We start from the raw sequence: 72089 nt of genomic DNA on the forward strand, positions 1-72089 counted from the left end.
CAGTATCTCCTGCTGGCAAAGTCAGAAAGTATCTCACCCTGCAGCAATGTGGGAGCATGGAACAGCCTGAAGGCAGAGAGGGGCTGAAAGAAGGCAAGCAATCCTTCCTGGCAATTCCCCCGCCCTTGGCCTCTTGCCAAAAAGAAGTCATGTGTCCACCTGGCTCTCTCTCCCTTCCTGTCAATTTCCTTTCTACCAGGGAGCTTTGCAGTTTCTTAAGGAACTCTCGAAGACCTATAATTTTTCCAGACCCCAGTGAAAGAATTTTTCATGGTGTCATTCTAGGCACTGCGACCAGCAGTGTGTAGAAGCAATGCCTCCTCAGCACATTAAAAATCCAGCTCAATATTTGCTTTCCAGTCTTCCTGATCCGAAGATCAGCCTTGGTGACAGAAAAGAGAGCTACAAGCCTTGAACGTTCTAGTCAAACATTCTCTTCCCAGAATCATGAGTCACCAGGGCGGTTGGCTTAGCTAATAAATAAATATTGAAGCACTGGCTTCTTGTTGAATCCTTGTAGTTAATAATTCTTCAAAAATAGATAATCCTCAGTAGTGTCACATAGCAAATATACTTGAGATCATGGTATAGTGCAGTGGTGCTCCATGTAGGGTGTGCACTGGAATCTGTTGAGGGAGGGGATTATTGGAACCAACTAGGACCCAACTCCAGGGAGTATGATTCATTTGCTCAGAGGGTAAGTGATGGGTGGGGTGGGCAGGGCATTAGTATAGTCTAAAAACTCTCCAGGTGAAACAGTCTAGCAGTTCCTTAAATGATTAAATATAGAGTTGCCATATGACCAGCGATTCCACTCTCAGGCATATGCCCAAGAGTAGTGAAAACATATATCCACACAAACACTTGTACATGAATGGTTTATAGCAGCACTATTCATAAAAGCCAAAAGGTGAAAACAACCCAATGCCAATCAATGGATGAAGAGATAAACAAAATGTGGTATATCCATAAAATGGAATATTATTCAGCCACAAAAAAGGAATGGAGGACAAATATAGGCTACAACCTGGATGAAACTTGAAAACATTATGCTAAGTGACAGAAGCCAGTCACAAAGGTCCAAATATTATATGATTCCATTCATATGAAAGTCCAGCACAGGGAAACCTATAAAGACAGCAGGTAGCTTAGTGGCTGCTTAGGGCTGGGGGTGGAGGATGGAGGAATAGCAGGGTGATGGCTAATGAGTATGGGATTTCTTTTTGAGGTAATGAAGATGTTCTAAAATTGACTTGGGTCAGGTTTGCACGTATATATGAATATATTAAAGTCATTGAAATGAGTGAATTGTACGGTATGAATTATATCTCAGTAAAGTTGTTTAAAAGAGAGAGAGAGAAAATAAAATACTGCCCGGGTGATTTTAATGTGCTGCTGAGGTTGAGAACCACTGGTGTAGTTGAAGGAGCATGCAATTGAAGTTAGACAGACCGGAACAAAATGACTGTGTCATTAGGTGACCCAGCTGTGGTTCTCTGAGCTTCATTTTCCTCATCTGGAGAATGAGGATAATAATTTCTGTCTCATAGGCTTGGAAGGAGGATTTAGTGTGGAAAACAAATGAAAGTATGTATGTGTAGCATCTGACACTTAGCAAGCCAGCACTCTATTAAAGGAAGCTATTGCCATCATTGGTTTTCTTTTCTGCCTGAAGGCTCAGAAGGACAGCATTAGAAATATCAGTTCTCACTGCACAAGCTGGGGGAAGGCAAACTGAAGAGTGGAGGGGACCAAGCCAAATACATTATCTGAATGTAGGCTCAATAAATGTCCTCTGTGCTGCTAATAATTTTTTTGGCCCTGTCACAAAACCCACATTCTTCCGATGAGTAAGACTGCAGTGTCATTGTTCACAAAGGAGATGGGTTGCTTCTTTTTTGCCTTAAGAGTTGATGGAAGACCGACACAGGCCCACAGTGGGATCTACTGACTTTCATAATATATTTGCTGTCAAATCTACCACTGTAGGGAATTCCCTAGCTGTCCAGTGGTTAGGACTCCACGCTTCCACTGCAGGGGGCCCAGGTTTGATCCCTGGTCTGGAAACTAATATCCTGCAAGCCAAAAAAAAAAAATCTACCACTGTAATATGTCTCTCAGATCCCCTCACTTATATCCATTTCCACTGTCATTACCTTAGGCCTCTAATACCTCTCGCCTGATGACTGCAACATTCTCCTTAACCGTCTCTAACCCTTTCCCCTCCTACTTCTTCTCCATACCTCAATTCCAGCCATCTTGGTGAAGCACCATTCTGATGGAATTTTTTATTTAAAGACCTTTCAATGGCTTCAAGCCTTTCAAGAGTTGCTGCTATATGACAGTTCTGTTAATAGTATCATCGTCTATGCAGTTGAACTCAGTTCAACAAATCTTTATTGATGGTCTGCTTTGTGATAGGTTGTAGAATAACTAGTAAACAAGACACAGTCCTTTCCCTGTCAGAGTTTACTTTCTTGAAAAGGGAGGCAATTTCGACGTATGTGTAGGAGATAGGCAAAGAAGAAGAGGCAAGGGGTTTCAGAAGGAAGAGAGAGGGAGCAAGGGCATGAGAGTACATGCAAGAAACTACAAAGCCACAGGATATTAAAGGGAAAGGTGTGAGGACAGAGTGGGGGAAATCAGGATGGACAAATAGGCAGGGGCCATGTTACCCTAAGAAGTGTGGGCTCAGTCTGATAGTGATAAGGAGCCCTTGGGGAGCTTTTGGCTAGGGGGAGATACAGGATTATATTTGCATTTGTAAAAGATCACTCCGGCTGCTTTGTAAAGGAAAGATTATAGTGGGTCGGGATTGGAGGCAGGGGAAGCTCTATGGAAGCTAGATTATTTACGACTGTCCAATTACCCAAGCTAGAAACTACTTAGTTTCTATTCCCCCTCTTCATCATAACCAATAATCACATCAAGTCCTGTCAGTTCTACCGCCAAAATTGACTTAATCACTCAGCATTTATTGAATCCTTCTATGCATCAAAAGCTGGGCTTGATGACAAAGAATCCATTTCTCTCCTAAGAGAAGCTGATTGTCTTTGGGGGGGGAGACAGATATGTGAATGGATAAATGTGAAATAATGTGATAAGTACTCACTGGGCGCTGTCAAGGCAGGAAGAGGAAGAGAGAAACAAATGAATGTCTCTGCCTGAGGGCAATGAGACAGAAATCAGGGATCCGTGGAGATGAGGTATGAGTTACGTCCTGAAAGATGAGTAGAATTCTCTAGAGGGAGGAGATTTGGGGAGAGTGTACTGCCCATGATGGGAATAGCTCCTGCAAAGGCATGGAAATGTGAATGAACAGGGCTTGTTTGGGAACCAGCAAAAGGGGTCATGGGGACTGGAGATTAGGTTATGAAAGGAGGCATAGAAAAAGATGAGGTTGGAGAGGTAGACCAAGTTGGAATGTGAACACCCTTGTTTAGGGCAGTGGATCCTGGAGAGTCATGAGAGAATTTTAAGCTGAAGAATGTGATATGAGCAGATTTGTGACTTGAGTCCCTATCTTAGGCCATATTAATTTATCACCATCTCTTCATTTTTTGAAGACATCCTGATTTTGCCCTATTAGGGCACTTGTTCTTTCTTGTTTATATGATTGCAGTGGTCTAACAGGTCTCCCTGCCCCAGAATCCTCTTCCAATTTATCCTCCACTTTGGCATCTTTCTAAAACACCTATCCATTCCTGCCATTGTCCTGCTGCAGCCTGCCAGTGGCTCCCCATCGCTGCCAGGAAAAATCTTTAAATGCCCAGCACGGCACGCAAGACCCTTGTAATCCAGCCTGTGCTGCTTTCCAGCCTCATCTGTCATCCCTCCTTCCCATCCTTTCTCCAGCCTGCCCCTTTTGCTATCCTTGTTAACTAGAGGGCTCCCAAGACCACCAGGCACATTTGGGGCTCCACATCTCTTCTCATTCTCCTCCCACAAAGTCTATCTGAAATGCCCTTACTGCAAACTTCGCCTTAGCTTTCAAGAACCAACTCATAAGGCAAGTTCTTTCGACCTTCCCTTGACCCCCTACAGGGAGAACAAACCCCACTTCCAGTTACGTTCACTCTAAGCATCTTTGCCACAAGCATTTTTTGCCATTTAACTAATTTGCTGTAAGGCAATTTTGCCCTGAAAAATTAAAAACACTGGTTGACAGTTTTTGGTTTGACAGTTTGGTTCCAACTAGTTGAAATGCATTTCCTCCAATTAGTGATGTTATTGATGGCTTTATGGAGCTGACAGATGATGGATGATAATTTGCACCGAGTTAGTTTCTTATTTAAACACACTGTATTGGAGGAGAAAGAGGCCAAGGGCCTCAAAGGCACAGACTTGAACCTGAGTTTCCCATAGAACTTTGGAATGTCTATCAAGGGACACGTGACAACATGCCAAGAACACCCAACAGTGTAGAGGCTTTCACAACACAATACAGAGCTCTGTTTTGTTTTGTTTTTGTTTTTAATATTTATTTACTTATTTGGCTGCGCCACGTCTTAGCTGTGGCACGCAGGACCTTCGTTGCAGCACGCGGTATCTTTAGTTGCAGCATGCGAACTCTTAGTTGCAGCATGTGGGATCCAGTTCCCTGACCAAGGATCGAACCCAGGCCCCCAGAATTGGGAGCACGGAGTCTTAGCCACTGGACCACCAGGGAAGTCCCCAGAGCTCTGTTATGGATATGCATCCTAGCATTTGAAAATTGATACCTCTCTTAATGAAGGAAGACATTTTAGCAAAAAAGAAAAAGTTCAATGCCAAACGAGGAGAGGAATCAACAAGTTAAAAAAAAGGAAAAAATACTATGAACAGAAGACTTGGAAGACAAGTACTTAACGTACAACCCACAAAATAAAATCAGTTATTTTTGTAGTATTGCCGTGAATCTACACACATTTAAAATGCTTTCTTGTATTTTGCAATAGTCTTTTTAATTTTGTTATTCATTTTTCATGCTTTATTATGTTGTCTTTAATGTCCCTCTTTTATTTTTCATTATTTTATCTTTTAGGGCAAAACTGCTTACAGCCAATTAGTTATGTGGTGAAAATGTGGTCCTTTTAATTCTGTTATTTATTTTTCATGTTTCATTATGTCCTTCTCAATGCCCCTCTTTTATTTTTCATTATTTTATCTTTTATGGCAAAATTATCTTACGGCCAGTTAGTTATGCAACAAAAATGTTTGTGCCAAAAATGCTTATGGCAAAGATGCTCATGATGAAAATATTGGATATACAAATCCTTTCCCTTCTCTGGGCTCCCTGGCATCTGGTACATGCTGATATTAGAGCATACAGCATATTGCCTCATAATTATTGCTCGCAGGGCTGTCTCCCAGGCTGGAATGTAAGCTCCACCAGAGGATAAAGTCATATCACATTCCTCTTGTAAACTCAGCTCATAGCACAGTGCCTGGCATATACATAGAAGCTCAGTTAAATGAAGTTAAATAAAGGCGTTGATTTTCTTGTCCCTTTTTTGTCTGGAGTAGTTATCTTCCCCACCAAGCAACTATTTACTGTCAAATGGATATCACTCTTTTCTGGGTCGGATTTCCACTCCTCGGTCACTGAAAATATTCTTTTTAGCCAGCTGGAGAGCCAAAGGCCTGCAGCTCAGACTTCTCTCGGGTTAGAGAACAAGGGTTTCGATTGCCATGCCATAGTGGTCAGAAGACTCAAGCATCCACCAGACTCAGCTTGTAACCAAGCAGCATGATAAAGCCTTGCATTTGCCATTTAAATGTCCACACCCCCCATTTACTTCTATATATTTTGGGGCCTGAGCAAAGGGCCAAAACACTTGTAGAGATATCCTGGGGGCATGGCATAATGTCTATGCTTTGGTTGGGATTTTTCTAAGGGTAACCATGCAAGTGTTCAAAAGAGGGACTGCAGGAAACCAGAGAAAACGATGCCCACTTGTATAAGGGATTCCTGAGGCTCCCTCCTAAACAATGAACCCCCAAACTGGGATTTACTGAAGGGTCAGAACCCCCAGAGATCCTTACATTTCTTAACTATAGACTTCACACCTGTCCACTTTCAAGGTCCAAGAGAAAGTTCAGATGGGCTTAAGCCCCTCGCTCCCCCACATCCCCCTTCCAAACTTTAAAGCTTACAGCAGCTGGTAGGAGCTTCAAACTACTAAGTCCAGGGCATTCTCTGAGGCTTACAGCATGAGTGAAAGTATCTAGAGCCTCAGGAGCCAATTCCTGGAGGGCTTTTGGAAAGGGCATCTGGGAGTCTCTGGTTACACGGCAGACTGCACAGATCATTGATATTGAAGCACATACATGGGACTAACATCTGGGGGATAACCTGACATTGGTTTAAGGCCAACCTGAAAATGTCTCCAACTACTGGTGTCAAAGGATTTGGAGACTGAATCTTGGTGTTGGGGGAACCAGAGTAAAAAATCTTTACTTCCATTAGTTTTATTACTCATAAAACTGTCTTATGGAAAGAAGGGAGGGGGCAGGGTAGGAGTTTGGTTACATGGGGTACAAGTGAATTGGTAGGTACGATGAAGGAATGGGGACAAGGATTAAAGGAAAGGCCAAGAAGATGACTGTAGGGGTGTAGGTGGGGAATCGCCTGAGATTTTGCAGAGAGAATAGGAATTATTGCCTCATTAAGTGGAAATATTTGAGAGGTTGGGGGACCCAATATGAACATTTCTCTGACTTGTCTAAGAATGAGGCTGGGACAGGTCTGGGTCAGCTTCGAAATCTACTGGAGAGGAAATCCAGGCATGAGCAGCAAATACTCTTTCTTGACTGTATTCTCCTCCCTAGATTCTGGGGGAATTTAATCTTAGACTCAAGGCCCGTCCGTCCATATTTACGGTATGCCTGTATGGACCATCTCTTTATGGTATACATTTCTCTTGAAAATGAGTTTGGAAACAATTACTTCTCTCCTAAACAAAAACAGAAAGCAAAACAAAGGAGCAAAAAAAAATCAACTTAGTGCTGCAGAGGATGCAGGAAGGTGGAGGAAGAAAATGCATTTCCCATACTACCTGCTATAAATGAAAATGACCAGTAGGAAATGGCAGGGTTAGAGTTTTCTAAAGAGTGAACACCCATCTGCCATACTGGTTCTGTGATTATAATTTCATAAAATATTTATTGAGCACCTATAACACACTAGAAGTAAGAAGTGACCTAGGCAAGGCCCTACCTTCAGGGAGCTCACAGTCTATGGGAGAAAACTGATGAATGGGTCCTGTACAATGACAGGACCATTGAGTCTGTGAATGGGGCAGCCTGGGCCATAGAGAGCAATGCCTAAGCACTCACTGAAGTAGGTTTGTTTGCTGACAAAGGATGTGTCTGGGATCAACTGCACTTCTGGTCCTCCATTCAAACGCTAAGTTTAGGTAGAAAAAGGGTGCAGCTGAACTCTGCAATGGATTCAGGATACAGCTGCTAAATCTAACTATAGTTCTTTTGGCACTGCTAACTGGGCTGGATTCTGCCTGGCGGCCAAAGACTGCCAAATTCTGATTTAAGACATTGACTTTCCAAAGAAAAATAGCTATAATGAAAATAGCTTATGTCTTACATAAACTCTTAGCAATATAACAAACACATTACCTTTAAATAGGACCCACAGTATTTTGTTACATATGAGCCGTCACACTGACTCAAAACAGTTATTTCTTGCTGTGTGTCTTTTGTGTTGTTTCCATGAGCTTATAATTTTAACAGCACATATTTGACACTACCCAATGATGAATTAATTTTAAGCCTTGTCCCAAAGTACCCTCCTCAACATTTTAATCATTTGACTTTGCCTTTATGATCTTAAGTCACAACTTTCCTGAGCTTTGGTTTCATCAACAACAAATTGGGGACAATAAAGTCCAAAACACCAGATAGCTGTAAGGTTCAAATGAGATAAGTATATGTGAAAGCAGGAGCCTATCTAAAAACTGTCCCTGTTTTAAATCTGAACGAGAAGTCTTACAGCTTTGGATATTGACCCACACAAGCAGCTATGTCCTGGAGGATGAATCTTCTCCCCAGATGAGAACATGAAAAGGGCAGAAAAGGTGAAGATATAAAGGTGACCTGGCTGTGACAGAGTACCCTACTGATTCGGCTCATCAGGCATTTACCCTACTCCACCCTCTCTCTCTGTTATTCACTTGGTTAAAAGTGTTGACCTTGCTGGATGAGGGATGCTATTCCTTCGGTAGAAAAAAAGGGGGAGGGCTCTGAAGTCATGAGAGCCTTCCTTGTAGAAAAGGGCTTTTGGACTTGAAGGACAGCATCTAGTACGGCATATATGGGGTATTTAGAGCCCAACTAAAGACTGATAATCGATGGTAATAAACAACAAAATATCTTCTGTATGTTATGACACAGGTATATAAATCTGCCCATTTTTACAATGAAAAAAGTCCAGTTCATAATATATTTGGACAGACAGAACTGTCCAACTTCAAAGAAAACATGTGGCTTTAAAGAACATTGAGATTAAAACATCTATTCAGTTCAACAATTTAAAAACACTAGGTTAAGCAGTGAATTAAAGTGATTGGCAAAACCTTTCACTGGATAAAACAAAGTGATAATTGTGTTGAATTTTCTTAATTCATTATTTCAGAATTTAATTATATTGCTTAATATCATCTGGAAAGTCCTACACATGGACAATTCCCAGCCAGATTTGTAGCTGGGCCACTACAACAGATTTGTAGCTGGGCCACTTTCTCCATTTGGGACAAGTCATATACATTATACTTTTTTACCCATTATTTCTAATTTCTAATTTATTTATAAGTTATTCAATTGATTAAATATTACATTTTAGGATATATCTCAGTTTTTCCCCATATATGCCAGAATGGTGACTAAGGACACAAGTGAACGTTTAACTTGTTTAAACATGTACTGCAATACACATTATCATTTTGATAAAAAGTAATGACTTTGAGTTATGAGATTTACAAGCTAGCAAATAACAAGTAGTAATACACCAAATAATTCAAGAAAACAACCTCAGTAATACAGATGTCTATTTTATTAAAAAAGTTACAAACAGGTGGACTGCAGGGTCGTCTTACAAAATGACAAGAATGAAATCTATTGGAAAAATTTTACTTTTACAAATCTTTATAGGTCATTGTTCAATGTTTGTACTTGTTATTCGAGATTTTTTACCTTTCATTGATAAAGTTACAGTACATTAGATCCATGATAATAGGTTACATGATTTTATTTGCAGAGCCCTACTGCAGTGATTTGAACAACTCCTAAACAGATGCCACAGTAAAGACGAGACATATATTGCATTTAATATTAATTTATTATCCTAATAAGCAACTTGACATGCAATCTATTGAGGAAGCTAAAATAACTTTTGGTCCCTTTTCTTAAAATGTGCTGGAGAAACCACCTTTAAATCACTTTCCCCTGATTCCTGTGATCCTAAGTGAATTCAAGTTAAACTTGCTGCTGAGGTCAGTGACAGAGAGAGTGAGAGAGAGCAAGAGAATAACTATCCATAGGAAAGAAACACTGTATTAAAAAAAATCCATCTGCAGAAAATTTAAATTATGAATTATTTGATTCCTTTAGAATTTCACAAAGCTAATAAAGATGAACCACAATCACCTAACCTACTTTGAACTGAGTGTTTGGTTTTAAGTTTGGTGTTAAAGTGCAAACTTAAATTAGGTATTCATTTCAAGCAGTTTATAAATAAGAAACAAAGTTTCAATTGCCTCCACCCTTACAATCTCACCATAAAATTCAAAATCTAAAATCAAGAGTTCACTTTGAGGGAATTTGATCAGGAATCAAATGCAACACGATTTTAAAAAAGGAAATCAAAGTTTAATTAATTTCTACACAATAATTAATGGTCATGCTGACCAATAAATCACATGAATGTAGATAACACTTTATTTGAACATCACACACAATATAAATTTAAAATTGCCACACCTTTCCAAAAACCATCACTGCATATATTAGAGCTTTCCTTGACAAAGTTATTGAGCTATTATTATAGATCAAAAGTATAGTTTTGGTTTTTTGTTTTGTTTTATTTAGAAGCATGTTCAAATGACTAAAGCTGGGCTCCTAAAATCGAGAACTTTGGTGCAGTAGGTGAGCTGCAGTTATTAACTTCTGCAAATTAAAAGCACACAACTAAAACCAAATAAAAACCCAACAACAAAATACTGTCAAACTTACAAAATTTTTAAATCATTGCTAGAAAAAGCGCTCGTCATGATGTTAAAACTGAACCACAAGATTACTCTTTATAAGTTTTCTTTCTGCTTCTATACCTGTGTTACTGTTAAAATGTTCAAGTATTCAGACAAAATGTGCTGATTAGGTAAACAACATGGAAGGCAATGGCTATTAGAAGCACATTTGCAAAAAAAACAAAAACAAAAACAAAACGCCCAGAGACTTGGCGCTATCCTCCCTCCTGTTACACAGATTTTTGTCTCTACTACAAACATGCTTCTTGAGAAATAACTAAAAAGCAATTGTGATAGTGCAAGAAAACTTTAACAAATATTGCTTTAAACTATTACTCAGAAAGACAAATATTAAGAACTAGAAACTGTATATGATTTTATTTGAATTTAATTTTACATGTGCAGAAGTCTACTAGATGTCAATTACAAGCCTGACAGGCAAAGCTGAGCTATCTCTGTTTAGGTATACAATTAATTTACCATGGATACAATATCCCTCTTCAAAGGCATTGCTAAGTAGGTCATAACTAAATTTAGAACTTCACAGAAAGGAAAATGTTACTGCTGCAATTTGATGCTGTAAATGAGATTAACACATGTGAAAACCTAATGGAATCAAATGCTTAACTCTTCAGCTAAATGCTCTACAGTCAATTTCAAATATCAATTGTAACTTTCAGAACATTTTAATTACAAAAACACATCACAAACTGCACTTGAAGAAAAGGGATATTCCATCCATACAGGTAAAATGTGATCTTTAGTTTCTTTTTACAACACTGCCACACGTAAACAAAGGCTCAAAGTATTAACCAACCATTTAAAGGAGAAAGATTTTACAAATAGAATGAAGCACTGGTGCGAGGTAATATACAGAAGTAACCATTTGTTTAAGGCTCAATTTTTTCTCCATTATAACTTTCTTTTAAAAGGCATTGAGTAGGTAATACTGAGTTTGAGTATTTAATAAATACAAGTTGAGAAACTGATAAAAGAAATCAATTAAAATATTAAAAATTAATTCTTGCATATTAGCCATCAATAAGAACTTAGAAAGCTACAAAAGGACTGATTGATAAAGAACAGATTTTAAACGTATGGTAAACGTGCTAAGCATTCCTGTTTAAGGTCAATGGATCTTGAAGGCCAAAGACCTTATGCACTTAATTAGATGTATGGCAACATGCTGTAATAGAGACAGGTTTACCAAGGCTCAGTTCTGCAACCCAGGTTGTAAAGTTCTCCAAAGCAGCATCTGTGCAAATTTCCTCTGAGTTTTATCTGCAATTAAGATTAAAATGTCATTAAAATGTAGGAATATAGATTACAGTTTAAAATGAAAACACTGACAACAGATCTGTATACACATTCAAGTGGTACCAGAATCGTAAAGTGGAATTTCACTGTGTTCCCCATAAATTTAAGCAAAAATAATTTTCTGTGGTCCAAAAGAATCATTAAATTTTAGCAACACTATAATGATGCACTGGATGTAATATACTGTAACTTTTATTTTTAAAAATATTATATTTTATAAAGTATACAATATTAAAAATGTTATTACGCGTTTAAAAGATCTTACAGTGTAAAAGTGGCAAATGTCACTTCTACTTTGAATTTGATCTCTTCATGTTTTTAATGGGAAATAGTATTAGAATTAAATGTATACTGATTATGAACTAACTTGACAATATGCAAAACTTCAAAAGTTAGGGTTTTTTTGAGATTTTAAAATAAGAGAATGTAATTCAATCAAAGTCTAGCTATCAAGCATCTACTAGGTACCCCGACTTGGGTTAGATGCTAGGTGACAGCAGTAGTTCAAATTTCCCACTCTGGTCTGCCCTCTTCAGTACATCCTCCCAACCATAAAAGCTTCTCCTATGATTGAGATTTCTCAGTCTCTGCTCTTAGAATTGGTAGACTTCCGCCCTCCTAATTAATACCAGGGGGAAAAAAAAATCTATCATTCAGACACAACGTCTTTTAAATATGCTGGATCACCAAAGTGCTTCTAGGGGAATGGAATTACATTTTTTAGTGTAAAAGATTAAAATTGTTAAATAAAGCCAGAAACAAAGAGTAGAATAGCAACTATGAAACAATGCCAAGTGAAACCAACTTAAGATCATCTTAGGGCTCTACCAATGTTTATACGTGCAAAATTTTAATTTCATTTGACAGCTACACATCTATTAGTGTTCAAAGAGCCTGAGAGAACTCTTTATTAGCAGCTATATCATAAAAATGATTAGTTTTAAAGAATGTCTCTCATTATTATTGAAATTCTGCCACCTAAACACATTAGGAAAAACAGAACAAAAGTTTGCCTCTTCAGAAATTATTAAAGAAAAATTTTTCTTCCAATTAAAATTAAGACTTTCTTTGCATTAACGCAAGTTGTTAATTAGGACACTGGTTATTTAAGCTTGGGCAAGTCCAGTTTCCTCATCATTAAAATAAGGATAAAAATTCTTTCCTGACAGGGTTGTGGTAAACATCACATAAGGTACTATGTGAAAGCACCTTACATGTCAAACGTCAGGTAACATTTTCATTTCTCAACTACGTTATAAATTTCTAGAAGACTAGGATTATGCCTTTGATATCCAAATTAAAGACCTTTATATTTTTATTTTTTAGCCTCATTTCAATTTTTATACCTATTTGAACACAACAGTATTTCATTATATACTCAGTTCACTGTGAGGACTCTTTTTCAGATCAGACTTTCGTCAATTAACATGAATTAGTAAGTTGACTATAATTTTTTTTTTTTTCCTGTACACGGGCCTCTCACCGCTGTGGCCTCTCCTGCTGCGGAGCACAGGCTCTGGACGTGCAGGCCCAGCCGCTCCAGGGCACGTGGGATTCTCCCGGACCGGGGCACGAACCCGTGTCCCCTGCATCGGCAGGCGGACTCTCAATCACTGCGCCACCAGGGAAGCCCTTGACTATAAATTTTAACCCACATTTTTCAAAATAAACAATTATAAAGAGTTTAAGATTTCCAAATATGAATATGTCTCTTAAATAGGGAAGACTTGGATGATTTAATAGTTCAGGCATTCTCTGAAATCAAATTGAGGAAATAGTAATTATTTCTAGCCAAAATAAACATTAAGAATACATACCAGCTTATTAACCATAATCTACATTAAATAAAATGTGATAAATGCATTATTTCCCACCCTCTAAAAACCTGGTTAATACTTGGTCTATCCACATTCCACAGGATGACAATACTCCAGTGAAATCAAGAGACATAGATAAATCCCGGGTCAGATTCAACAGTATTAATATGAGGCATACCATTAAACAAAGTATTAATACCAACTACTTTTCAAGAGAGTAATAAATTTTAATTCTCTGCAGTAATAAATTCTGAGGCAAAAGCTTGCATTAAGCCAAAAGTACAGTCTCTCTCAGATTAGAAGTTCACTGAATGCAAAATGTAAATGTTACTGCTCCACACTGTGAAAGCAAAATTTTCAGTGTACTAACAACTCTTATTCATTTAAAAAACATTCCAGAAGTTTTAAAGGCAGCTGGTCAAAGTCATACTTTTTAACTCCCAGGATATCACATCCAGACACACTGCAAAAGTACAACATGCTGCTTGTGAGATAGAACACAAGTGATGCTCGTCCTTACTCTCAAGTTTCCAGCAAGACACCCAACAAATCTGAACGCTGGAAGCTTCTGCTCAAATTCTTGCTTAACTGGTTTCACTTTTCCACTTTTTTCTAATTTGATTTTGTTAGGAAAGAATAAAAAAAAATCCCAAACAACAGTCCAAACCTTTTGCTCAGGAAATTATGAAATAGGGTCTCCCAAGTGGGGTAAATTGGTACACGAGAGTACCAAACACAGAACTGAAAGAACAAAGATCATTATTTATGTCAGCGTGAAGAAAAAGGGAGACTCTTGATTCAAGACTAGCACATCATTTCACGTGGCAGCAGAATGCCTGGGATATTAACAAAGGCTCCTAAAAGGCTTAGCAGTTTATGAATGCCTTTCTAGCTTAGCTGGATTTAGCATTTCTAAATACAATGGTATTTACTAGCATTCTTTTTAGCAAATATAAATGTGCAACCATAATCAATTTTAACTTTTTCCAGTTTTATACATATGATATTCTGGGGACTTAACCAAAGGAACTTTAAAAAAAATAAATTTCGTTTCCCAGTTTTTACTTGGCATTTTCATATCCAAGTTAAATATTAATTATATTAGCAAAGCACTAGGCTAGAATTCTGTTGATAGAGTTTATGTTTTTTGTCAAATATCTTGCTTGTTTCTCCACTGTAATTTGCATAACACTCATGAAGCTTATTAGGGGGTGGAGTGAGAGAGCTATAGGATCATTAAAAGTGCTCATCTGTCACCCATTAGAGAGCAGAAGCTGAACCTATGGCATAGAATCCTCAAATGGAAGGTGAACCGTGCTTTAAGGAGAACATGCACACTAAAAGTTTACAGTAAACCCAGGGTAAAAAGGAAAAGCTATTTTTCTTATGTCCTAAACCTAAAATCGCTAAGTTTAAATTAATATGATGAATTCAGTTCTGAGATCTCAAACAGTATGGTCATGCCCACTGATAATAAGCAGCAGTGTGAGCCCAATAATCTGATCCTAGCTGCTAGCTTTGAATTAAACCAGGTAGGGCACTGCTTCCCTCAACTCTAAATTGCTTTTTCTGAATCCCATACTCCTAAGACTGTGGCTAATCAAAGGAATTTGGGAGTATGTTTTTAGTAGGATAAGTTTTTCCAACAGCTGACAGGATTTAAGTTTTTCTTGGTGATATTATCTTCTGGATTTTAGAATTCCACTGAGAAGTACTCCCACGAGGAGAATCTTTCCTGAAGTATGGCTAGAATACTTCCTCAGTGGCAATTCTCCAACTCCATGATGCAATTTTTGTTAATTCTACTGATGGCTCATTCTAAGCTAGAGAGGTAACAGAGTAAAAGTGAATGGCTCAAATGCATTTTATTCTGCAATAAAAGCCTAATCTTGAGGTTAAAAGGAAGCAGTTAAAGTGGGAACAGATATACAAAGAGTCATTCTAATTCTAATCACAGACACCTCCACACCCAGAGCAGGTCTAACTAGGCACCTATCCACCCTGAACAGTCCCAAACCATGAACCTTGTGGGGGTCAGTGAAGGTCTGGGTGAATTAGTGGGCAGAAAGGACAAGGCAACTCTGTTCTTCCCTTTTCCCCCAGGTCCATTGCAGATCTATATGGTACACACTACCCCAAGGAATGCTTTCTCCTCCACTCAGGGCCGCTGTGTCACAGGCTCCATTCTGGCTCACTATGTGAACTGGATGACGAACGAGCATTTAAAGTAAGCTATTTTCTCCAAAGTGATAAGCAAGATAGGGCAGGGGGGAAAAAAGGAAGTATCTCTCTAAACTGTAACTTCAACAATAGAATTCCACCCCAGTGTTTTACTGATATGATTAATATTTAACTTGGATATGAAAATGCCAGCATTTTAAAGTACAAAATGTGAGTTAATTTTCATGATTTCCCCCTCACATCTGCTAAATCCCCCGGCATATCATATCTAATTAAAAGCTGGAAAAAAGATTAGAAACAATTCTGATTCCACATATTTATTTATTTAAAAAAAACCTGAAAATGCTAATCAATTCCACTGTGTTTAGAAATAGTAAGGCCAGCTAGACTAAAATGACATTCATAGATGGTTCAGCCTTTCAGGAGCTTTTGTTAACATCCCGGGCATTCTGCCGCCACGTGAAATGATGTACTAGTCTTGAATCAAGAATCTCCCTTTTTCTTCGGGCTGACATATATAATGAACTGAGGCTGACATAAATAATGATCTTTGTTCTTTCAGTTTGATTCCCGGTGTTTGGTACTCTTATGCACCACTTACTCTCGTCGAGAGAACCCGTCCATAATACACGGAGAAAAATAGGATAAAATCCTGCAGGAGACCTTCAAGCTGTAGTAAAGAACACCTTCTTTCATTCCTGTTTTTTTAAAAAATAATTATATTAATTTCTGTCAATACTGGACTGAGATACAGGAATCCTTGAAAAAATAATCTTTAAAAAAATTCTATTTGCCAAAAGAGTATTTACCAAATGATCACATTTAAGGAATAACTTTACTGTACTTCCCTAACAGAATATTTTTAGGATATTATTTTCTTTCTTTCTGGCATTCCCTCTGTTTGGAAATCACCTCTACCCCTCTCCCCATCCACTCAAATCCTACTCATTCTTCAAGGCCTGACTCAAACGCTACTGCTCCCCAGTTCCTCTAAATCAGTGGTTCTTAACCAGGGGCAATTTTGCCCCCCAGGAGACACCTGGCGATGTCTGAAAATATTACTGTTCACCACAACAGAGGGGCGGGGGGAATGCTCTTGGCATCTAGTAGGCAGAGGCTAGGGATGCTGCTAAACATTCTGCAATGCACAGGATGGTCGCTACAGCAAAGAGTCCTGAATGTTGAGAACCTGCTCTAACTGAACGTGGTCTCTCCTTTCCCCGAAACCCCACAGCACTGTGATTTACTTCTTTTATAGTATTATGAAATTACTAACAAAACACTCATCATTCTCAACGACAGTATCTCACAACAGCCAAATGTCAACTATTTACACCAATACAGGGGAACGATGATACAGTTAATAAAACCAAGACAGGGCTGCAACACTGACCTGGGTTTCTATTATACTTCTGCTGCACAGTAAATGAAGTCCTTCAAAGCAGTTGGTGGCAGGCTCCTCAGGTCAGTAAGGAAACCAGCCACGAAAGCAGTGCATAAGGAATCTGGCATTGCTTCCAGACTTACAGTAAGATTACTGCCAGTGGGAGGGTGAAAGGTGAGGAAACAATCCTGGGAGCCATGCAGATAAACAGGTGTTGGGCAACAGACTGGTGACTCAAATTGAAGGGTGGTAAGAAATAAATGTGAGGAATTATCAGCAGTAATGCTTAGAACATTAATATATTTTCCCTTTCAATTAAGAGAAACCAACTTACAACAATCACAGTTCTTCTGACTCACTTGAGTCTTACTATCTCTAATTTGGACAAGGTACTCTTATAAATATTAAGGACAAACATTTCCCAAATCACCTTTATTTGTCAAAGTTTGATCTTCAATCTAAATCTGGGACTGGTAGACTTCAGAGCTCTATGACTCAAGCTACAGGACTCAGAATCCATCACCTATTTTTTCAAATAAATAGTAAGCAAGCACAACCACAAACTTTATGGACCTCCAATTACAGATACCTGTGCACATCAGTTCAATTTTATTTGATAGCAAAAAAACCCACTGCATATAGTGTGCTTTGTTCTAAAAGATCTTGGTCAGGGGACTCCCTATAACATTTTCAGAAATCCAGCTGATTAGATATTTTATTTCAAGACTCACACCTTCAATTGTGTATTCTGCTTATAAAAACCAAACAAAAACTACACAGGCAACTTAACCCATTATTATAAAAATGAGCAATTATTGTTATTAATATTTTCTGATTTCAGTACCTTAGTTAACAAAAAATATAAACATAGTTTCCTTGAGATATTAAAAAGTCTACTTAATCATTCGTGTAGGTAACCAAACAGATTAAAAGTAATTTAGATCACAAAAGCTGCAAAATGAAATAAACTCAGAAATAACTCAGAATAAGAAATCTTTAAAAATAGCTTTAGACATTACTCATTTGCCAATTTGAATAAGACAGTGGCCCTCTACATGTGAGACCAATTTTATTCAGTTTCCTTCCTATAGCTGTCTACATTAATGACAGAAAAAAACTGGGAACACTTTGCAGGAGCTGGTTAATTTTTTATAAAGATGATAAAACTAAAACGCACACACTTACGTCATTTGCCTGGTTAAAAGTGTCAGATAGAGAAGTAGAGCATAACGGTAAAGATGCGACACCACACAGAACTTGCTCAAACTTGAAGCTGGCTTACAATTTAAGAAGAGACATTGTGGTATCAAGAACCCTGGACTCAATCACCTACATAGGCCTGTTCCTGCCTCAAAACACTATATTGCAAGTGTGATGCTATCAACAAAACATATGCTGGGCTACAGTCTGCACAGTGACACTATATGATAACAGATGGAGCTAGGTATAAGACAATAAATGTGTTTTCATCTCATTCTGGTATGCTCAAAAACTGATGAGAGAAAGCATTTTGAATAAAGCACTGTTGTCATCCTTCATTTTCAAAGATGACACCAGCTGACAGAAGATCTTGTCTGAAAAGATAAATTAGGGACTGTTAGTCTTTTCTCCAGGGAGCACATATAAAGCCAGACCTTTGATTAGGAATCATCTCTGCGATCTGAAATGACTGTTGCCATTTGCAACACTGTCTCTTAGACTTGAGGTCAGTCTTGGCTCAAAACAATCAATTCCATTCCTGATATTGTCAGGCTAGTCTGGCATTTTCTGTGGTTTCTCAGTCATCCAGGATATTTGTTGTCTTATCTTATAATCTACGTATTATTGTCTAAGTGAGACTATCTGCCCAATTACAATCTAGATTAAAAGATCATGACATGCATAAAATAATCTCATTTTAAATGCTCAGTAAATTTTATATAACCTTACTTTTCCAAAAACACAATCATTAAAAAAACCTTTATTAAGTTATTTAGCCCAATGAAAGGTTTGAAGATTTTACTATTGCTCTTATTAACTCCATTATTTATTAAACTGAATACATTATTTTCCTAGGCTTGGGACTGTCCGTTCTAAACACATCACAGATGATTTCACCAGATTCTCATCTGGACCATATATTCATAATGAAGTCAAGGTACATTGTGGCACTATAATTTATTATTATCAGAGGTCACTTAAGTCCCTCCAGCGCAAGGTACAGATTAACTTGATTAAATAATCATCCTGTAAATCTAGCACTTGGGTGATTAGTAAATCGATGATTTCAATTACAGCAGCTCTCCAGCCCAGAAAAGAAAAGCATAGAAAACACAAAACTAATCATCTTCTCAAATTACTACTGGATGCTCTCCCATGCATTTTGGATGCTACATCACCAAAACAGGGAAAAGGTGTATCATCCTTTAACTTACCCCACCCCAAAGGAATGTTAGAGAGAGAAGCACAGTAAATTGCTTTAAAAAACAAATCTTGGTGATGGGAATACAGGCAATTTCTTACCTTCATTTTACTAATCTGTATTTTTTTCGATTTTCTACATTGAATGTTGACTATTTTGCGCTAAGGGAAATATTATTTTAAAAATAAAGAAATTTAAGGTAGCACAATGTGTATTATTAGTATTACCCAGCTTTTTGTTCCACTTGACCAAAAACATAAGGTTCCATCAACAACTAACCTGCTCGGTATGGCCATGATTGAGGTTATCTTTTTTTTTACTGGACAACGCAAGTTGTACAACACTGATCTTGCTTCTCGGGCAGGGAAGAATAGTTCATTTGCCTGACGATCTCGGCAAAAAGTTCATCCACCATTGATTTACTTTTTGCCGATGTCTCCATGAAAGGACAGCCCCATTCTTGAGCCAGAGCTCTGCCTTCTGAAGACATAACCTCTCTTTCTGGTTCCAGATCCACTTTATTTCCTACTAGGATCAGTGGGACTTTTTCATATCTCTTCACTCTGACAATCTGATCTCTCATTGGCTTGATATCCTATGTAAACAGTCACAAAGAGAAAGGGAAAAAATTATGCTATTTGCATAACCATAAAAGAAATATTGCAATATTGCAAGAAGTCACCCTTCAGTAAGTAGAGAACGCTGAATCCAAAATAAAACCACACACCCAAATAGAGAAAACGTCATTTTCTCCATTGAAGTAGCAACTAGATAATTTCCACAGACCCTACCTGCTGGATTTCTGTCAAGAATATAAAATGTAGGTTGCACACTAACTTTAGGACTCATTTAATCACTTCTTTCCCTCAGTCGATACTGATTTGAAAAGCAAATTCCCAAATATGATGAATCCATTTGTACAAAAGGGTGTCTGGCCATGTCCTTAAACCTGCCGGCTTGTCATCACTCCTGATAACACCTGTTATCCTAGCACAGGATGGCAGCATCTATGCATTCCTAGCCATTTAGCAAGAGCGCTTGAGAGAAAGTGTTTTAGGTGGGAACAAAAACACTGCGTTGTGTCTAGAAGACCAAAGTTAAAAACAGATTCACACATGTCAATGTTTCATTTTAAATGTAACGGTATGCCTTTATCCTCAAAATACACTTCAATGTTAGAAATTACTGTACACTAGTGAGCAGCTCCTGGGAGGGACAATGCAGGGGGGAGTTTGGGCGGGAAGAAGTCAAACTTTCCTTTGCCTATGTTCGGGTTTACAACTTGAATTTTCTCCCACGTGTATTATTTTTTCTAAGTAATTACAATTAATTACAAAAGGTAAGAGCCTTAACAATTCTCTAGGAGGGTGAACTTTGGGGGGGGGCGGGTAGTACTGATTTAAGACATGTTATAGATTTAATACTAACATTAGTTTTTTGAATTTTTTTGTAACTTAAAAGATTTGACTTAAATATAACATGTGTTTAATTTGAATAGTTACAGTGCACAGTATTCACTTGCAGGACGAAGGAAAAACAAGGGACTAAAAATTTACAAAAACATACGGTTATTTGACATTTGTAACAATTTTGTTTGATCACATATCAATTCAGTCTTCTAGGTTAAGCTTCTTTTCCCTGTGTCCTTATGGAAACACAAGTTCAGCTGAGAATCCAAATTTACGGCATTTGGGCTTAAAAGAGTTTAAGTCTCCATTGAAATAATGGCAGTTTTTCACTATTTATGTGTATAAAAGAAGTAGCAATAATGGATATCTTATGAAAAATCCTTCAAAAGACTGCCAGCCTCAAGAGAGTCAGCTAATAGAATAACAAATGTCCCAAGGATCCTTTAGAAAGAAAACGCCTGTCAAATAGCACCTTTAGCACATTGGTACTTTCTGGTGAAAAATGCTTTTATAATAGTAATGCTTTGGAATTTAAGCCTACATAAAATGAACTTTAGTTTGGTCACAGTAGCGTTGTTTCATTTATTATTATTTTTAAAAGAAAAAAAATCCTGAAGTTGCTATATCTGGTTACTGGAAAAGCTCACTATAGTACTTTAAGTTAAAATACTAAGAAAAGTGGAATTAGCACATTGGCTTGGCTAAAGCACTTAATGTCTCTTATGTAAGCAACATTAGTGCATACCTTTAAATGCAGAAAAAAATATCCATTTCCTAAATCAAGGGAGGTCAATATAACGGGTCAATATGAGGTTATTTATTTTCAAGGAATAAATAGCAACATTTATTGCATCTCTTAAAATAATGTTAAACCTCCAGTCTGTCTTCCAGTGAAGGACACGACAGATTTTCCGAAGAAATTGGACCACCTCCAGTTCGGCCACCGGCCGGGGGTTAGAAATCTGCACTTGTTCAGTGTTCCCAGTTCCACATATTTTCTATAAATATTGTCAATATTATCAGAAATGATTTGGATGAACTGCAAAAAAGGAGAGTCATTCTAGATTTTTGTTCGTTATTAATTCTAGGTACTAGTCTTTTCAATTAGTAACTTCCCTTCACACGCCCCAAGTAAGTAAAATGCCTAGAAGGCAGGTCTTGAGTTCTTCATCTTGCAGCCCTAAGATTTATAAATCTGGCTGAGAGACTTGGCTGAGAACAGAGAGGGGGAGGGGGGAAGCAGACGCAGAAGAGTTATCTGTGCAACAGATAATCGGCTCCAAATAATTTTCCTTCTGAAGTGCTCTATTTGCCCGAGATTATCTTTTAAATGTTGTTTTGTTGAGTACATTAACCAAGACTTGTTGACTTGAACAAGCAACTTCAGAAGGCTATATAGTCCAGGCTAAATATACACAAGCTGACATTTCTTTTTCACTTCTCTTTCACTTAAAAATAACTTTAAAACATTTGTTGACGGTTGAGACTTTAGTCCTCTCTACAGAAACAACTCGATACTTTTCCGTGCCAGGAGTAACCTCAAAAATGCGCCATGTCTAACTTTCAAAAGCAAAACACAGTCATTTACGCACGGTGCAAGCAAACCAGAAGTAAATGTAGGATTACCACACCCCCTTCTAACAAATTACAAGACTTGGTTTGGTTACCTGAAAAGACTGTTGATTAACCAGACTATAAACCAGGATGAAACCTTGGCCGTTTTTGATGTAGAGATCTCTCATGGAGGCAAACTGCTCAGTTCCTGCGGTGTCCAGAATTTCCAGCACGGAGGGGGAAGAGTCCACTTCGATCTCTTTGCGGTAGAAATCTTCAATGGTGGGGTCATATTTCTCAATGAAAGTCCCAGTGACAAACTGCACAGTCAGGGCAGATTTGCCAACCCCTCCGCTCCCTAACACCACTACCTTGTATTCCCTCATGAGTCTCACCTTCCCCAACTCCTACCAGAGGGAGGGAAAAATTACACCCCGCTCGCTGCGGCGCGGCTCTGGGAGGCGGAAGGTGGGCGGAAATCTGCGAACCCGGGAGGAGAGTGCAGAGCAGCCGAGGGCCCAACGAGGGAAGAAGAGGAAGTTAAAGGAGGGGGAGGGGAAAGAGCGAAGTGTCGGGGTGGGTGGGGATGGGATGGTAATGCCCTTCCTATAGGAACTGAAGCCCAGGCAGGGGGCGTGGGGAGAGGGCGAGCCCGGAGCAGCCCGGAGTGGGGGGGGAGGCGAGGCGCGCCCCCCGGAGGGAAGGGGTGGGCGCCGCAGGACCGACGGGGGCTCCCGCGGGAAGGCGGGCGTCGGAGGAGCCTGCGGCCGGGGGCTGCCCCGTACCCCTCCCCCGCCCTTCACACAAAGGGGCCCAGGGACCCCGCTTCCTGCTCGCGCCGCCGAGCCGGCCCGGGCCTCTGTGCTCTGTTCCAGTCTCTGCTGCCCGGACGGGTCTCTGGGCCGCGGCTCCCGCGGGCGTCGTCCGGCCTGTGATGGGGCGGGGAGAGGGCGCGCGTTACCCGCCGGACCCCCGCCCGCCCCAGCCGGGCGGCCCGGCCGGCCGCCTCCCCTCCCCCCGCCCCCGGCTCCCACCCGGACCCGGCCACCGCCGCCAACACTGCCGCCGCTTACCCTGCCGTCCTCACCCGCCCGGCCGCCCGGGAGGCTCTGTCACGCCAAGGCCATGGCCATCGGCCGGCTCCTTGGTCTCACCGCCGCCCCTGCGCTGCGGCTCGCAGAGGGAAAAGGGGCGGGGGCCGTCCGGCGGCGGCGGCGGCCGCTGGGACTCCAGGCGAACCCACCTCTTTTTTTTCTCCCCCCCCCCCCCCCCCCCCACCGCACACACCCGGAAGGGTTTCCCTGACACACTGGTTGAGGTGCCCCAGTTCCCCGAGACTGGACGGGATCACTTCCGGTGGGGAAAGTCCCACCTCTCCGGGGCGAGCCGGGTGGCGCTGGGGCCGCGCCCTGCTGGGCGAGACGGCTAGGGGACGGTTTCGGGTCGGGGCTACGGCCTTGGCAAAGGGCCTCTCCCAGAACCTCCGGCGTCCTCCCTTTTTCCGCCCGGCTGCCCGCAGCTGCTGTTCCTGCTGCTGATGCTGCGGACAGTCCCACCCCGACCTCGCGGAAGCCTCTCCGCGTCTCAGCTGCCCCCAGCCCGGCCTGAGGACTCGATCCACTCTTGCCGGATCTAACGACCCGGAGAACGCCAAACATCTCCGTACTAGAAGCAGAAGGGAAAATAAAACAGCCGAGAAAGTTGATTCTCTTTGCTGGTATTTCTTCCACTTGACATTTTTCGAAGAAACGCGTGCAAACTAGCCTTCGACTTCGCTAATGATTCTGATTTCCTCTGTGGTGTGTTTTATTTAGCCGTGCCTGACAAATAATTAAGCACACACACGGTACTTTTATCATCTGGCAAATCTGCCTTGTCTCCATCAGCAAATGCCAAAGTCATTCCTTTCTTTCTTATCACCAGGGTTGAAAAACAACAGGATTAGAAGTAGACTTTACGGTACTGTAACTCAGCTTTGCCCCATTTTTTATTCCAACCGCTACGCAGCAGGGAAGCCTTGATTGGAAATTGTTTAGGCCAGCAGACTAACTTCTTTTAATCTTTTCATTATTTGCAGGCACAGCAATTTGCATGGCTGGCTCTTCCAAGTTAAAGTTTGTTTTAACGGCCATCCTTCATAGTCTTTGAATTCAGAAGCAAAGGACTCGGGTTAAACACACTAAGTTTCTATTTTTAGATAAAATTGGTACTTCTTACATATCTTTCCCTCTGCTAACTTTCTATTTGTAAACCTTGTGTCAGATCCACAGAGCCCCAGGGTCCCAGAAGCCTAGGTTATATTTTAGGCATGTCACTCCCTTTTTGATTCAGGCATGCACCCAGAAACCTGAGTCAGTGGCCAGTCGAATTAAATTGACCCCAAATCCCCTTACTTGTAAGCCCTAATGGCTGAACTGTATAAATAGGGATTTATTACCAAACCCAAATTGTTAGACATTAGACAACAGGCAAATTACAGTAGTGTGAAGTCCCACTGTGTCTCTCCCTGAGTACTCCCCAATGTCACTTACAGTATCCAAAGGAGAGTTTAGCTCAATTTCTCCTCAGCCTAGGGTTGGTGTCATCTGTCCCGCGAAGTCCCCGGCTCTGGCTCCAGCTGGCCTGAGTCCCACCTGATATCTGAGGCACTGCCCTCTGCTGGAAGAGGTTTGGTCTATGAATTATGAGTCTCCTTGTAGGTCACTGCGCTTCCACACGTGCTGTCGCCTGATTTGGAGCTCTGCTGCCCACCTCCCTGGCTAGCTGTCTCCAGACTGTCTGGGGGAATCCACAGCCCTGCACCAGCCCTGCTTGTAACTGAGTCTGGAAATTCCTCTTCTGATCCAGCAATCAGTGCTGAGCAATTGTAGCAAGTCTCTGCTGTTACTAAACTGGCTAAACAGGGTGCCCTTCTTGTTGAGGTGGTCCCACCTGTTGGCAACTCTAATATGAATGTGTTGGCCAAAGTATTTTGGAGAGAATTCTTCGTTTCTCCCCGCAGGGAAACATACTCCTACCCTCGGTACAGAGTCCGATTGGGTCACTCTCATCGACTACAGGGTAGACAAATGTCACACAGTCTGAAGATCCTTCTAAACTTTCTTAGGAAGGATATTCATTACAGCAGCGTCTAGGAGAGTAAACAATTGGAAGTAACTTAAACGTCCTTCAATAGATGATTTAAAAAATAATGTGTACATACACACACACATTCACAAAATAAGATGCCGTGCAGCTATTAAAAAAAGTAGATTTTTAAGTGCTGATATGAAAAGATGGCCAAGATATATTGTAAGGATTAAAAAAAGCAATATACTGAACAAATATATAGTTGCTCCCATTTATGTAAAATATGTGGGAGTGTGTGCAATATATAGTTATATAGCCATTATAATCTGAAACACAGTCATTAATTATCAGTGAGGGGTATTATGAAAGGACTTTCATTTCTCCATATCATTTTAATTTTAAAACAGTGATCAGGTATTATTGAGGAAAAAGGGAATAAATATAATTTTATAATATTTTAAAGGAGAAAAAAATTCGTTGATCCTCCCCTCTTCAGGGAAAAAGAAAAACACCAATATCCTGACTGTCTAGGGGTCAGTGGACAGGTCTCCCAATTTAAATTCCCTCCTGCTGCTCAGCCTGTCCTCCCCAAACATCTCTATACTTAGAAAAGTATTTTCACATACATTACCTCATTAGACTCCAGTTGTTTGCCAGTTCACTCTTATTAGGCAATGAGAATATAAAGACCAATTAGAAGAGCACAGCCTGGTAGTTGAGAGCCAAGGGCCCTGAATTGAGGTGGACAGGCATTTCAAATGGCAGCTTCCCCACTTCCTAGCTGTGGGACCTCAAGCAAGTGATTTCACCTGAGCCTCGAACGTCTCACCTAGAAAATGGAGCTAATCATTTAATGTCAGACTATAATGAATTATATGTAAAATGCTTAGCACAGTCCCTTACTCATTATGAACCTTCAATAAATGCTAGCTATTGGGTTTTTATTTTAAAGATTTAATAAAGTGTTTTTCTAAAAAAAAAAAGACTCAGTGAACATGGAGAAGAAAACAAAACTTTTAAAGCCCAAGTATCTCCAAATGGCACAAATATAATAACTCAGTTACTCTTTCCAAAGGTATTTATTGTTAAAGGCTTTTTTGTTTCCTTTCAGGGAAAAAATGTTTATATGCTACTACATCTATCAATCCATCTTCTATATGTGTTTTTTAAATTACTACAAAAGTAATCTTACTATACACACCATTCAGCACCTTGCCTTTTCCACTTACTATACCTTGGTGATTTTTCCACTTCAGAACATATAGATCTACTTCATGTTTTAAAATGGCTGAACCATGAATTAGTTAACCAGTTTTCTACTAAAGGACACTGGTTGATTCTAGTTCTTTGCACTGAACATCTTGCACATGTTCTTTGCCAGTTAAACCTTAGGGTGAATTTCCAGTAGCTCAATAATTGAAACAAGGGGTACTTACATTAAAATTCTTCTTGTAAATATTACCAAATTGTCCTTCAAAAAGATCACAGTAATTCACATTTCCTATGAACATAGTATGACCACCACAGAAACATATCTGTTTCTTTATAACGTCACCCTAGGCATTACTAAGTGTAGTATTTTATAACTATTGTTACTTGCTTTAGGGTATTTTCAGGACTAATGAATGCAGGCTAGCGTTATGGAAGGAATTTGGGCGTCAAAGTCAGACAGTCCTAACATTGCCCTTTGCCAGTTAGATCTCGATTCCCTTACTTGTAAAGTTGGGCATAATAGCAGTGTCTAACTCATAAGGCTCCTTTGAAGAATAAATGAGTCAATACATTCAACGCACTTAGCCTTCCAAACACTAACTGCTCAATAAATGTAACTGCGCAAATAATAACTTTCCACTTCCAAGGCTCAAAGATGGGGGGGAGGGGTCAGTTCTCCCAAGAGTGTGCCCTTGAGATTTGGAATTTTTGCTTTAATTCTGTATCAACCTCCACTCCAAAGTAACTATTGCTGGGGCAATCATCTTCAAGAACACAGCTGAGTTTTACCATAATGTGAAGAAATCTTAGGGTATAAACTATATGCAGTATCTGTAAATTACAGGTACATAAGCTCATTTTATGCACTTAGCTTGGCACAAGTTTAAAGTGCTAAACAGTTTGCTTCAGGCTCTTGTTCAATTCTCTTATTCCTCCCTTCTAGTTTTTACCTACTTCCGTTATGATCCCTGGAGACATTAACTGTTCTGGATAATTCCACCTTCCAAGTGAGCCCTCTCACCTTCCAGGTCCTGGAAAAAAAAAACACAAACACCCAGGCCATGTTCTATCCACGTCCCAGGCGCCTGCCTTCTCTTTGCTTAAAGCTGCCTTTGAGTTAGCAGAAAACTAAGTCTGTAGTGTCCTCAGTCTTTGCCTACGGAAATCTCCAGCAGAGCATCGCCTCTTCTTCAGTGTTTTCAGGAGGCCCCTTGATATCAGATCATCCTGGGTTTTTTCCAGCCTCTAAGTTTCCAATCTTCTTTTTCAAATCATGCCTCCAGCTACACCAGCTGTTAGTTCTGCATGTCAGTCCCCTCCAGGTCCACAGAAGCAATTTTATACCTTTATTATCTTTTTCTCATTATAAAAAATGTTTTTTGAAAAAAACTTTCAAAAAATATTTTGAAAAAAATTTTTAAGGGTCATTCCACTACCCAAAGAAAAAAATCACCATTATATATTAATGCCATTCACAAATTTCTTTCTCTGAGAATGAAAGAATATTTTTTAAACTAAGAATGGGGTTGTATAATTTTGCAAGCTGCTTCTTTTACTTACTGAAACTTCATGTTTGTGTAAAGTATTAAAAATACTCATGTAGCCCTCGTAGCCTGAGTACATCTTTTCCCCCATAGCTTTGGCTTTCGTATGACCCCAATTAGTATTTAATCACATTTAACCTTGCCCACCTGGAATCCTTCATCCACCCAATGGAATTTCACCAGAAGGGCTGCTTACCACAGAGGCCACTACCTGAGCCCAGCCAGGCAAACACTCCTGTGGAGACACAAAACTCTTTATTTTCCAGATATGACGGCAGAGAGAGTTAGTTCCTTGGAACTCAGGGGCCTACTGAATAGGTATGTACCTAAAACAGATCTGAACTCCTTAATAATTTTTCCTCTCCATTTCATTTTTTTTTTTTTTTTTGCGTTATGCGGGCCTCTCACTGTTGTGGCCTCTCCCATTGCGGAGCACAGGCTCTGGACGCGCAGGCTCAGCGGCCATGGCTCACGGGCCTAGCCGCTCCGCGGCATGTGGGGTCCTCCCGGACCGGGGTACGTACGAACCCGTGTCCCCTGCATCGGCAGGCGGACTCCCAACCACTGCACCGCCAGGGAAGCCCTCCGTTTCATTTTTAATGTCAAAGGTAGTAGTTAGGAAAGCCTTTTGTTAATTTATTAAGTACCAAATAAATGTAAGGAATTAGTTTAAAAAATAACCATAATCTTTTTATTGTTTATATCTGCATGTTTATTGAAAATTTTAATCTGTTGTATAACCATACCCTTCATTTCTGTGCATCTGAATCACCTGGGGGTGTTGTTAAATTACAGATGGCTCCGTCTCAGCCCCAGAGTTTCTGATTCTGGGGTGGGGAAAATAATTTGCACTGCTGCTGCTGGTCCAGGGACCACACTTTAAGCACCACTGTTCTAAAAAGTGGTAGGACTTTGTACTTGGACCTTCCCTGCTCAATATTCATTAATCTATCCACTCATTCATTCATTCATTCATTCACTCATTCACTCACTCAACATACATTGGTTGAATTCCTACTTTACACCAAGCACTTTGCTAAATAGTGGGAATAGAAAGATGGATAAGACACAGTGCCCTAAAGAGTTCATGGCCCTTTGAGGAACACAGACAATGTAATCAATATTTATATTATAGTGTGGCAAGTGCCATGATAGAGATATGGCCAGTGTGCTCCTGAAGGGCATCAGGGAAGGATTTTTGGATGCAGTGATTGGGCTGTAGGCATGGACGCCAGAGGGGTTAGTAGGAGCCAGACCCAGCTAAAGAAAAGCCTTATGTAGTAAGCTGAGGGGTTTGACTTTTGCCCTGGAGGCCGTAGAAGTCATGGAAGGCGGTTTTTGAAAGGTCGAGCAGTGCTGCACTGAGCAAAAGTAGAGAATTCAGAACCCAGGCCTAAGTTCAAAAATTGGCTTTGCTACTAGTATGACCTGGGGCAAGTTACCTAATCTTCTTTGGGTCTCCCTTTCCTCATGTGGAAAGAGAAAAATAGTATTTACCTTATTTAGGTGTTGTGAAGATTAAGGAAGAAAAAGTACCTAAATGCCTGGCATGTACTAATGAATGATGATTTAATGAATGGTGATTATGATCAGGTTTAACCTTTAGAAAGCTAAAGACATGGAAGACATGCCTCTCAGATAACTACAATTCATTTGAGACTACCAGGCTAGTTCAAACATCAAGGCCATATTTGTCATAGTGGCAAGTTGGATGATTTAATGGTATAATAATAATGATCTATTGATTACAGACTATATTCCAGGCATTGTGCAAAGTGATTCACACACATTTAATTCTTGTAATAGCTGTAAGAGTTAATTGTTATTATTATTATTCCCAATTTTACAATGAATGGAATAAAGCTCAGAGAAGTTAAGTAATTTGTACAAAGTCACACAGTTTGTCAGTGGCAGAGCTTGAATTCAAACTCAGGTCAGTCTGACCCCAGAGGCTACACTGTATTAACCACCTTGTTTCAGAGCAAGCAGTTCTGTTTCTTTGGCATATAGAGTAGTGAATGAGTGGAAAAACAGTGTTAAAAATTTCGGAGTTATCTTTCTGTTTCTCTAAACGTGAGCAAGGCTGACTGTTCCTACTGATTTCCTATCCCCTCTGAGAACATGCTGCCATGACCTGCCAGGGGCCACTTAACTTGGGTCTGTGACACTTCCTGTTGATGCCGAGGTTGTCACAATTACATTCCACAATGCCCTGGAGACTTTGCAACAGCGAACCTCCTTCTCTTGCCCCTGGGACCATATTCAACTCCATGCGAGGGGGCAGGGAATAAGCTTAATTATTTTTCATACTGTTATTACAAATAGCAGTTCTTGTTTATTGGGCACTTGCTATGCGTCAGGAACTTTGTAGAACACTTCAATCCTCACCACAACCCACAGCAAGTACTACTATCCCTAGTTTAAAGAGGAGGCAACTGAGGCTCAGGGAGGTTGAGATCTAAGATCACACAACTAGCAGATGCAGATTCAAGCAGAGAACTGGTACCTTCATTTTTACAAACCTTACATTTTTCATTTCTTGCCTTGCCTCTGTAGCTAAAACACTTCCAAACACAAATGTAATCCTCTTGAACGCTTCTACTGCCTACATGACTTAGTTACCAGACAATAGTTCAAACCCTGTTTTTAATGATGTGTATGCAAATAATGCCTGTTGCCTCAAAATTATTGCATACCATAAGAAGTCACTTTTTGGCTATTACCAAAAAAAACAAGAAGTAACAAGTGTTAGTGAGGGTGCGGAGAAAAGGAACCCCTGGTACACTTTTTGTGTGAATATAAATTGGTACGCCTATATGGGAAACAATATGGAGGTTCCTCAAGAAATTAAAAACAGAATTACCATCTGATCCAGCAATCCCAGTTCTGGGTATATATTCAAAGGAAATGGAATCGTATCTGAAAGAGATATTTATACCCCCATGTTCGCTGCAGCATTATTTACAACAGCCAAGACATGGAAACGATCTAAGTGTCTGTTGTTGACAGATGAATGGATAAACAAAATGTGATATATATATATATATATATATATACACACACAAACACACATTTATTTTATTTTATAAAATATATATAAGTATGTATTGTATAATATAAAATATATATACTATTATATATAATATATATTATATATAATATTATACTATATTATCATACTAAATATACTATGTATTATATATTATATATATTATATAGTATGTATATTATATATATGTATGTATAAAGTAAAATGCTTCTCAGCCATAAAAATGAAGGAAATCCTGACATTTGTGGCAGCATTATGCTAAGTGAAAAAAGTCAAACAGAGAAGGACAAATATGGTATGATCTCACCTATATGTGAAATCTAAAAAAAACCCAAACTCACAGAAACTGAGTAAATTGGTGGTTGCCAGGGCCAAGGGTGTGAGGGAAATGGGTGAAGGTGGTCAGAGGGTTCAAACTTCCAGTTATAAGATGAGTAAATTCTGGGGATGGAATGCACAGCCTGGTGACTGTAGTTAGCAATATTGTATTGTGTATTTGAAAGTTGCTAAGAGAGTAAGTCTTAAAAGTTCTCACCACACACAAATGACGTAACTGAGGTGAAGGATGTGTTAACTAGCCTTATCATGGTCATCATTTCACAACATATACATACATGGAATCGTCCCATTGCACACTTTAAATTTACACAGTGTTCTATGTTAATTATGTCTCAATAAAGCTGGGGAAAAAAGAAGTCATTTTCCCCTCCCCCATTTACTAATTCATTCTTTTTTACAAATGGTAGTTTATAATAGTTACATACAGGGCTAAATTTTGGCTGTTTAGTATAAACCCTCAATGTGAAATTGAGGATTCTTAAATAGTTGAAAAGTATGGTTATGAAAACATTGTGAATTCTAGTCCCACCTGATTCAACTTCTAAAGGGAATTTATCCTCAGTCCCACCTGATTCAACTTCTAAAGGGAATTTATCCTAAGTGTCCACAACTTCCAGAAAGTGAAATTTTGACCTCCTTGGGCCTTCATGTGCTCTCAGGAATTCCCCCAGCAGGCAACCAAAATTGAGAATAGAAAGAAATTGCCTTCACATTGAATTCTTAGTCATTTAAAAGGACTGGTGTCTGAATGCTTTAAAAGGCTGATATATAAATATGAGAAATGATGTTTAGATAGATATTATTTGCCAAAAGAGATTGTTGTTATTGCTGAACTCATGGCACTGTATTAATCCTGTTAATTTTTTTTCTTTTTTAAGAGCAGCTAGTTGAATATGCAGAGTTCCAGCACTAGGTGTCAGCAAAACATTAAATAGAAACTCCCACTTTTTTTTCTTTATTTTTCAAAGTTTTCATAACAATAAAAATAAAATACATTTCCTGGATTTTAGAAAAGACGACACAACACACTTCCTTGCCGCTGTGACATCAGTGGAAGAGAGGCACCAGAGGGAATCACCATGGCTCAAGAAATTGTAAGTCTTAGTTTGACTTTCAACTTTGAATGGCCTGGTACTCAATTTTGTGTCACCTGGAAAGCTGTGGGATTAAAGTTTTGAGGTGAGGGTGAACTAGTTCCTAAATAATGAATTCTTTCACACACAGAAATCTAATTTTCAAGCTGACCACAGCACTGGTGTCAATTAACTCATTGAATGCTTTTCCCATGTGAACAAGATGAATAAAATTAATATAATGGTTCACTTTGATGAGCCTTGGGAGTTGTCCCATCCTATGTCTGGTCTGGTGTATAGAGAGATTTGAGAAACATTAGTGTGAAAGTTCTTTCCTAAAGTCTGTAATAACCTAAGTAGTGTATGTCTCTAATCCTTCCTTCACACTTCCACAGTGTCATGAAGCAAGTGTGTTTGAAGCAAGTCTGACTACATCTTTCTGCTGATTTCAGCAACTCCCTATGAAGATAAACTGCAAATTCATATGCATAGAATATAAGGTCACCTATAATTTTGTCCCTGCTTACCTTCTGCATCTACTGAGATGATCATATGGTTTTTATCCTTCAATTTGTTGATGTGGTGTATCACACTGACTGATTTGCAGATATTGAAAAGTCCTTGCATCCCTGGGATAAATCCCACTGGATCATGTTGTATGATTCTTTTAATGTGTTGTTGGATTCAGTTTGCTAGTATTTTGTTGAAGATTTTTGCATCTATGCTCATCAGTGATATTGGCCTGTAATTTTCTTTTTGTGTGTGTGGCATCTTTGGTTTTGGTATCAGGTTCGAAAGTATTCCTTCCTTTGCAATTTTCTGGAATAGTTTCAGAAGGATAGGCATTAACTCTAAATGTTTGGTAGAATTCACCTGTGAAGCCATCTGGTCCTGGACTTTTGTTTGTTGGGAGTTTTTAAATCACTGATTCAACTTCAGTACTAGTAATTTGTCTGTTCATATTTTCTATTTCTTCCTGGCTCAGTCTTGGGAGATTGTATCTTTCTAAGAATGGTCCATTTCTTCTAGGTTGTCGGTTTTATTGGCATAGAGTTGCTCGTACCTGGTTACCTTCCAAGTACATCCCCCACCTTCACATCCTTTATGTTCTAGTGCAACTAAACTCATCACGGTTTTAGTAAATTTGCACCCAGTCTCAGGGCTTTAAATACCATCTTTTAAACTGAAGACTCCTAAATTTCCATATGCAGTCCCGATCATTCCCCTCAGCTCTAGATTCACTCTTACTCTATAGCTGTACTTGTATGTATTCAGACATCTCAGATTTAACATGTCCAACACTGAACCTTGACAACCACCTCTCCTCAAAAAAAAAAAATCCTCAGTAAATGGCAATTCCAGCTTGCAGCTGTTCAGGCCAAACCCTTGTGATGGTCCCTGAGTCTTCTGTTTCTCTCCTGCCATATCCAATCCATGTGGAGATACTGAAGGAATTACCTTCATAATATATCCAAAATTTGACCACTTCTGTTACCAAAACAAACTTGAGTCCACTCATCTGAGTGCAGTAAAGACAATCGACTGACACCAGGTTGTGGTGAAGGGAAGTACAGCATTTATTGCAGGGCACCAAGCAAGGAGTCGAGGTAGTTAGGGCTTAAAAGACCCAAACTCCCTGATAGGTTTCAGCAAAGCATTTTTTGTAATAAATGTATTTATTTTATTCATTTATTTCTGGCTTCCTTGGGTCTTCGTTGCTGCGCGTGGGCTTTCTCTAGTTGCGACGAGCGGGGGCCACTCTTCGTTGTGGTGCACAGGCTCCTCACTGCGGTGGCTCCTCCTGTTGCAGAGCACAAGCTCCAGAGTGCAGGCTCAGCAGTTGCTCAGTAGTTGTGGTGCACGGGCTTAGCTGCTCCACGGCATGTGGGATCCTCCTAGACCAGGGCTCGAACCCGCGTTCTCTGCATTGGCAGGCAGACTCTCAACCACTGCGCCACCAGGGAAGCCCCAGCAAAGCATTTTTAAAGGCCAGGTGAGGGAAGGGAGTCCCAGTGTTTGTGATCAGCTCGTGCACAATTCTCTGATTGGTTGATGGTGAGGTGACAGGGCAGTGTCACAAGGGTTAACATTATCAATCCTTAGGCTTCAGTAGGTCTGGGGGCTATGCGGTCAGGGTCATCATGTAGTTAATTTCTTCCATTTGGTGGGGGTTTAGCATCTGCAAAACAACTCAGGAAATGTGCATCAGATACTCTTACCTAGGTACTGTAGAGAGGAGCTAAAGCAGAGGATATGGGGAAGGGGTCTGTCCTGGGAAGACCCCACAGGGTCCTGCTTGGTGATACTTCTTACCACCTCTACTGCAAAGAATCTGGTCCAAACTACCATTTCCACTTTCCTGGGTTATTGCTCTAGTCTCCTAACTGCTCTTGCTGCTGCCGTACTTACCCCTCACTCAGTGTCTTTTCAACACAGGAACCAGAGTGATCCTGTTACAGCCATAAAACCCTCCAGTGGTTTCCCACTTCACTCAGAGTGAAGTCAACATCCTTAGAATTGTCTAGAAGGCCCTGCATGATCTGGCTGTTCCAAAATGTTAGGCACACTCTGACACCAGCCTCTGTACTTGCTGTGCCATCTGTCTGGAATTCTTTCCCCAGAGACACACAGCTCCCTTCCTCTCCTTGGGTCTTTTACTCAAAAGCTGCTTCTGCAATGAGGCTACTCTATATAAAATTGTAAAACCCCCCCCCCAATACAATGCCTTCAATCCCTCTTATCTGCTTCATTTTTTTGTTTTCAATAACACTTATTCTCTTCTAACTAGGTATTTTGTTTAGTATATTTCCCCTGTTAGAGTGTAAGTTCAACAAGGACAGGGATTTTACTCAGTTTTGTTCACTGCATATTCCAGTGCCTAGAACAGTGCCTGCAACATAGTGTTAAACAGTGATGAATTGATTAAACTGCTTATACTATTATGCATATATGATATTTCTTTCCCATGTACCTCTGTTTATGATATTACTTCTGCCTAGAAGTCTTTTCCCTCTCTTCATTTTTTCCCCTATGGATTTCTTATCAGCATTCTTTTTAAAAAATATCTTTATTGAGATATAATTTGCATACTGTATAGTTCATGCATTTAAATTGTACAATTCAATGGTATTTACTATATTCACAGAGTTGTGCAACCATCATCACAGTTTTTTAGAATATTTTCATCCCCTCAAAAAGAAACTTTTTAGCTACTGCCCACCCTGTACCCCTAATCCCTCCACCCCTAAGCAACCACTAATCTACATCTCTATAGGTTTGCCTGTTCTGGGCATTCTGTATAAATAGAATCATATAATATGTGGTCTTTTGTAACTGGCTTCTCTCCCTTAGCATCATGGAGAGGCTCATCCATGTACTAGCATGGATCAGTATTTCTTTTCTTTTCATGGCCGAATAATATTCTATGGTATTGATATACCACATTTTGTTTATCCATTCATCAGTTAATGGATATTTGAATTGTTTCCACCTTTTCACTATTATGAATAATGCTACTATAAACATACAAGTTTTTGTGTGGACATATATGTTTTCATTTCTCTTGGATATATACATAGGAGTAGAATTGCTGTGCTATATGGTCATTCTAGGTAACCATTTAAGAAACTGACAGACTGTTTTCCAAAATGGCTGCACCATTTTACATTTCCACCAGCAGTGTATAAGAGTTCCAGTTTCTCCTCATCCTCCCCAACATTTGTCATTGTCTAACTTTTTGATTCGAGCCATGCTAGTAGGTATGCCATGGTATCTTTTATCATTTTGATTTGCCTTTCCTTGATGATTAATGATGTTGACTTCCTTCCTTCCTTCCTCCCTCCCTCCCTCCCTCCCTCCCTTTTCTTTCTTTCATTCTAATTTATTTTTTATTGAGGTAACATTGGTTTAAAACACTATATAAGTTTCATGTGTACATTATATTTCTACATCTATACACTACAGTGTGCTATGCTTACCACCAAACATTTATTTCCATCTGTCACCATACAGTTGACCCCCTTTACTGGCTTTGCCCTCCACCCCCCAAGCTTTTCCCCTCTGGTAACTACTACTCTGTTCTCTCAGCATCTTTCCACATGCTTTTTCATCATTTGTATATCTTCTTCGGAAAAATGTCTATTTAGATCCCTTTCCCAGTTTAGAATTGGGTTATCGGTCTTTTTATTATTGAGTTGTAAGTGTTCTTTATATATTTCAGATACAAGTTTCTTAACAGACATGATTTGTAAATGTGATCTCTCATTCTATAGGCTGTCCTTTCACTTTCGTGATAGTGTCTTTTGAAGCACAAAAGTTTTAAATTTTGATTAAGTTCAATATATCCATTTTATCTTTGCTTGTGCTTTTGGTGTCATGTCTAAGAATGCTTGGCCAAATCCAAGGTCATGAAAATTTAATCTATGTTTTCTCCTAAGAGTTTTATAGTTTTAGCTCTTACATTTAGGTCTTTTATCCATTTTGAGTTTATGTTGTGTATGGTGCGAGGTGACGGTCTAATTTCATTCTTTTGCATGTAGCTAACTAGATGTTTCAGCACCATTTGCCAAAAAGACTAAAACAAGATTTTAATGGCCTGTTTGTTGCAGAAGATGGGACATATTCCATAGTCCAGTGGTTCTCAAAGCGTGGTCCCCAGAGCAGTAGCACGGATATCACCTGGGAACTTGTTAGAAGCACAAAGTTTCAGGTACCATTGTCAACCTACTGAATCAGAAGCTCAGGGGTTAGGCCCAACAATCTAGGTTTGAATAAGTCCCCCAGGGGATTCTGATGCAAAATCAAGTTTGAGAACCATGGCAAGTCAAACCAACTGATGAAGCACTTGTACTTAATGAGCATCTCTTGTATGTATCATCTCCCTTTCCCCCTTACACTTGGTCAGGCCACCAAATCCTGTCGATCCTTTCTTATTAATATTTCCTGCATTCATTTACCACCACCTTAACCCATTCTGAGCCTCACTATCTTAGTTCAGTTCCTCATCACCTCACACTACAAGAGCCTCCTAATACCCCACTCCACCTCTTACATTGTCCTTTCCAGGTTGACCCAAGATTCCTAGAATATTGTACGTGTCAGTCAGTGCCTTACTGAAAAATAAGTGATAATGCCTTACCACCTCCAAGATGAAGCACACATTCTTCACTTGGGCAATCAAGGATCTCCTTCATTTGGTTCTAAACTGACTTAACAATTTTTTTTCATTTATGAATCCTCAACAGGAACTGCTGTATATCTAAATTATTCCTTACACATACCATGAGAATTTTTGCCTCTGTACCTTTCCCTTTTCCAATTCCTCCCACCCTGTACTCACCACCTCTCCCGTTTAACTCCCACTTCTCCCCTAGATTTTAGCTTTGATGTCTTAACTTTTAGGATGCCATTCTTGGGTGCTTTAGAAAAGGTAAGGTACCCCTTCCCCTCCTCTGTGCTCCCATAGAACACTGTACTTACCCACTGTATTTTAATTGTCTGTTTGTCTTCTCTATGAGTGTGTAAATTTCATGATGGCAGGAATCTTGTTCATTAACTCAACAAATATTTATTGAACAGTACTGTGTGCCAGGCCCTGTATCCCCCACACCTAGGAGGTATTCAATAAAACTTTTAATGGATTAAAATGAGAGTTATCCCTTTTTAGGCTTGCCCCTCCAGCCACATATTGCTCTGTAAACCATGATTTATGGAGGATGAGTTTTTGGACACTTAAGATGACATCCAAAGTAAGTGGTGTAAAAAACATAAGAGCTATGGACCTAATAGCAAAGAAGAAGGGAAGGAAGGAAACTTGTCCAAACTCATCAACTACAACGTGTTAGGTACCTTATAGGAAATAAAGCCCTTTATTTTCTTCCTCTGTTTTATGTGAATTTGTAACTAAAATTAAATATGTGCAAATAAAGAGAATTTATCGTGAGAAAGTAAATCTTTTTTGGCACATATTTGCGTGTCAGAAAAGATGAGCATTTCATATTAAGATTAGGAAAGAGTCATTTGGGTGTGAATTGTGTTCCACTATTCATAATTTATAGGTAGATTATAAATATTTCTTCCCACCTCTTACCCTACTTTCCTCTCTAACCATCATTGATTAATGACATCAATTGAGAATGCATCTGACTTGGGAAAAGGTAGCAGAGAATAAAAGTGGGGATTCCAAAATGTTTTCAGATAGCCTGGAAAGTTCAGCCTCCTTTCAGTATTCAGGAAAGACTGGACTATGAACAGGATTCCAGATTCATCTAAGGTTAAGGTCAAAGTTTCCAAACTAGGGGCTGTGGATCCCTTAAGGGTTATATAAAAAAACATTGTCTATACACAATAAATAGATCTGGTACATATATGTGAAACTATGGACTGTAAAACAGAAGAACATGAACTTCATCTAAAATACTACTACTACTCAGAGGTAGCCACAGTTACATATTTTTAAATAAACTTTTATTTTAGAAGAGATTTAGATTTATAGAAAAATTGTGAAGATAGTACAGAGAATTCCCATACAACCCACACTGTTTCGCCTATTATTAACATCTTACATTAGTATGCTACATTTGTTATACTTAATGAATCAGTATTGGTTCATTATTATTAATGGAAGTCCATATTTTAGTCAAATTTCCTTAGTTTTTACCTAATGTCCTTTTTCTGTTCCAAGATCCCATCTGTTACATTTAGCTATCACATTATAGTTAGTTGTCATATTTCTTTAGGCTCCTCTTAGGTGTGGCAGTTTCTCAGACTTTCTTAGTTTTTGATGATATTGACAGTCTTGAGGAGTACCAGTCAGGTATCTGTAGAATGTCCCTCAATGGGATTTGCCTGATTTTCTGATAATTACACTGGGGTTATGAGATTTGCGGAAGAAGACCCACAGAAGTAGAGGAGCATTCTTATCAACCCATATCAAGGGTACTAAATGTAAGATATATATATATATATATATATATATACACACACATATATCTTAATAATATATATATTACTATATTGTACTTACTGTTTTGTACCCTGCTGTTTTCATTTAAATGCCTATTGTGAAACCCTTTTCCATGTCATTAATAGCAGTATATGAATATCTAAAAGTTCATTTTTAAATTTTAATGGCTTTAGAGGTACATTTTGTCTCCATCTTTCTTCAAAAGATGGATTCCCCAGATCCAATTCCTATCGTGTGCAAGACGGTGTAATTTGTTTACATTATAAAAGGGGTTCTAATTAAGGAATTTGGTTCCTATACCCTGGCATTGCACACTGAGGGCTCTTGGTTGAGTTGGACTTTGTGAGCTATTTTCATGTACTTGTTGAAGTTTCCTTGAGGTCAGTGAGGTGTGAGCAGGTGAGAGAAAAGTATAGAGGATGGGTTAGGTAGAGAATTAAGAAAAACAAGAGATTTTTCTCCTTGTCAATTGCATTATTATGAACTTTCATCACATCTTTACCCGTGGTCATTTTGAAGTCTTCTGTCATTTACAGACAGTTCTGGGTGTTCTCTGATGCTTTTGCAAAAATGTTCCTAGAAAAGGGTTTCATCTCCAAGGGATTCATGGAAAAGACTCTGACGAGTACAGGTTTCTGGTAACTGACTATACTGCCGAACTGAATGAATAAGCATTTTCAGAGCTCTAATGGAAAACTGATGAATTCATAAAAGTGCTAACAAAAGATCAAGGTAAAAAAAAATTAACGGGACTGAGTGAACTGATGAGGATGATTATAATTTTTGTGACTTTCTGTTTGAATAAAAAAAATCCCACAAGGACTCAGAGGCAAAAAATATACAAATCAAGTTTCACTGCAAAGTAAAGGAGCTGTTACAGTGGAGGATTACTGGACTGAATGTCAGTATTATGACATAGTATGAGTGTGTTTCGTGTTTGGTAATTGCAATCACTGTTGCTTTTGTTGTGGTCATCCATTTACAATGCTTGGTGTCAGTTTATTTATCTCTTATAAAAATAAAATACAGTGTGTGTGTGTGAAAAAAAATCAACACAATTATACCTATCCTCTTTAATTTTTAAAGTTTCTGTGCATTTTGGTCAAAAAAGATGATTAAGGTTAGATTCGCTTTCACATTATGCAGACAAACCTTTCAAATAAATAATTGGGCCTTCCAAAGTAAATTGTACTCAGAGCAGCCTGAGTCTTCAAGGTATGTTGTGTTTCATAATTATTAAAACTTGCTATTTAAAACAAAAACAAAAAACAAGCAAAAAAGAAAAACAAGAGATTTTTAGACTTTCACCTGAAGGGGGAGAATCCAATTCAGAGTCACTACGTGGGACAGTCTCAGAATTGAGAGTCTCCAAAGGCTCTGGTTTTGCTAAACCACAGCATATTTCCATGAGTTAAAAGACAGAAGATATAGAAGATATGTGGCAGTAGATGGTTGTGTTATTTTAAAATTATATATATATATATATATATATATATATTTTTTTTTTTTTTGGCTGTGTTGGGTCTTTGTTGCTGAGCGCAGGCTTCCTCTAGTTGCGACAAGCGGGGGCTACTCTTCATTGTGGTGTGTGGGCTTCTCATTTGCAGTGGCTTCCCTTGTTGTGGAGCACGGGCTTTAGAGTGCAGGCTCAGTAGTTGTGACGCACGGGCTTAGTTGCTCTGCAGCATGAGGGATCTTCCCGGACCAGGGATTGAACCCGTGTCCCATGCATTGGCAGGTGGATTCTTAACCACTGTGCCACCAAGGAAGTCCAGAAATGATATTTTTATGGTTTGAAAAGTGACCCCAAACAACTAGCTAATTTGTGCTTTGGTGTAATATTTTATTAAATGTTAAAATTTGGTTCTTCTGGTTGGACTTTTGCCTAATGTAATCATAATATAATCATATCACATAATTACATCATTTAAAGCAACATTTTGATTGAACACAACTTCATATTTTGGGTGTTACTGGCAATTGGACAATATTTTCTTACAACTCCAAAAGGGGCAAAGGTAAACAAACTGCATTATTGTTTATTTTTAGATCTGCTTATACTGATCCAAATACATATGTCATTAATATCTGCTAATGTTATTATTTGAATGAAGTAAAATTAAGCATGTATTATTATGAATAATAGGGATTTTTGTTAAATATTTGAGACTGACTGCTGGGTACTATAAAAGAGGTTCTGCTGATTTTTGCCTACACATCAAGAAAAGCACATATGCAGTATCATGTTAGGAAATGAGTGGCTGGGGCTTGAACTGGGACCATTATACCAAAGTGTAGTATATTTCCAGCAGTAAATCAGAAGTCAGAGGAGTTACAGGAATAAGACTGCCAACCCATGTTGGATATACAAAGTTCATTCAAATAATAAGCAACCGGGAGATCTTATCAACCACTGAAATGTGGCATGCTGGCTGCAGCAGGGCATTGAGAAGTGTGAAGGTCCGGGTTTGAAAGCCTGCTCCTAAAGCAGCGTGCCAGCTCCTTATGTAACACAGACCCATCACTTCTTCTCTCTGAGTTTCAATCTCCTAAGGCTCTTTCTAGCTCTAGTCGTCTATGAATCTATGATTCTACTCAGTGCGAGGCACTATGCTAGGTGCTTTGTGGGAGCCAAAGTTGTACAAGACACTGTCCATGTTCTTAAAAATCAAAATAAGGATTTGAACGATTCCATGAATATTTAGCAAACATTTGCTACTGGGACTCAAGAAGGCTTCAAGTACTGAGGTAGAGATAGAACGTATAAGTGACAGTGACACAATTCCAACAACAAAACAAAGCTATGACGTTTGTCTTAGCTTCAATTTCATTCTGCTCCAAATATCTACTTATACACGGCTAATATGAAGTGATAATATTGATTTAAAAACAAATATGCCAGAACTGAAGCATGTGTGCAGTCTCTTTGAAAAAATATCCTTGAAAGATTATTCATATGCTTGATAAGTCCCTTCATGGCCTGTGGCACATGTTCAGATTTACTTGGTTGCAATAGATCTTGGTCATTGGAGAATAGGCAAGGTGTTTGGGAATAGCCATGTGTCACTTAGAGCGAAGTCAAATGAATAAGAGGAGTGATAGAGCTAGGCCATACATTTTGAGTTGAAAATGAAGTGTGACAATTAACAAATGAGACTGGTTTTCTTGACAGCCTTGTAATTGGCTCTGAAGGCAGTTCTTGTTCCTAGAGATGTTTTGAGTATCACAAGAATAAGTAGACGTTCTCCCGAGGGAAACAGTTTGAAAGGCAACACTACTCTGGCATGCTTGTGATTTCAGGGTTTGTTTAGTTACAAGTACCAGCTATATTATAAACAGTTATATATTATACCTGGCTGATCCTTGTTGTTACAGTTTTGGGAAAAGTAACGTCTTTCATCTGAAGGAAAACATCTTAAAGTAACACTTATTGAATCTCTCCCTCCTCTCACAAATCCATTAGGTGTTAGATGCTGAGCTATATAACTCCCGCAGCAACCCTGTATGAAGTAGGCATCATTTCCCCCATTTTATGTATGAAAAAACTGAGGTTCAAAAAAGTTAAGTGGCATATCAGTAGAAATCAAGATCTTGGAGTTTGCCAAGGATCATAAAAGAACCCTCCTCCATAGTGTATTCGAGGAGTTCTTACACAGTTAGCAATGTTTGTAGCATTAGTACAATCCACTTTCTTTTTTCTGGGTGTTGTAACACCATTTTAACCAACCAGAGTATACCATTGCTTCCATACTTGCCTGCCAGAGACTAATGTAATAAACATGATTTTTTATTTATTTGCTACTTGTTTCTCAACACTAACCCTTTCAAATTTGCCAGTTAGGTACAAAAGAGTTTTCCCCTCTTTCATTGCGTGGTTGCTTTGTTTTATTGTGCTTCAATTCTCTTGACCCATAGGGCATATTCACCTTGGTTCCTGATAATAGTTCTTTTAACTAGTCTCCAGACTTCTAAAATTTTTTATAGCCAAGAAAATAGTAACTATCCAACCCTAGGTAATTTACTGATTATCTAGGTAATCATTCTGAACTGTTTTCTTATCTTTCACCTAGAGATAAAAATGTTTACCTTACCTCCCATCTCAGGATTGATGGATGGCCTGAATGCAGTAATGTATTTGAATGGATGTTGAAGTATAATGCATGGTATAAAATGCCCAGTATTGTTTTTTCACATTGACTGTGTGATTGACTAACCACTAAACCAATGTGGATTTTCATGTAATTTGATCTAGGTTCTGGGCTGGCTCCAGAGAAAGATTACCTTCTTTGTCTCAGCTCCAGAAAGCAGAAAGCAGTCATACATAACTAAAGATCAGGCCATGTCAGATATCCTTTTGACAATTAACCATGGCAGTGTTACTACTCATTGTCAAAAACATTCGATTATATTTCACAATATATACAGATATTGAATCATTATGTTGTACACCTGAAACTAATATAATGTTTATGTCAATTGTGTCTCAATTTTTTAAAGGTTTAAAAAATGCAAAATACAGTTTTGAGTTGAGGAGCTTCCTTAAAATCTAGATTGTTGCTGCTTCACCAAAAAGATACAGAATGTTGTATAAGACTTGCTTTAAGTTGTATTACAAGCTAATAAAAGTTGAAATTAGTAACACACACGCACAAATCCCCAAACCCCATTCAATTAGATGCTTTACATCAGTGAACCGAATGAGGACAATTCTTCCAAAAGGCACCCCCTGCAGAGGGAAGCTGGTTGGTCTAAACAGGGAATACACGGGGTTGCGGGGTGGGGGGGGGAAGGAGCAAAAGATCTCAGTGTAAGAAGCAGGGGGCCTCCCAGGGCTCTCAGCCCTGAATCTTGCCCACTATTTGAAGGCAGGCAAGGCTCTGGTGCATTCTGATCATCAGTTTCTTTAACTAAAACAAGACGAGGGACAAAGAATAATGCTTCACTTATCTCATTGGGTTACTGTGAAGAGATTTGTCAACCGTAAAGAGCTATGCACAACTGAGGAATTAACAAATGTTTACTGAGTGCCTATTGTATACAGTGCACACAAATGAAGCATTCATGTACCCTCAAGAAACTGGCCATCTATTAAAGAGAGAATAAAATGTATAAAAGTAAGAAGTGTGAGGTGGACAATTGTCAGTGCCAAAATAGAGGAAGGCATTATTCTTACATGTCTACAAATAAACTAGGTGGTGATTGGATTGATCAATAAGATGATTAAAATGGTAAAATGATCATTCTTAGGCACAGGGCTTTAGCATCACATTTGCTTTATTCCTTGTACTTAATTAATGTATTTTTCAATTAACGAACATTTACTGAGCAACTACTATGTGCTGGTTCCTATGCTAAAGGCTACAAATATACTGCGAGTTAAAAATGAATGTTCCTGCTTTCAAAGAACTTATACTTTAGAGAGAAGAAAAAACGTGCAAAGACATGACACAAAGTATCAGGTGTAATGGAGGACACTTGGACAGGTTCTGGTAGGGGGTAGCACAAGGGAAGCAGTGATTACCTCTTGGCGGTGGGGGCAGATCTGGGAAACTTCATAGAGGAGGTGCCCCTTGAGTATTAAAGAAGAAGGAGGAGGAGGTAAGGGTAAGGAGGTAAGGAAGCAAGGACATCTCTGGCAAAGGAAAGGACATGAACACAAAGGCAGAGGTGCAAAGAGCCTGCGGAGTGAGGGCAGCTAAATGGTTCTAAGTGGCACTACTGAAATGGGCTGTGGGAAGGGAAGGGGCACAGAAAAAAAGATGAGATGACTTTTTTGGGGTGGTGTATTACTGTCTATTGCATAGTCATCCCCGTTGGTTAAAGTCTTTCTCTGTGAATTCCTTTTCTTGTTACGGAAAAAAAAAAGTCATGAAAACTTCAATTAGCCATTCAGGTTTCTAGAATTCCAGAGCAGTTGTTAGCTCCTTAAATGTTAGTATTATTCTGGAGTATTTGTCAGTTAAAGTCTGCACCTTCCATGGTTCCATTGCTCCCCCTCCCCGCCCCCTACCCCACCCCGTGGCTGCATTTGCAATACAGTTTACCAGTCTGGTGAGAATGGGTCCTTTAGCTGGCGAATCTATTGGCTACTGTGTTAGAGCTCACAGAAATGAGTGCTTGGTGCTCCTAAGATGTTGACATGTTAGTGCTCTTTTGTGATCTGTTTCCCCCTCAAAATGGCAGAGTCTTTATCTGCAATTGGCTCCAAGCTATCTTGCAGGAGCATCATTCCTGCCTGTTCAATAAGGAGCTAGTATAGTGCAATAGCCATTTGCCATAGGGGAATTCCATTACCTCCCCTTACCAGCAAGATAGATTCTGTCTGGTGTTTACGCTGAAGATGGAGGAAATTTAATTAAATTCTTTCAAGTGCTAGATTTACTTACACTATCAATTTACCACTAAACCCACCATTCTCATTTTGGAGAAAGAGGATAGGACCATATGTCTCAAACTTATCAACTGTCGGCACTTTCAGTAATAGCTTTCTGCTTAGAATCAAAGAACGATTTGAGTTTTTGAGTCCCCCAAAGCCCTCTAGTTAGAACCTTATGGACTTCGTGATTTGGAACTGAATTGACTGTACACTTTTGTTTATTGGAATGAGTTTTGCAATAAATCCAGTATCTTGTTTGCAAAATGTCTTAGGGCAAAGTCTGGCAAGTTCTCCAAAGGGTAGCTCTTTCCTCCCACCATTGCCTGGTGAAAACTGTGCAAGAATTAGATTAAACAACACCACCACCAATAAATCATCTACACGTTTGGCCAAGTGACAAAACACTGGCCTGTGGGGAAAGCCAGAGAAAGCAAGGATAAGGATATACATTAATTGCCATGAAAATTATAAAGATAAAGAGAAACTTGGTAAAAATTTCTGATGGCAAAGAGAATGATTTCATAATGCTGTCCAAAAAATGGTATTATAGGAAAGCTTCTCCCACTGAGTTTAGATGACTATTTAATTTATAGATGGAACAGAAATACATATGCATGTTCACATTTCTCTAATTTGTATCCCAACTGTCTGATATTTGAATAAAAGCTCCAAAAAAAATCCCATCCAAAATCTAAAGGGACATGGGACCTGTCCTCAAGTAGCTTACAGTACAGTTGAAAAGATAAGACTTCCACACATAGCATCATTAAAGTCAAAGAAAGTTTGTTATGAAGAGTGAAATGCACATAACTTAGTGTAAAACTTCACAGTACAGACATGCATCCGGAGCTCTGGGAAGTTAGGATGAAGAACAAGGGATTAATGGTAGCTCAAGTCTTAGAGTTTCATGAAGAATGTGATCTCAAAGGTTAGGCACAGTTTGAATGAGACATTCTGACTGAAATTCTGATTGAAAAAGGGGGAAAAAAGAGCAAAAGCATGAGAGAGTGAATATGGTGGGCAGAAGGCAAAGAAGAGGCCAGGCTGATTAGGATGGAGTATGTGAGAATGTTGGTGTGGCAGGGTAGACTCAGACTTAGCAATGCAGGCTTAAGAATTTGGGTTGGGTTCCACAGGCAAAGAAGAGCCATCAGGATCCATTGGGCAGTGTAGTGACATGATGAAAGTAGTGTTGTGGGAAAATTAGACCAGGATTTATGCAATTACATATGGCCATCCAGATAGCAAATGCACCAATTGCAAGGATATTTACTTGCCAGTACAGTGAGCAGTGAGATGACTGTGAAAGGAAAGAGGTTGAAGGCTGGCATAAAATCAGGCCATGATGGAGGCTAGGATCAACCTGGATGAGTTCAGATGGGAAGAACAGATAGTTTCAAGTGGCAATATGGGAGAGTTGAGATGAAACATTCTGATCATTCCTATATAGCATACTCAAAAGAAACCAAGTTAAGAAAGACACTAAGGAGAATAAGAGAGCTGGAATAGTGAGGTCCCATTATTATGTGACCCCTGCCTCTCTCTTCAAACTAATTTTTTTTTTCGGTATGCGGGCCTCTCATTGCTGTGGCCTCTCCCGTTGCGGAGCACAGGCTCCGGACGCGCAGGCTCAGTGGCCATGGCTCACAGGCCCAGCCGCTCCGCGGCACGTGGGATGTTCCCAGACCGGGGCACAAACCCGTGTCCCCTGCATCGACAGGCGGACTCTCAACCACTGCGCCACCAGGGAAGCCCTTCAAACTAATTTTGATGCATGTGCCAGTCATATTGAACTGCCTATAGTTTCCAGAAATCAATGTTTTCTCATCTCTCCAGGCCTTTGCCCAGAACACTCTTTCTCCCATTTTTCCTGAATGCAATTGTTGTAGGTAGAATGGGACCCAAAGATACTCAGTTCCTAATCCCTGAAACCTGTGAATATGCTACATTACATAGTAAAAGGAGCTATGCAGATGTAATTAAGGTTATGGAACCCAAGATAGGGAGGATAATCCTGGATTCCAGGTGTGCCCAATCTAAGCACGAGCCCTTGAAAGCAGAATTTTCTTGAGCTGGAGTCAGAGATATTTGGTAGAAGGAGGAGTCAGAGAGATCTAAAGTGTGAGAGGAACTCAACTTGCTGTTGCTGTAGGGAAGCCACATGGAAACCATGGGAAAGAGTGAAGGTGGCTTCTAGGAGCAAAGACTGGCCTCTGGCTGACAGCAAGCAAGGAAATGGGGACCTCAATCCTACAACTGCAAGGAACAGAATTTGGTAATCAACCTGAATGAGCTTGAAAGTGAATTCAATTCCAGAGCCCCAGAATGGAATGTAGCTGATGACACCTTGGTATTGACCTATGAGACTCAAATCATAGAAACTAGCCAAGTCAAACTGTACCTAGACTTCTAACCTGCCGAACTAGGGGATAATAAATGGATGATATTTTTTAACATCTTTATTAAGAGTATAATTGCCTTACAATGGTATGTTAGTTTCTGCTGTATAACAAAGTGAATCAGCTATACATATATATACATATATCCCTATATCCCATCCCTCTTGCATCTCCCTCCCACCTTCCCTATCCCAGGCAATGATTTCTTTGGTAATTTGTTACAGTAGCCTTAGAAAATGAATATAGCACCCTTTAACTCTGAGCTCAAACATCATACTTCTGGGAAAGCTTCTCTAAGGCCTTCTTCCGGGTTCCCATAGCTCTCTATATGTTTCTTTACAATGGCAAGGATGACGTTATATGGATGTCATCTGGGTGCACAGCTGCTTCCCTCCCTAAGTACTGAGTACCTTGAAGGAAGGGACCGTGTCTTATTCATTTTGAATTTATATCTGTAGCACTTAGCACAGTGCCTGACAGTTAGCGGGTAAATATTGCAGAGGAAAGAAAATGAAAATGGGAGGAGGAGTATGTGGCTAAGAGGCTGAGAGAGAAAGGGTAAAAGAAAATGGAATGGCTGCCAATAATTGCTGAGTCAGAAGAGCTTAGGAGCAGTGTGGTAGTGATAGTGGCTGGAGTTGTAAATAAATGCAAAAAGGAGACCTAGGAGTTAGAAGGGATCCAATCAAAAAATGGGCAGACTTGAATCGACATTTTCCCAAAGAAGACATACAGATGGCTAACAGGCACATGGAAAGATGCTCAACATTGCTAATTATTAAGAGAAATGCAAGTCAAAACAACAATGAGACGTCACCTCACACCTGTCAGAATAGCTATCATCAAAATGTCTACAAATAATAAATGCTGAAAAGGATGTGGAGAAAAGGGAACCCTCCTACATTGTTGGTGGGAATGTAAATTGGTGAATTTACATGTACCAATGGAGTACATGTATTGGTACATGTACTCCATTGGTACATGTATGGAGTTTCCTTTAAAAACTAAAAATAGAACTACCACATGATCTAGCAATTCCACTCCTGAATACATACCCAGAAAAACGAAACCACTAATTTAGGAAGATACATGCACCCAAGTGTTCATAGCAGCACTATTTACAATAGCCAAGACATGGAAGCAACATAAGTGTCTATCCATAGACCATTGGATTAAGAAGATGTGGCATATTACACAGCCATAAAAAAGGAATGAAATTTTGCCATTTGCAGTAATGTGAATGGACCTAGAGAATATTATGCTTAGTGGAATAAGTCAGACAGAGAAAGACAAATTCTATATGATATCACTTATACATGGAATCTAAAATACAATATAATACAATTGAATATATATACAAAACAGAAACAGACTCACAGACATAGAAAACATACTAGTGGTTACCAAACGGGAGCAAGAAGTGGGGAGGGACAAATTAGGGGTATGGGATTAATATACAAACTACTATGTATAAAATAGATAAGCAACAAGGATATACTGTATACCCATTATCTTGTAATAACCTATAATAGAATACAATCTGCAAAAATACTGAATCACTGTGCCATATACCTGAAACTAACACAATACTGTAAATCAGCTATACCTCAATTTAAAAAAGAGTTAAAAGGGAATACCAACAATAAACAAGCTTGGAGGACTCTAGAAAGGCTCTAAAATCGCAGACATTAAGTTCCACCCACCAATTATGCAGCACAACTTCCAATGTGTTTTTTAGTTCTTCACTCTACGGGCCTAACTGCTCCGTGGCATGTGGGATCTTCCCAGACTGGGGCACGAACCTGTGTCCCCTGCATCGGCAGGCGGACTCTCAACCACTGCACCACCAGGGAAGCCCTAGTTCTTCACTCTTAAACAAGAATGGATAACTAAAGGTCACCAGTCACTTGAAAGAAAACTCTAACTTGAAAGAGGCCAACACAAAGAGAAAAGAAGGAATTGAAACAATGTAGAGAGAAGAAGAAAATGTCTATGAAACAATAATTAATATCTTTAAGAAATAAGGCAAGATATTGTATCACTAAAACAAGAACATGATTATATGAAAGAAAAATTAAAGAACAAAAGAGTTCCTGAAAATTAAAAATATAATAGCAAAAAAAATCAATTAATAGGTTTGAAGATAAAGTTGAGGAAATCACATAGTAGAGCAAAAGTAGAGCAAAAAGATAAAGAGATTTCATTCATCAAAATGGCTTGAGTACTTATTATGTGTCAGATACTGTTCTACACTCTTGGGCTATATCATTACATTATCATCATCAACAACAACAAACAGATAAAATCCCCTGTCCTTATGTAGCTTACATTTTGGTGGACAGTATGAGAATAAAGAAAAGTTGAACAATCCAAGCTATCCATCATCAAACTAATAAGAATTTCCAGAAAGAAAACAGAAAATAGTGGGAGCATACTATCAATGAGATAATGCAAGATTGTTTTCCCATCTCCAAAAGACATGAGTTTCCAGATTTAAAGGGCCCATCTAGCACAAGAGCATTGTGAGATTCCAGAATACTAGAGATTAAAAAAAGAACCTGAAAACTTCCTGAGAGAAAAATAAAATAAGTCACACACAAAGTATTGGGCTTCTCAATAGCAAAATTGAAAGCTAGAAGACAACAGGGTAATGCCTTCAAAATTCTGAACAAATGATGATTTTCAGCCAAGAATGTTATCCTCAGTTAAGTTGTCAGTAAATCAGAGGGCAGAATAAAAAACATTTTCAGATACGCAAGGGCTCAGAAATGTTACCTATCATGCACCCTTACTCAGGAGGTGATGCTCAACCCAAACAAGGATGTAAACCAAGAAAGAGATTCACAAAACAGGGATCCCATCCAGGGGAGAGATGAAAGGCGTTTACAAGATAACAGCTGTACAGCAAGTTCCAAAAGCAAATGGTTCAGGTTGGAGCAGGCCAGAGGGCCCCAGGAGGGATATTTCTAGGGAGAAAAAGCCCTCAAAACCCAAACAAAACAGCACAACATAACAAAACTTTGAGATAATCTGAAAGCTTTGCTTTCGTAGTTTACTTCCTGGCTCACCAGTGAATAACATCTATGTACTCATAATGATGCAAACTTTAAATTGTGATATAACTATTGGGAAAATAGAGGAGGGGAGGGGAATTGTAAGAAAATTGAATCCCCATCTACTATAATATGACTCCAATATATTAATTGTAATGAATCAAAAGACAACAATGAATGCATGTTATTTAGCAATATGGAAGCAAGTGTCAGAAGAGACAGTTAAAAAATTGAAAGTGAGGTAGGGCAAGTTGGGAGGAAGGGAAGACAACGAGATGGGGTCTTGCTTTTTTTTTCTTTAGTAGTATAAGCCTTTAGACACAGTAGTATACCATTGTAAATCAGCATATATTAGATACAATAATGATTAATTTGAAAAAGAATCAATGGGGGTTAACATAAGGACAACAGGTAGTTTTTTTTTACATCTTTATTGGAGTATAATTGCTTTACAATGGTGTGTTAATTTCTGCTTTATAACAAAGTGAATCAGTTATACATATACATATATCCCCATATCTCCTCCCTCTTGCGTCTCCCTCCCTCCCACCCTCCCTATCCCACCCCTCTAGGTGGTCACCAAGCACCGAGCTGATCTCCCTGTGCTATGCGGCTGCTTCCCACTAGCCATCTATTTTACGTTTGGTAGTGTATATATGTCCATGCCACTCTCTCACTTCACCCCAGCTTACCCTTCCCCCTCCCCATATCCTCAAGTCCATTCTCTAGTAGGTCTGTGCCTTTATTCCTATCTTACCCCTAGGTTCTTCATGACATTTTTTTTCTTAAATTCCATATATATGTGTTAGCATACCTCCAGTTTCTAAATCCTCTGCCCACGGTTATCCTGTGGTTTTGTCCTGGCCATAATCAGAAAGGAAAGGTCTGATAAACTCTTTCACACCGAGATCCTAGATGCTTAAGGGGCTATCCTTGAGAAGGAGTGTCCTGGGGAGTGGAATATATATATTTTTAAAGAGGAGTTTGGAGCAGGGCAACGCTAAGCAAGGAATAATTTCTAAATATGTATACATGGGCATTAGCACAAGTCCTGACCAGAATGGGATTTTGTTACATGGGTGGGCGGGTGATATACTTTGTAGTGTGGGAGATTTCACTGTGTTCTCAAAGAGAGTCATGTAATGAAACCAAACATTTGTATTGCATTTATAAAGCACTTTCACCTAGGTCATTTTATCTGAGTCCCATAAGGTCAAGATCATCCATGAATAAAGATGGAGCAGCGCTAAGATCCAGGACTGGCCACCAGTGATTCTCTGTATCACTCCACCAAGGTGCTTTCGTGAGAATTTTATGTGGCCCTCTCCCTACTGCCCCTAAAAGACTCACTTGGCCACTGAACTAATGCTGCACATGCCTCAGCTCTTCCAGAATCTCTCCACCAATCTGCCCTGCCCCCTAATTCTTTTCTTTCCAAGGCAAGCAAAGGAAAGGCAAGAGTATCAGCAAAGGACAGTCAGGCAGGTGAGGTTGGGTGGAGAAGCAGTTGGGGAGAAGCAGGGACTCAGTGTCCTTTCTGTTTGGCGACTGGAATTATAAACATGGCACCTATGTGCTCTCAGTGCTCATCTCATCAGATTTCCAGACTTGAGCCCTTTCCAGTGCCTAACACTCAAGTTAGAAGATGGGCCTTTAGGGTCCTGTGTACTAACAGAAAAATGTGAACAAAGGCATAATTGGTGCCCTTTGATCAGCAAACCACCCAAAGTACAAATGTGGCAGTCTTCACAGAAAGCTTATCAGCCTTCCCAGCAAGGAACCAAAAATGACATGCAGGGTCTGCCCTGTCAGGGCTTCCCTGATTGTCTCCACCCAGACACCTGGCAAGCTGGAGGCAATGTCCCAATCAGCACCTTGAGAAAACCTGCCAACCTCAGCCAGGAGCCTGGGAAGGTTCCCCACTGTGGGAATATTGGGAGGGGCCAAGCTTGGGAGGGGAAAGAGAGGAGTGATGAGAACTTTCTGCCGAAGTTCTTCAAGGGGTGGCCTCTGGGAGTGCCCTGGCACCTACTCTTTGGCCCAGTTTTGAGAATCTGGATCCGTTAACTATTGGCCCATTAGTGGTTGCATCTCCTCAGGCAGGCCTCCCTGTGAAGCTAGAATGGAGACGGATGGTGCCTGAGCAGTAAGGATGCCTCTGCCACATTTCTTCTATTTTCTGATAGCTCCTCCTTCTGTCTTTGAGACCAATGTAGGAGGCTGTAGATCCCAGTTTACCCCCTCCGTCCGTCTAGGAAAAACAATGAGATCAACAGAAACACATTCACATACAGGTATTTGAGATTTAATGAGACTTCACCCGGATGCTTTGCATTTTAACAGAGGAGACATGAGAGAGAGAGAGTCTTTACATAGAACTTAAAGCACTAATACATAGCCTGTGGCTGCCTGCATTCAAAGACACATGGAAGTTTAGAGCTTGCAGAACCCCTGGAAATCACCTGTCCACACCCTCCCTTTACAGAAGGGGAAACTGAAGCCCAGATAGAGGAAAGGACTTGTTCATAGTGTTTAAGGAGTTAGTGGCAGAGAACCCAAGTTTTTCTATTTGTGGTTCCATCGTCCCCTGAAATGTTTTCCTTCTCTGCATAGTTAAAACTGTTTCATCACCACTGGGAAGGAAGGAAGAAAAAGGAAGTACAAGGTAAGCCACTTCCTTTTTTCTTAGTTCTGGGATGGATTTTATTTTATAAAAAAAATTTTTTTTATTGAAGTATAGTTGATTTACAATGTTGTGAGACATTTCCTTTTAAAGAAGTAACTCAGAGGTTGCAGGCATCACTTCCCGACACATACTTAATCATATGACCACACATAGCTTCAAGAGAGGTTGGGAAATGTAGTCTTTATTCTGAGGAGCCAGGTTCATTGCTAAATCTCAGAGATTTATGTTACTAAAAGAAATAGAGCAAGAGAATGGGCAATGGTAGGAACATCACAGTCTCTAACACATGCTGATTTGCTTCCCTGGTATGGAAAAAGGCAATTTTAGAGGGGAAGTTGTCTGATGGTAGGCTAGGGAGGGTCTGAGCCAAAGCCAATTAAAGAGTTAGTAGTGCTTCAAGATTGCTGGTTTGGGTAATGGGCCAGAAAAATATGTTTACACATTCTGGATTGGCTACCCCCCAAAATTTAGCAGGACAGGATAAGGTGATACAAACCTGATAAGAATGTCCCCAGTAGAGTCACTGCTATCTTTAAGCTGCATCACTCAGATCTCCTTACTCAGTTCCACTTTGCCTGACTTGAAAATGTCAGGGTAGTCTCCCTGTCTGTTCATATTCCTTGAGAAGGGCATCTTCTCCAGCTGAACAGAGAAGTCTGAGAAGGGGGATCTGAATATTTCTAGTCGGGTCCAGATCACTGCTGTCATTCTTTTAGGTTGGCATGTCAAGTGCTGGGAATCAGTAACATGGCATGGCTGTAGACTCACAGCTAGACAGAAGCAGAGATGCGAGCTGTATCAGTCCACTGAGATGAGGTGTAAAGCAGGGACAGGCACATGTTCAGGCAAGCAATCAGTGCCAAAAGGTCTACGATGAAGGGGAAACCTGGCCCAACAGAGGAGTCCTTGGAATAGAGGAGTCCAATTAGTGGACTGGTGCCATGGAATACAGGAGTTCAAGAAACTGGCAGTCATCTGTCCACAGGGAGCAGAGTCTCAGCCACTGACCAGGGCTCAGAGATAGGGCTCTAGCCCCCAAGCAGTGGGGCAGGTCTGAGCACTTCAGGATTGCAGGAAATAAGGAGTCAGGATAGGGACCAGAGCAGATGTAGAGTATTATGAGCTATGGTGTTCAGGTAAGGAAGGAGGGACAGTGACTCAAGAAGCAAGTATCCCAGGGCTTAAGCTTCATCACAGACTGCAGGAGAGAAAGGAGTTTATTATGCTTGCATCTCAGAAGACAATTCCTCCCAGTCCCTGTTATATCTATTATCCTCTACTCTATGTTCCAATTAGAAAACTGGGTATCATCTTTGACTCTTTCCTCATCATCTTAACCTATCCTATTCATGATTAGCAAGTCCTATGTATTGTATCTTCTGATGTTCTCTTGAAGCAATCCAAATATTTCCAGCCCCTCTGCCATTACTTAGTTCAACCAAACAAAATCTCTCTCCTGAATTAATGCAACAGCTTTCTCACTGGGCTCCCTGACTCCACTTTTGCTGCCCTACAATCTATCTGTTATATGCTGAATTGTGTCACCCAGCCAAATTTGTATGTAGATGTCCTAACCCCCAGTAACTCAGGATGTGACTATATTTGCAGATAGGGTCCTTAAAGATGTAATTAACTTTTTTTTGATAGCTAATTTTTAATAGTTGTATAATTACAAACGGTCTACTAAACTACCAAATGTGTAAAATACCAAATAACTAACAAAAAGACCCTTTAAAACATACTTCAATTTTTCTAAAACACAAACCCATTTTATTTTCTTTACTTTTTTATTGGGGTATAGTTGTTTTACAATGTCGTGTTCGTTTCTACTGTACAGCAAAATGAAATAGAGTTCCCTGTACTATACAGCAGGTTCTCGTTAGTTGTCTATTTTATACATATTAGTTAGTGTATATATGTCAACCCCGGTAATAAAGTTTAAATAAGGCCATTCGGGTGGGCCCTAATCCAATGTGACTGGTGTCCTTATAAGAAAAGGAAATATAAGAAATAGGTACAGAGGGAAGTCCATGTGAAGGCACAGTGAGAAGATGGCCACCTACAAACTGAGGAGAGAGGACAAAGAAGAAAGCATCCCTGCCAACACCTTTATCTTGGATTTCTAGCTTCCAGAACTGTGAAAAAATTAATTCTGCTGTTTAAGCCACTCAGTCAGTGACACTTTCTTATGGCAGTCCTAATAAACTAGTACACAATCCTCTATACTACCTTCAGAGGGACTTAATGCAAAGTAGGTCATGTTGGTTCTCTGTTTAAATCCCTCAATGGGCTCCTGCTTTCAGTTTCACCAAGAACAACTAGAAATTAAACTAAATATTTTTTAACATCTTTATTGGAGTATAATTGCTTTACAATGCTGTGTTAGTTTCTGCTTCATAGCAAAGTGAATTACCTATGCATATACATACATTCCCATATCTACTCCCTCTTGGGTCTCCCTCCCACCCTCCCTATCCCATCCCTCTAGGTGGTCACAAAGCACTGAGCTGAGCTCCCTGTGCCATGTGGCTGGTTCCGACTAGCTATCTATTTTACATTTGGTAGTGTATATATGTCCATGCCACTCTCTCACTTCGTCCCAGCTTACCCTTCCCCCTCCCCGTGTCCTCAAGTCCATTCTCTACATCTGCGTCTTTATTCCTGTCCTGCCCCTACGTTTTTCAGAATCATTTTTTTTTAGATTCCATATATATGTGTTAGCATATGGTATTTGTTTTTCTATTTCTGACTTACTTCACTCTGTATGACAGTCTCTATGTCCATCCACCTCACTACAAATAAATCAATTTCGTTACTTATTATGGCTGAGTAATATCCCATTGTCTATATGTGCCATATCTTCTTTATCCATTCATTTGTCAATGGACATTTAGGTTGCTTCTATGTTCTGGCTATTGTAAATAGAGCTGCAGTGAACATTGTGGTACATGACTCTTTTTGAATTATGGTTTTCTCAGTGTATATGCCCAGTAATGGGATTGCTGGGTCGTATGGTAGTTTTATTTTTAGTTATTTAAGGAACCTCCATACTGTTCTCCATAGTGGCTGTATCAATTCACCTTCCCACCAACAGTGCAAGAGGGTTCCCTTTTCTCCACACCCTCTCCAGCATTTATTGTTTCTAGATATTTTGATGATGACCATTCTGACCAGTGTGAGATGATATCTCATTGTAGTTTTGATTTGCATTTCTCTAATGATTAGTGATATTGAGCATCCTTTCATGTGTTTCTTGGCACTCTGTATATCTTCTTTGGAGAAATGTCTATTTAGGTCTTCTGTCCATTTATGGATTGGGTTGGTTGTGGTTTTGATATAGAGCTGCACGAGCTGGTTGTAAAATTTGGAGATTAATCCTTTCTCAGTTGCTTCCCTTGCAAACATTTTCTCCCATTCTGAGGGTTGTTTTTTCATCTTGTTTATGGTTTCCTTTGCTCTGCAAAAGCTTTTAAGTTTCATTAGGTCCCATTTGTTTATTTTTGTTTTTATTTCCATTTCTCTAGGAGGCGGGTCAAAAAGGATCTTGCTGTGATTTATGTCATAGAGTGTTCTGCCTGTGTTTTCCTCTAAGAGTTTGATAGTGTCTGGCCTTACATTTAGGTCCTTAATCCATTTTGAGTTTATTTTTGTGTATGGTGTTAGGGAGTGCTCTAATTTCATTCTTTTACATGTAGCTGTCCAGTTTTCCCAGCAACAGTTATTGAAGAGGCTGTATGTTCTCCACTGTATATTCTTGTCTCCTTTGTCAAAAGTAAGGTGACCATATGTGCATGGGTTTATCTCTGGGCTTTCTGTCCTGTTCCATTGATATATATTTCTGGTTTAGTGCCAGTACCATACTGTCTTGATTACTGTAGCTTTGTAGTATAGTCTGAAATCTGGGAGCCTGATTCCTCCAGCTCCACTTTTCATTCTCAAGATTACGTTGGCTTTTCGGGCTCTTCTGTGTTCCCATACAAATTGTGAAATTTTTTGTTCTAGTTCTGTGAAAAATGCCATTGGTAGTTTGATAGGGTTTGCATTGAATCTGTAGATTGCTTTGGGTAGTATAGTCATTTTCAAAATATAGATTCTTCCATTCCAAGAACATGGTATATCTCTCCATCTGTTTCTATCATCTTTAATTTCTTTCATCAGTGTCTTATAGTTTTCTGCATACAGGTCTTTGGTCTCCTTAGGTAGGCTTATTCCTAGGTATTTTATTCATTTTTTTGCAATGGTAAATGGCAGTGTTTCCTTAATTTCTCTTTCAGATTTTTCAACATTAGTGTATAGGAATGCAAGAGATTTCTGTGCATTAACTATGTATCCTGCTACTTTACCAAATTCATTGATTAGCTCTAGTAGTTTTCTGGTAGCATCTTTAGGATTCTCTATGTATAGTATCATGTCATCTGCAAACAGTGACAGCTTTACTTCTTCTTTTCTGATTTGGATTCCTTTTATTTCTTTTTCTTCTCTGATTGCTGTGGCTAAAATTTCCAAAACTGTGTTGAGTAATAGTGGTGAGAGTGGACAACCTTGTCTTGTTCCTGACCTAAGCGGAAATGGTTTCAGTTTTTCACCATTGAGAACAATGTTGGCTGTGGGTTTGTCATATATGGCCTTTATTTTGTTGAGGTAAGTTCCCTCTATGCCTACTTTCTGGAGGGTTTTTATCATAAATGGGTGTTGAATTTTGTCGAAAGCTTTTTCTGCCTCTATTGAGATGAGCACATGGTTTTTATTCTTCTATTAGTTAATATGGTGTATCACATTGATTGATTTGCATATACTGAAGAATCCTAGCATTCCTAGGATAAACCACTCTTGGTCATGGTGTATGATCCTATCAATGTGCTGTTGGATTCTCTTTGCTAGTACCTTGTTGAGGATTATTGCATCTGTGTTCATCAGTGATATTGGCCTGTAGTTTTCTTTTTTTATGACATCTTTGTCTGCTTTTGGTATCAGGGTGATGGTGGCCTCATAGAATGAGTTTGGGAGTGTTCCTCCCTCTGCTATATTGTGAAAGAGTTTGAGAAGGATAGGTGTTAGCTCTTCTCTAAATATTTGATAGAATTCGCCTGTGAAGCCATCTGGTCCTGGGCTTTTGTTTGTTGGAAGATTTTTAATCACGGTTTCTATTTCAGTGCTTGTGATTGGTCTGTTTTTATTTTCTATTTCTTCCTGGTTCAGTCTTGGAAAGTGTGCTTCTCTGAGAATTTGTCCATTTCTTCCAGGTTGTCCTTTTTATTGGCATATAGTTACTTGTAGTAATCTCGCATGGTCCTTTGTATTTCGGCAGTGTCAGTTGTTACTTCTCCTTTTTCATTTCTAATTCTATTGATTTGAGTCTTCTCCCTTTTTTGCTTGATGAGTCTGGCTAATGGTTTATCAATTTTGTTTATCGTCTCGAAGAACCAGCTTTTAGTTTTATTGATCTTTGCTATTGTTTCCTTCATTTCTTTTCCATTTATTTCTGATCTGACCTTTATGATTTCTTTCCTTCTGCTAACTTTGCGGGGGGTTTGTTCTTTCTCTAGTTGCTTTAGGTGTACGGTTAGGTTTTTTATTTGCAATATTTCTTGTTTCTTGAGGTAGGATTGTATTGCTATAAACTTCCCTCTTAGAATTCCTTTTGCTGCATCTCATAGGTTTTGGGTCATCGTGTTTTCATTGTCATTTGTTTCTAGGTAGTTTTTGATTTCCTCTTTGATTTCTTCAGCAATCTCTTGCTTATTTTGTAATGTACTGTTTAGCCTCCATGTGTTTGTATTTTTTACAGATTTTTCCTGTAATTTATATCTAGTCTCATGGCATTGTGGTTGGAAAATATACTTGATATGACTTCAATTTTCTTAAATATACCAAGGCCTGATTTGTGACCCAAGATATGATCTATCCTGGAGAATGTTCCATGAGCACTTGAGAAGAAAGTGTATTCTGTTGTTTATGGATGGAATGTCCTATAAGTATTAATTAAGTCCATCTTGTTTAATGCGTCATTTAAAGCTTGTGTTTCCTTATTTATTTTCATTCTGGATGATCTGTCTATTGGTGAAAGTGGGCTGTTAAAGTCCCCTTCTCTGATTGTGTTACTGTCGATTTCTGCTTTTATGGCTGTTAGCATTTGCCTTATGTATTGAGGTGCTCCTATGTTGGGTGCATAGATATTTACAATTGTTATATCTTCTTCTTGGATGGATCCCTGGATCATTATGTAGTGTCCTTCTTTGTCTCTTGTAATAGTCTTTATTTTAAAGTCTATTTTGTCTGATATGAGAATTGCTACTCCAGCTTTGTTTTGATTTCCATTTGCATGGAATATCTTTTTCCATCCTCTCACTTTCAATCTGTATGTGTCCCTATGTCTGAAGTGGGTCTCTTGTAGACAGCATATATACGGGTCTTGTTTTTGTATCCATTCAGCCAGTCTATGTCTTTTGGTTGGAGCCTTTAATCCATTTACATTTAAGGTAGTTATCGATATGTATGTTCCTATTACCATTTTCTTAATTGTTTTGGTTTTGCTATTGTAGGTCTTTTCCTTCATTTGTGTTTCCTGCCTTGAGAAGTTCCTTTAGCATTTGTTGTCAAGCTGGTTTGGTGGTGCTGAATTCTGTTAGCTTTTGCTTGTCTGTAAAGATTTTGATTTCTCCATCAAATTTGAATGAGATCCTTGCTGGGTAGTGTAATCTTGGTTTTAGGTTTTTCCCTTCATCACTTTAAATATGTCCTGCCACTCCCTTCTGGCTTGCCGAGTTTCTGCTGAAACATCAGCTGTTAACCTTATGAGGATTCCCTTTTATGTTATTTGTTGTTTTTCCCTTGCTGCTTTTAATATGTGTTCTTTGTATTTAAATTTTGATAGTTTGATTAATATATTTCTTGTCATGTTTTCCTTGGATTTATCCTGTATGGGACTCTCTGTGCTTCCTGGACTTGATTAACTATTTCCTTTCCCATGTTAGGGAAGTTTTCAACTATAATCTCTTCAGATATTTTCTCAATCCCTTTCTTTTTCTCTTCTTCTTCTGGGATCCCTAAAATTCGAATGTTGGTGCATTTAATGTTATCCCAGAAGTCTCTGAGACTGTCCTCAATTCTTTTCACTGTTTTTTCTTTATCCTGCTTTGTGGTAGTTATTTCCACTATTTTATCTTCCAGGTCACTTATCCATTCTTCTGCCTCAGTTGTTCTGCTATTGATTCCTTCTAGAGAATTTTAAATTTCATTTATTGTGTTGTTCGTGGTTGTTCGTTTGCTCTTTAGTTCTTCTAGGTCCTTGTTAAATGTTTCTTGTATTTTCTCCATTCTATTTCCAAGATTTTGGATCATCTTTACTATCATTACTCTGAATTCTTTTTCAGGCAGACTGCCTCTTTCCTCTTCATTTGTTTGGTCTGGTGGGTTTTTACCTTGCTCCTTCATCTGCTGTGTGTTTCTCTCTCTTCCCATTTTGCTTAACTTACTTTGTTTAGGGTCTCCTTTTCACAGGCTACAGGTTCGTAGTTCCCATTGTTTTGGGTATATGCCCCCAGTGGCTAAGATTGGTTCAATGGGTTGTGTAGGCTTCCTGGTGGAGGGAACTGGTGCCTGTGTTCTGGTGGATGAGGCTGGATCTTGTCTTTCTGGTGGGCAGGACTGCGTCTGGTGGTGTGTTTTGGGGTGTCTGTGATCTTAGTATGATTTTTGGCAGCCTCTGTGCTAATGGGTTGGTTTGTGCTCCTGTCTTTTCAGTTCTGTGGAATAGGGTGTCCAGCACTGTAGCTTGCTGGTTGTTGCGTCTAGCTGGGTCTTAGCTTTGAGATGGAGATCTCTGGGACAGCTTTCGCCATTTGATACTACAGGGAGCTGGGAGGTCTCTGGTGGACCTGTGTCCTGAACCTGGGCCTCCTACCTCAGAGGCACAGGCCTGACACCCAGCCAGAGCACCAAGACCCTGTCAGCCACACAGCTCAGAAGAAAAGGGAGAAGAAAGAATGAAAGAAATAGTATAAAATAAATAACGTAAAATAAAGTTATTAAAATTTTTATAATTATTAGAAATAAAAAAATAAGAAAGAAAGAAGAGAGCATCCAAACCAAAAAACAAATCCACCAATGATAACAAGTGCTAAAAACCATACTAAAAACAGACAAACAAAAAATGGACTGACAGAACCCTAGGATAAATAGTAAAAGCAGAGCTATACAGACAATATCACACAAAGAAGCGTACATATACACACTCACAAAAAGAGAAAGAGGAAAAATATATATATAAAAAAAGGAAGAGAGCAACCAAATCAGTGAACAAATCTACCAATGATAATAAACTCTACATACTAAACTAAGATAAACATAAAACCCGAAACAAATTAGATGCAGAAAGCAAACTCCAAGTCTACAGTTGCTCCCAATGTCCACTGCCTCATTTTGGGATGATTCGTTCCCTATTCAGAGATGCAGGGTACATCAACTTGATTGTGGAGATTTAATCCGCTGCTCCTGAGGCTGCTGGGAGAGATTTTCCTTTCTCTTCTTTGTTCGCACAGCTCCTGGGGTTCAGTTTTGGATTGGCCCCACCTCTGCATGTAGGTCACTTGAGGGTGTCTGTTCTTTGCTCAGACAGGACGGGGTTAAAGCAGCAGGTGATTAGGGGGCTCTGGCTCACTCAGGCCATAGGGAGGGTGGGGTACGGGATGCGGGGTGAGCCTGCAGTGACAGGGGCCAGCATGACGTTGCAACAGCCTTAGGCGTACTGTGTGTTCTCATGGGGAAGTTGTCTCTGGATCACAGGATGCTGGCAGTGGTGCGCTGCACAGGCTCCTGGGAGGGGAGGTGTGGATAGTGACCTGTGCTTGCACACAAGCTTCTTGGTGGCTGCAGCAGCAACCTTAGCATTTCATGCCCATCTCTGGTGTCCACGCTGATAGCCACACCTCACGTCCATCTCTGGAGCTCATTTAGGCAGTGCTCTGAATCCCCTTTTTGCGCATCCCAAAACAATGGTCTCTTGCCTCTGAGGCAGTTCCAGACTCTTTCCCGGACTGTCTCCCAGCCAGCTGTGGCACACTAGTCCCCTTCAGGCTGTGTTCACGCAGCTAACCCCAGTCCTCTCCCTGAGATCTGACTTCCGAAACCAAAGGCTCAGCTCACAGCCCCCACTCACCCCAGTGGGTGAGCAGACAAGCCTCTCAGGCTTGTGAGTGCTGGTTGGCACTGATCCTCTGTGCGGGAATCTCTCCTCTTTGCCCTCTGCACCCCTGTTGCTGCGCTCTCCTCCGCGGCTCTGAAGCTTCCCCCCGCCACCCCCTGTCTCCACCCGCGAAGGGGCTTCCTAGTGTGTGGAAACTCTTCCTCCTTCACAGCTCCCTCCCAGAGGTGCAGGTCCCGTCCCTATTCTTTTGTCTCTGTTTTTTCTTTTGCCCTACCCAGATACCTGGGGAGTTTCTTGCCTTTTGGGAAGTCTGAGGTCTTCTGCCAACGTTCCGTAGTTGTTCTGTAGCAATTGTTCCACATGTAGATGTATTTCTGATGTATTTGTGGGATGGAAGTTGATCTCCATGTCTTACTCCTCTGCCATCTTGAAGGTCTTCTCTGCATGTCTTCTTTGGAGAGATGTCTATTTGGATCACTTGTCCATGTTTTTGGTAAGGTTATTTGTGGGTTTATTTATTTATTTATTGCTATTGAGCTGTAAGAGTTCGTCATATATTTTTGATATTAACCCCCATCAGATATATGGTTTGCATATATTTTCTCCTATTCTGTACGTTTCCTTCTCACACTGTTGATTATTTTCTTTGCAGAAGCTTTTTGTTTTGATGCAACACTGTTTGTCTATTTTTGCTCTTGTGCTCGTGCTTTTGGTGTCATATCCAAAAAAAATCATTGTCAACACCTATGTCAAGAAGTTTTACCCCTGTATTATCTTCTAGGAATTTTACATTTTCAGGTCTTATATTTAGTCTTTAATGCATTTTGAGTTGATTGTTGTGTATAATGTAAGAGAATGGTCCAAGTTCATTCCTTTGAATGTGAATATCCAGTTTTTCTAGACCATTTATTAAAAAGACTATCCTTTTCCCATTGTGTATTCTTGGCACCTTTGTTGAAGGTCAGTTTTGACTGTATACGTGTGAGTTTATTTCTGGGCTGTTTATTCTGCTCCCTTGGTCTATACATCAGTTTTTATGCCAGTACCATACTGTTTTAATTACTGTAGCTTTGTAATGTTTTGAAATCAGGAAATATGATATCTCTAGCTATGTTCTTCTTGCTCAAGTTTGCTTTGGCTATTTGAGGTCTTTTGCATCATGAATTTTAGGATTATTTTTTCTATTTCTGTAACAAAAAACGCCATTAGGATTTTGATAGGCATTGCATTGAATTTGTAAATCACTTTGGGTAGTATGGACATTTTAACAATATTAAGTCATGTAATCCATGAACATGGGGCGTCTTTCCATTTATTTTTGTCTTCTTTAGTTTCCTTCATTACTGTTTTGTAGTTTTCAGCATACAAGTCTTTCACTTCCTTAGTTAAGTTTCCTAAGTATTGTATTCCTTTTCATGGTATTGTAATGGATTTTATTTTTTTGGCCATGCTGTGTTGCATGCAGGATCTTAGTTCCCCAACCAGGGATCAAACCCATGCTCCTTACAGTGGAAGTGTGGCTTCTTAACCCCTGGACTGCCAGGGAAGTCCCCTGGAATTGTTTTCTTAATTTCTTTTTTGACTTGTTTGCTGTTAGTACATAGAGAATGCAACTTATTTTTGTATGTTGATTTTGTATCCTGTAACTTTACTGAAATCATTTATTAGTTCAACAATTATTTTATTTGTTGTTGCTTTTTTGTTTGTTTCTTTGGTTTGGTGTGTGAAGTCTTTAGGTTTTTCTATGTATAAGAACATGCCATCTAAAAACAGAGACATTTTTATTCCTTTCTTTTTCATTTGGATGCCTTTTATTTCTTTTTATTGCATAATTGCCTTGGCTAGGACTTCCAATACCATGTTGAATAGAAGTGGCAAGAGTGGACATCTTTTCCTTTTTCCTGATCTTACAGTAAAAGCTTTCAGTTTTTCACCATTGAGTATAATGTTAGCCGTGGGCTTATTATATATGGCCTTTATTATGTTGAGGTAAATTCCTTCTATTTGTAGCTTGTTGAGAGTTTTCATCATGAAAGGGTGTTGAATTTCGCAAAATGCTTTTTTTGCATCTATTGAGAAGATCATATGATTTTTATCGTTCATTCATACACTGTTAATGTAGTGTACCACATTTATTGCTTGCATATGTTGAGCCATCCTTGCATCTGGAGATCAAGAAGGTAAGTAGGAAGTCTCAAAAAAAAACCAAAGTAGTGTGTTCGGCAGTCTCACTGTGCTAAGTAGATAAGGATTAGTGTTCAAGATCTGCCAAGGGTAAGGGCTTCGTTGAACACACCAGATTATCAGCAGAAAGTTCTGGACAGTAATGCCTTAGAAGCAGGGGCAAAAGTAAAGTAGATAGGCTTTACCAACACTGAACCTGGTTTTGATTCAGCTTAGTCACTGATTCAGTAAAGGTGATCTGCCCTTACTTGATCTGCTTAACAGAGAAAGGAGTGCATCCTCTCTGAGGGAAGATAACATCATCTGGAGCCTAGATAATTATTTATACACAATTGGTTAACACTCATTCAACACTATCTAGGAATTACAAGAGACAAGGTCATATGACTGAAAACCTAGGAAGAAAAACACACAGTAGACACAAACCCACAAGTGATCCAGATATTTAAGTTAGCAGATAAGGAATTTCTAATAACTACATATTCAAAGAATAGGGGAAAAGGTGGAGAAAATACATGAAAAAAGAATTTAATCCAATCATTGGAATCTATAAAGAATCAAATGGAAATTTGGCCTGTGACTGGCAATAACCAATAGAATGCAGCAGAAGTGAAGTTGTGCCAGTTCTGGGCATATTCTTTAAGAGGACTGGCAGTTTCCACTCCCTGTCTCTTAGAACACTCTCTTTGGGGGAATGTTGTAAGAGGTCTGGCTCCCCTGCTGAAGGTGCCATGTGGAGAAGAGAGTCCTTGAACTTTTATGTACAGGAAGAGAGGGTCAGGCATCTCAGAGACCCAGGTGAGCCTCTGGATGACTCCAGCTGCATCTGACTACAACTGCATGTTAGACCCTGAGTAAGACCAGCAGAACTGCCCAGTGGAACCCAGTCAACCCACAGAACAGTGGGAGAAAATAGATTGATGTTATAGCCATTATATTTTGGGGTAGTTTGTAAGGTGACAATAGGTAATAGAAACACTGTCTTTCATAACTTCTCCATACCCCATACTATAAGGTAGGATAATGGAGATCTGATATCTGACCCTTCCTCAATGCACGAGGCCAGTTTTCCTTGCTGGAAACCTGTTCAACTCTACAAGAAAAAGGCTTTGCTCCTGGATCATCCACACTTCTGTGTGAGCCAAGCCTCAGTACAGTATCTTCCCAGAAGGTAGTATTCCAAATATCCTCTTGAGTTCTGCAAGAAAGACTTCAGTCCCAGATGCTGGCATTTCAAGCATCAATAAGCAGGTGAGGAAGATCTCTGAATGATCAGTCGCCCAAATAGGTGGTCTCTTCCCTCTACTTGTTTGCCTGTCCAGAGGCTGATAATTGCTCAATGGTATTACCTTCCTAGGGAACCATATTCACCCACTACCACTGCATACCCTTACAGGTCCTGGTTTCACTCAAAAATTCTCCCATATGAATACATGATGTCATCTTGAGGTCTGCATCAGATTGAGTTCAGAGGCATAATTCTGCTGCCTATTTAGAAGACATATCGCTGCAGGCTTTATTTACTAATTTTCATTTCCCTAAGAATTCCACTTCAGCAGGTCCTGTGAAAACAATTTGCTGCTGTAATAATTTCAAAGTATCTTTTGGAGGCAGCTGATAGGCATATCATCCAAGAAGACCACTTGTATAAAGAAACCTTCCTTGAATTGTTTTACGTGGAATGCACATCTTTATTTTATAAATATAGCCAACTCGGTTATCTAGGCTATTAAAGGGCTAGTGATGTAAATAATCTAAAACATTGGAGAAAAGGTCATTTATATCTGTTTTGGGACTGTAGTATCAATTTTTTTCCAGCAGCAGCAGGTGTTCCTAATTATGATTTTGCTTAGGCTAATACTAGAATGAACTCACACACTCTGAGCATATATGTACCAAAAACATGTTGGTAACTGAGCAGGGAGAGCTGACCCAAGATTCTTTTTTTTTTTTTTTTTTACATCTTTATTGGAGTATAATTACTTTACAATGGTGTATTAGTTTCTGCTTTATAACAAAGTGAATCAGCCATACATATACATATATCCCCATATCTCTTCCCTCTTGCGTCTCCCTCCCCCCCACCCTCCCTATCCCACCCCTTTAGGTGGACACAAAGCACACAGCTGATCTCCCTGTGCTATGTGGCTGCTTCTCACTAGCTATCTATTTTACATTTGGTAGTGTATATATGTCCATGCCACTCTCTCACTTTGTCCCAGTTTACCCTTCCCCCACCCCATATCCTCAAGTCCATTCTCTAGTAGGTCTGTGTCTTTATTCCTGTCTTACCCCTAGGTTCTTCATGACATTTTTTTCTTAAATTCCATATATATGTGTTAGCATATGGTATTTGTCTTTCTCTTTCTGACTTACTTCACTCTGTATGACAAGACTCTTAAGAAGGTGTTTGTTGTACAATTTGCCTACAGAATCTTGAATCCTCTTTTAATGGATCTATCACGTTTCCCATATGAACTGAGAGCTGGTCCTCATTTTGACAGGCTGCATACCTATTCCAAAGATGCTATCATTTCTCACATTCTCAAAATCTCTCTTCATGATTTACCTCCAAAATCTGCCCTCCTTGTTTTCCCCTGCAGTCACAAGAGAATCTGGGCTGCTGTATCTACTCGTCAATTGTAATATCTGTCCCTGATGGACTTTGGGGGCCAGTTGCGAGGCGTGATAGGCAGGCAAGGAAGGCCTCACTGGGATCAGCCATGAGCCTGCATGGCTTCAGCCACCCTCTTTATCCTGATTACTCCTAAATTCCTATACCTGGCTCAGACCTCTCTCCCGAAATCTAGTGGTGTGTGGATATGCCTATTTATCTCCACCAAATGTCCCACAGGACCTTCACCTGAACATCTCTCCCTCACTCCCTTCCAAATCTGCTCTTATGTTCTTTACATCAGTGGCTGATACCACTATCCATCTAGTCCTCAAACTAAGAACTTAGGAATCCTCTTTGTCTTTTCCTTTTCTGTCCTTACCCACCTGCTCCAGTTCTTGCTGATTTAGTCCCTGATTATCACTTCTGTCTGTCTACCCCTCTCCACACTCTTTTCCCCTCAGACCAAGCCTCTATTACCTCTTGTCTGTTCTGCACAAACATTCCCATAACTGGCTTCCTTGCATCGAGTCTTACTCCCCACCCTCATCCATCTGCCACATAGGAAAGACACAGAAGCACTGTTCTAATACACATATCTCATCAAGTCACTCTATGGCTTCCCATGGCCATCAGGACAAAGTTCAAAATCCTTGCCTTGCCTACAAAGGCTCTGCACAAATGTGACCCCTGCCAACCTTTCTAGCTTTATGTTATGTCTCTTTTCCCTTCTGTCTCTCCACTTCAGCCATACTCTATTTTTCTCAATCTCAGAACATACCAGGCTCTCTCATCTCTGGGCCTTTTTCAGGGTCTTTCTCTATGTCTGAGGTACCCTTTCACTTTCCCCCTCATCTGGCTAAGTCTTCCTGCTTCTTCAGATCTGACTCCAAATGTCACTGACTCAGAACAATTTTCTCTGATGCTCTAGACTTTTAGGTCTTCTTGGTTTATGCTCTAATAGCACCCTGGATGTTTCCTTTGTAGCTCTCCTCAGACTGTGAGGGCCACAAGAAGATAGGACATGTATGTCTGTGTTCCCTGCTCAAGTCATTAGCACAGTGGTTGGAACAGAACAGGAGCTCAGTAAATATACTCTGAATGGCTGACTAAGCAATAGCCCCTTAACTTGTCTCCCTCCCTCCAGAGTCTCCCCTTCCAACCTGTCCTTTCCACTGCCCCCAGGGTGATCTCCTAAGCCTAGGATCTCCATTCAAGTCACATCTGAGCTAAAAAAAAAATCAATTCTCCCCCTCTCCTACTGAATGAAGTCCAAATGCTTTTGTATGATGTGACATCAAGATCTTCTGTGATCTGGTTCTAAACAACCTGGCCAACGTTATTTGTCTTAGTTTCTGCTTAGAAGAATAGCCTACACTCCAGTCAAAAGGAACTGTGCACTTTTCCCTGCCCTCACCTTGCTCTTTCTAACCTCCGTGCCTTTGCTTTTGGTGATAAATCCTCCTGGCAATGCCCATACCGCGTCCTGCCTACTAAGTCCCATCTCTCCTTCATGAACCCGCTTAAAAGCCTTCTCTGAAGTTTTGGCAGTTCCGCCTCCCAGCTGGAAATGACCACTTCTTCCTCCGAACATCCCCAGCCCTTTTTACCTTCCTCGTGGCACTGATCCCATTACATGCACACAAGGTGCATTCTCCACTAGGCTGAGAACTACAGGAGAGAAGACCTTGGCCATTTCTGTGTGGCTGACAGGACTCAGGCAACAGGAGAGGTGCGGGGTCTATTTGCAGGCCTACTGCTTGCTTCATAGCCTTGTACTCTTAAGAGTGGTCCAAAGACGAGCTGCCTCAATATCATCTGGGTCATTCAGTCTTAGGCCTCTCAGGCTTCTCAAATCAGAATCTGCATTTTTAACAAGATCCTCAGGTGATCTGCATTTACATTAAAGTTTAAGAAGTCGTGCACTGTTTTATTACACAAGGGAACGTGCCTCCTCCAGAAAAGACAAACACCACATCTTGTAATTCGTTGCTCTCAGACCTGGGACCAATTTACAGATCAGCTGCACAGTGTGTGCTGCTGTTTCCATTACCAGAAGAGCCAATTTCATCAGGCTCTTAGTTTGGGACCCTCCCCTTCTCCCACGACTGGAGGAAGCCTATTTTAAGCAAGGGAAACCTTTCCTCCTATTAGAGGGCTGTGGATGCACAGAGCTGGCCCCAATCAGGGAGGGAAGCTGCGATTCTTCCCAGCTTGCCTTAATCAGTACAGTCTCTGGCCAAGCTGTGCATCAGGCCTGGTGTCCTCTGTTAATCATCAGTGAAAGGAACACCACAGAGTGATGGCAAGTGAGCTTTGGGGCTAACCACTCCTAGAAACATCTGGAGCTGACAGCAGATCGTGACTATGAATACAGATGAGGGGAACGATTGAACAATTTGAGTTAATCATAGTTTTCTGTGTCTTGTACAAAACGTATTTGGGTTTTGATCTAAAGAGGCAAACAAGTAAGCAATACTTGAGCTTCCTAGGGTTTAGAAGAAAGGTCAAGACTCCATCAAAAGAACTTTCTTTCCTGAACTTTCTTTCTCCCCAGATGGTTTGAGGAAGAACACCCTGTCTTCTTCCCTAGGCCTTACTTAATTATCAGCATAGCTCCAGTGCTGTACTCAGCGCCCATGTTGTCTACGGATGCCGACGGGTCATGTGGAGCAATATTTCTCACTTCCCTGCAGAGCAGCCTGATCACTGGAAGGGCCCTCAAGTCCAGGCAAAGAAGCTCAAATTGGGAAGCGGCAAAACCTGCCGTTTTTGCCTCAAGCGTGTATTTGCTGATGAATTCCTGCCCAGGAAACCTCCTCCAGCTCTCTTTGAGCTGCTTGGCTTCTAATCAGAACCACACCCAGACTGAGGCGGGAGCGGCTTCAGACTAGCTTCTGTCTGTCACTGGGAAAGAAAGACAAAAATGTCCCCTGCCACGGAGATGAGAGAAAAAGCAAGGCTTGTTAGCAACCATGCTGTCACAGGCCCCTGACTGTGCATTTAATCAGCAGTGTCTATTGTCACATAGGGCTTTGCCAGGCAAAGAAACAACTGGTTTAAATGAGAAAGTGGAAGGTGACAAACAGGCCACTGATGGAAGCTGGTCTTCTAAGAAAGCTGCCCCTGGACGAAATCGGGAAATAGGCACATTGCACATTTTCTCTTCACCTATTTCCCTTTGCTAGGTTGATCAGGAACATATATATATATATATATATATATATATATATATATATATATTCCTATTGGTATGTATATATATCTTTCTTGAGAGAGAAAGAGAAAGAGGGGGAGAGAGGGAACAAATTGAGATTTTAAGGAGTTGGCTCATAAGCTTTTTGGGGCTGGCAAGTTCAAAATCCTTTTGGCAGGCCAGCTTGCTGGAAACTCAGGCAGGATTTCTCTGGTACAGACTTGAGACAGATTTCCCCCTTCTCCAGTACACTAAGGCAGTTCTGGTATTTCAACTTCATTTAGTAAAGGCCATCTTTTGGTCCATGTTTTATATAAACAAACTGCTAGACTGGGCTAGCGCCAGCTCTCCTTTCTAATTATTCAAGGTTGTTGGACTGGTCCACAGAGGAAATATCGTGGGGTTCCCTGTAGAACCAGGAAGCCAGGAAAGGTAGACAGGGACATTTGTCTGATGCCCCCAGCATGCACAGCAGGAATCTCTGGGGCAGTGTCAAGAGAGCCAAACTCACAGGTTGTCACGTCTGTCAGGAGACGTCCATGGTAGGCAGTGACTCAAGAGCTATTCTAAGGCCATCCTTTGCCTTTTAAGTCACAATAGTTTGGCCCTCCCTGTTCTGTACTGCCCGGCCCTGCTAAGCTGGCCAGCTTTTCTGAATTGAAAGAGTACTCACTAGTCTCTTCCAGCTCTCACTACTCTAGGGAGCCGGAGAGTTGATCTGACTGTGCCTGCCTGTTCCCAGGAGAAAATTGTTGTGATCTCAGGTTCGGTAGAGTTCTTAGATATAATACTCAAAGCACCATCTATAAAATTGAAGTGATAAATTGGTCTCCATCCAAAAGAAATGTTTATGCTTCAAGAAAAGGATGCTACCAAGAATGTGAA

At 39.9% G+C, this 72089-nt stretch overlaps 1 protein-coding gene across 3 annotated transcripts; it reads right to left on the minus strand.

Annotated features, from left to right (window-relative positions):
- Positions 1-9024: 9024 nt before the first annotated feature.
- On the minus strand, positions 9025-24984 carry RAP2C (RAP2C, member of RAS oncogene family). 3 transcript variants are annotated; one of them, XM_029241042.1, is made up of 5 exons: positions 23375-23563; positions 22697-23230; positions 22415-22575; positions 19618-19933; positions 9148-11519 (listed from the first exon to the last, which is right to left on the minus strand). In XM_029241042.1, exons 3-4 carry the CDS (start codon positions 22487-22489, stop codon positions 19655-19657), a joined length of 354 nt encoding a protein of 117 aa, XP_029096875.1. In that variant the 5' UTR covers positions 22490-22575; positions 22697-23230; positions 23375-23563; the 3' UTR covers positions 9148-11519; positions 19618-19654. The 3 variants fall into 3 exon arrangements, with proteins under 3 accessions (XP_029096874.1, XP_029096873.1, XP_029096875.1); XM_029241041.1 differs by lacking the exon at positions 23375-23563 and adding an exon at positions 24833-24984 and having other exon boundaries at positions 9025-11519; positions 22415-23230; XM_029241040.1 differs by having other exon boundaries at positions 9025-11519; positions 22415-23230; positions 23375-23564.
- Between the last annotated feature and the right edge of the window lie 47105 nt (positions 24985-72089).

This window comes from Monodon monoceros, unplaced genomic scaffold, assembly GCF_005190385.1.
Source record: "Monodon monoceros isolate NGI ecotype Baffin Bay Population unplaced genomic scaffold, NGI_Narwhal_1 Super_Scaffold_22, whole genome shotgun sequence".
Taxonomy (NCBI): Eukaryota; Metazoa; Chordata; class Mammalia; order Artiodactyla; family Monodontidae; genus Monodon; species Monodon monoceros.

Bases quoted from the DNA above. Each gene is read 5' to 3' on its own strand.
- RAP2C (XM_029241041.1), bottom strand. From the start codon at position 22,687: ATGAGGGAATACAAGGTAGTGGTGTTAGGGAGCGGAGGGGTTGGCAAA. The intron at 19,934-22,414 runs GTAACCAAACCA...CTGTTTACATAG, and splicing joins TTAATCAACAGTCTTTTCAG to GATATCAAGCCAATGAGAGA.